This window comes from Sprattus sprattus, assembly GCF_963457725.1.
Source record: "Sprattus sprattus genome assembly, chromosome: 4".
NCBI lineage: Eukaryota > Metazoa > Chordata > Actinopteri > Clupeiformes > Clupeidae > Sprattus > Sprattus sprattus.
In genome coordinates this window covers 5,477,118-5,548,150 of record NC_137923.1, presented here as the reverse complement: position 1 = coordinate 5,548,150, position 71,033 = coordinate 5,477,118, and the positions used below count along the sequence as shown (strand labels likewise).

The 71,033-nt window shown below is 47.2% G+C and overlaps 2 protein-coding genes across 2 annotated transcripts; one reads left to right on the top strand and one right to left on the bottom strand.

Moving 5' to 3' along the window:
• Positions 1–13,610: 13,610 nt before the first annotated feature.
• mep1bb (meprin A subunit beta b) lies at positions 13,611–19,220 on the top strand (the record flags this gene model as incomplete). Its single annotated transcript, XM_080837979.1, has 14 exons — positions 13,611–13,676; positions 13,824–13,842; positions 13,942–13,986; positions 14,070–14,113; positions 14,305–14,383; positions 14,700–14,817; positions 14,980–15,158; positions 15,355–15,573; positions 15,991–16,143; positions 16,583–16,798; positions 17,130–17,600; positions 17,811–17,990; positions 18,514–18,622; positions 19,001–19,220. The coding sequence occupies 14 exons, from the start codon at positions 13,611–13,613 to the stop codon at positions 19,218–19,220; spliced, it is 2,118 nt and encodes a 705-aa protein (XP_080694105.1).
• A 2,042-nt stretch (positions 19,221–21,262) lies between these two features.
• Positions 21,263–70,261, bottom strand: phlpp1 (PH domain and leucine rich repeat protein phosphatase 1). Its single transcript, XM_080837196.1, has 17 exons — positions 68,427–70,261; positions 39,879–40,075; positions 38,693–38,818; positions 35,950–36,098; positions 32,105–32,251; positions 31,499–31,726; positions 29,699–29,901; positions 28,943–29,003; positions 28,474–28,569; positions 27,069–27,224; positions 25,758–25,958; positions 25,410–25,572; positions 24,965–25,095; positions 24,694–24,810; positions 24,231–24,425; positions 23,576–23,804; positions 21,263–23,128 (listed from the first exon to the last, which is right to left on the bottom strand). The coding sequence occupies exons 1-17, from the start codon at positions 70,132–70,134 to the stop codon at positions 21,515–21,517; spliced, it is 5,721 nt and encodes a 1,906-aa protein (XP_080693322.1). The 5' UTR covers positions 70,135–70,261; the 3' UTR covers positions 21,263–21,514.
• Positions 70,262–71,033: the final 772 nt, after the last annotated feature.

Sequence of the window (71,033 nt, the reverse complement as noted above, 5' to 3'; positions counted from 1 at the left end):
TAACATCAAAATCGACCCCATAATTAGTACAGATGTTAAGCAGCTGTTGAAACCCACCTGCACTCGGGGATAGTATAGCTAGGTCGTCTGCATACATAAAGTGGTTGACCAGGGAATCACCTATCATACAACCTGTACTGCATTCCCCCAGCTGCCTGGAAAGGTCGTCCATATAGATATTGAAAAGGGCTGGGGATAATATACCCCCCTGCCGGACCCCATTCCCAACTTTAAAAGGGGTAGATAAGATGTTCCCCATCTAACACTCATGCTCTGGTTCGCATACCAGTAAGCTAGGATGCGTACCAAGCTACTGGGCACACCCCGAAGCTTGAGCTTACTAAACAGCTTAAAGTGGTTGATGCGGTCAAATGCTTTGGATGCATCAATAAACCCTATAGCATAGTAGCATAGTAGATCCCTGCCTTCTATATGTGTCTATTGCTTCAGAGCATAAATACATAGGTCGGTACTATGCCTGGGCTTAAAGCCAAACTGATTGTCAGTGGTGGTTATGAATTCACTTATCCTGTCAAGGATTAATCTTTCTAGCACTTTGGAGAGAATGCTGGCAAGTGCTATGGGTCTATAGTTATCAATACTTCCAATTTTACCAGCCTTATCTTTTATAACTGGGACAAGAACTACTGACATCATGGATTCTGGCAATATACCATGGGTCACCATTCCAGTAAAGCACATAGACAATAGCACTGCCAACCTGGGCCCAGCTAACTTAAGGTGCTCTGCAGTGATGTTGTCCAGGCCACTAGCTTTCTTGTCTGCAAGTTGCCCTATGGCACTAAGAACATCATTGGGGGTAAAACAAATATTTTCTTGATCTATTTTGCCAATATGATAAGGCTCATATTTAATACAATTAAACAGTTCTGCATAATGCTGCCTCCATAGGTCAGCAATTGCCACTACATCGGTTACCCCTCTATACTGCGTGGAAGAGATGCTTTAGCCCTATTAAGGGTTTTTACCTCCTTCCAGAAGCTAGTGATGTCATTTTTGAGCATATTATCAGCCATAGAGTGAGCACTCAGCACCTGCTCTTGTTTGTTTATATAGCGCAGAGCATATTTATACTTAGCATTCATTTTCTTTTTATAATCAAGGTCAGGTCCCTGCCTGGGCCTACCAGCTATTACCCAAGCCCTATGGGCTGCATTGGCTTCAGCATGATGGCTAGCTACAAATGTATTCCACCCTGGCTTGATGTTCTTGGCCTTCCTGGAGTGAGTAAATAAACACCTGCTAGCCTCAAGAAGAGCTCTAACTATGTCTACAATGTTGCAATCACTGGTTGGGTCTTTTTATAAGTTTGTGGCCTATAGATTTCCATTTTCTCTGTAAACCTCTTCACTTAATGGTCTCATTTGTGTTCCATTGAGCAGCTCTTTGTTGCTACAATATGAACAGTTGTTAAGGATGACTGACTGCACGTCAACAGCAGAAAATGTCTCCTGGTCTATATTTAGTTCTGCTCCAATAACTTCACCTCTCTTCTCCACACTCCTCCTTTGCCCAGTCAATACCCAATCTCCATAGTTACGTTGTGTGTGCAAAGCATCTAGAGTTTCAAGGAATGTATTGATCGATGGCTTGCAACCTCCTTTAATATTAATTTCCACAAGTCACTTGGAAACACCTTGCAGTTGTTTGAAAGGTTGTATCATTTGCAGGGTTTCTGAACTAAACTTTGGATGGTTTCTTGAATTACTGAAAACAATTATTTATTATTGAATTTGTTCTATCTATTTACATGATCATAATGAATCAGTTGCATATAAATGCTCCTCCCGTCATTTGCACAGCCAAATTTGAAAAGATGTAGTAACCAGAAGTTACTAACTGGGGAGTAATATAATCAGTCATAACGTGTCTGTCTCTGTGTGTGTCTTTATGTATGTATGTGTGTGTGTGTGTGCTCTACATTGGACCGTATTCAGGCTGTTAAGAAGGCCGGTTTACAGTACTGTACTCTTCTCTGTGTGTACCAAAATAAAACTTATTTGTATGCTGTTTTATGTTTGACTATGAAAAAAGTAAGCCTACAAATATTCTTTTTACAAAAAGAGAAACTGCTCATTGGTTGCCCTTTCATGCAGAAGTTTCAAATATGTGCACACACTGCATTTTACCACTTGTGTTACTTTGCTTAGTTGGCTGTCATTTGGTGTCAATCTTCCTTTGACTTACTGACAGAAATTCTATCCTGGACAGGACTGTTTATGCCTGAAGCTGCGGACATGCAGAGGAATTTCATTGAATGAAGGTACCTACAAGTTCTCATAATTACGAGAAAAACCTCTGATCTGGGGCAATGAAAGTTTCATCGAGTTTTGTCTCTGTTCCAGAAATAATTGTATGGAGTAAAAAAAAATATTTATGAAAAATAGTTACTAAATGGCCAACAATATTGTGGATAGCAGATTATTGCACCTACAGGAGCTTGCTGGCCATCCCATTCAAAACCAATGGGCATTCTTATGCTTACTTTGTCTCCATTTGCCAATATAAGTATCTCACGTCTTGTTGGAAGACTTTCCTCAGTATTTTGGAATGCATATTTGGTCAATGAGCAATTGTTGTGGTCAAGCCATCCATGTCATAAAGCATAGTTTTGCTTCCAGGTAATGTTGCTTCCAGGAAGGTGATATTTTCAAACTGCACGTTTCAGGACTGCTTATTTTAACAATAAACACTTCACAGCAGACTCCTATGCTCTTATGTGCTTCCACTTTACAGTGACAGCTGACTGGGGCAGATATTGCTGAGCAAAAAAGTGCTGACTTGTGGCAAAGACGACATTCTTTGACAGTTTCACGTGAAAAATCACTGACTTATTTAATGCCAATGTTTGTAAATGGCAGTTATATGTCTGCCTTATGCTCCTGTTAACAATGGACAGAACATTAAGTAGGGTTGTCTACATATAGTGTTCATACAATATACAGTATATCTTTCGTTCTCTTTCTCTTTCTCTTTCTCTTTCTTTTTCTCTCTCTCCCTCTCTCTATCTCTATATCTACAGGTAAGGCACTGGAAGCTGCCAAACCCTGGTGTAGGCAGCATATGCCCACTGCAAAAAGTTGTGCTGGAAGGTTCTCCCATTTATTTTCCACTCCTTCAAAAGAATAAGTCACACACAGTTTTTTCTTTTCTTTTCTTTTTTTTTAACCAAATGTTTTGTTGTAGCTTTGCACCACCCTGGTTTCAAACCAAGGGGGTAAAACATGGATTTCTTGCATGACCAGCAGCACCTAACCATCCTACTTTGCTGTTGTCTGCATGGTAGATATTTTTGTGTTGCTTGGGAAATTAAGCCAATATACAAGAATATATTTCTTGAATGGAGCCATTTCACCAGTGGCCCTTGAACATGTGACAACCTTCTCATATCTGTCAATGTTTACCATCAGCCCTTTAAGCCGTGCTGAATGATCAACTCCTGCATGGATCCAAATGTGTTTATATGACCAAACGAACACTCCTTTACTCAAGCATTATGAGGAATGCTTGTCTTGATACACCAGGGGTTGCGACCTTCCTGATTTGAACATACCTGCATCAGAGAGGGTATTGCCATTCAGATTTCCTGAACAATAGCCATGGTCCAAGATGTCCTTTAAAGTAGGCGTCCATGATGTGGAGCAGGTACAGTCCACCACTGGCACATGGTCCTCATACTCTGACCTGCAAAGAATGATGCACAAGAGTTGTACTGCAAACACTATTTATAATGAATATTCAATATAGTAGATTGCACATAGACTTGTCTATTCTTAAGGTTATTGCTGTCTTCACCTTATCATGTGACCTTAAGATTTTAGACAATCAATTTAATCAAATGTATTAAGCAGGTGATCCACTCCAAATGACTATGACAGATGCTTTGACATATGATGATGGGCTTTCAGTTTTTCTCAATTGCTTACACACATTTAGAGAATCATGGGTAAACTTAATCTAATGCTCACACCCTCTTTGCACAGCAAAAGTCTTCTCTGGCCAATGGGTTAACTATTTCTCGTTGCTTTCACACAATTTTTGTTTTTGTTTCAACACACTTTTCAAAACAGTTAACACACTTCTTTGAGAAAGACACAAAACCTAATTGAATAACCCTGTTAACACATTGCAGACACTTAGTAGCAGCCTACTGAAACTGCTCTCTCATTTCTAAATGTCGTGAGCACCTGTGTAAACTCTCTGTGCACAATAAACCAAGTAGTTCTCAACCTATACAAGAGGTCAATAAATTGAAGTTGATACTAAGCATGAATCGAGGAGGCCGCCACCAGCAACCTCAGCCAGGACGAGGAAGAAGACAAGGAAGAGGTCATGGTAGAGGTAGAGATGTCAGGGGACATGGCGTTTGTGTAAGATGCTCTAATGAAATTAGGGCAACAGTCATTGATCACATAGTCAATCATGACCTCTCCATGCGAGAGGCTGGCCAAAGGCTTCAGCCACACTTGAGCCGTCATACTGTGGCATCAATTGTTCGTACGTTCCGCAATGTCAATGACAAATTGCTGGCCTTTACAGTCAATTTACTGTACTGGGTTTCACTGTATTTGCACTCTTGGCAACGACCATTGTTGCCACAATACAATGCAGTAGGCAACTGTATTTTCTCTAACGTAATTCACAACTTACATGGTAGAATTCTGATTACTGTATATTACAGTTTTTCTCTAGCCTGACGATGTCATACTCATAATTCTAGTCAGAATATGAGTCTGATACTGCTCCATTGGGCTGTGATTATGGGGCGTGTTTCATACGAAATGCCTCTTCGCTCAATTGGATGTACCTAGAACCAGTCAGAGCAACGTAGTATGACCATCGGGGCCAGCTGATACATTAAACTTTTACCGGATCCCGTAGGAAGGACGGCAAAAACATCTTTTCGATCGACAAATACCTTCAAATACCAATTTGGCAATACTTCACACTCCCTTATCTGCATTAGACTCTGATTTTCCTTGTTTACCCTCAATTGTCAATTACACATCACCTTGTTCTCAAAACACAACACACAATGTTCAGTTGTTGCACACACTTCTCAAGTAAAATCTCAAAGCATCAACCAACAACACACAAATAGTCAAATCTGTAAACATTCAGGTCTGTTGAACAATTATAAGCAGGACTGCAGCATAAAAGTGCCTTGAGCCTCGGTTTTGTTTGATGAGCAATGGAGAACTTGGAAGAGATCGACAACCAGAGAAGGAGAGAGTCAAGAGTGCGAGGAGGAGGAGGAAGAGGAGGACAAGAAGGAGGGGGACAAGTAGGAGATTGAGGAGTAGGAGGACAGAGAGAAGGAAGAGGAGGAAGATTAGGAGGAGGTGGAGGACAAGGAGGAGGAAGAGGAGGAGAAGGACAAGGAGAAAAAGGAGGAGGAGGAGAAAGAAGAAGGAGAATGTTCATCTCTAATAAACTGGGGTAGACCATGTGCTCAACCATGGTTTGAGAATGAGGGAAGCTGGCCAGAGGGTCCAACCAAGTCTCAGCCGCTTCACAGTCGCTGCCATCATTAGAAGCTTCAGTATGGAGAACAGGTACAAAATCTATTTGTCTTGTGTACTGTAATACTGCATATCAATAGAATACAGTGTGCTCACAGTATTTGTTTTTTTGCAGGACTGAAAGAAACCCGAAACGTGGAGGAAGAACACACAGCTGAACAGTAGTCTGAAATTGTAAATATGGTCCGTGAGAACAGCGCTATCGCATCCGACAAATACAAACTAGGATCCTGGCTGACCATGCTACATTCAAAACGTCCAGACGGTCAGCCTCTCTACATTGGACCGTATTCAGGCCGTTGAGCAGGCCGGTTTACAGTACTGTTCTGTGTGTGTACCGAAATAAAAAAAAAAATTGGCTGCCTTTTTGTGTGCTGTTTTATGTTTGACTATGAAAAAAGTAGGCCTACACTGAGACATTTTACAAGAGGAGAAATTGCTCATTCTCCAGAGTCATTGTCATTCATATGGTGTGTTCCATTTCGATGATTGTGTTTTCAATTTGTACTTCAGTGTGCTGTTATGTAATGTTTGGTAGTGTGCAGCAAATGCTCTTTTGAAAATATGGCTGTGTGTACCAAATGAAAACACGAGTTCTATTTTGTGAACAGTTAAGATATTTGATGGCAGAGAGTCATCTTGCAAAGGGAGTGCCCGGTTTAGCATTTTGTTTGTGAGATTTTCAGTTTTCTGTGTGCAGTTTTGAGAAAGCTGTTATTGTTTTGAAAAACGTGTGTTAACAATTGTGAAAAACTGTAACACCCTTTTCAGAGAAAGACATGAAACCTAATTGAATAACCATGTCAACACATTGAAGACACTTAGCAGTTTCTGGAGGTTGCTACTATCTCAATTCTAAATATCGTCAGCACTATGTGAACTCTCAATCACTCACAACAAATCAAGTTGTTCTCAACCTATAAAAGAGGTCGATAGATTGAAGTTGAAAGCAAGCATGGATCGAGGACAAGGACGAGGACAAGGAAGAGGTTGTGGGAGAGGTAGAGGCACCCCTGCCAGAGGACGTGTTAGAATTAGATGCTCAAATGAAATTAGGCAACCATCATTGACATTGTTGTCAATCATGGTCTCTCCATGATAGAGGCTGGAGAAAGGGTTCAGCCAAACCTGAGCCGTCATACTGTGGCATCAATTGTTCGTACATTCCGCAATGACAAGTCACAAGTCAATGGAAAGTCACTTTGCCTGTCTATACAGTCAATTTACTGAACTGTGTTTCAATGTATTTGCACTCTTGGCAACAACCGTTTCTATACTTTTGTAAAGTGTGTTGCCACAATACAATACAGTACTGTAGTTTCACTAAAGTAATTTACAATAGAGTAATTGATTTTCAAAATATACAGTAGAATTCTGATTACTGTATATTTACACATTTACTATTTCTACAGAATCAACACACTGGCCCACACTGGTGGCAGGGACAGAATATTCACTGCAGAATAGGAGGCTGCTATTGTTGACATTGTAGTTGCTGACAATGCCATCAGGTTGCGGAAGATCTAGGAAGTGGTTTTAGCTGACCAGGGGACATTTATCAATTTCAACAGTGTCAGTTTGTCAACAATTGACCGCATCCTCAAATGCAATCTTGTGGCAACGAAGCAGCTTTACATGGTACCATTCCAAAGGAAAAGGGACGATGTAATGGCAGCGCGTGCACAGTATGAACAGGTACGTTTCCATTTCCACAAATGGGGGTCCTGTGCCATATCCCATCCATAGGCCCATACAACAGTGATCGCCTAATGACCTTGCATTATAGGGCTGGTGCTGTCACATGAGCAAGGCCTGTTCAGGGCGAACATGTCCCGCTTTGTCATAATTTGGGACAATGCGGCATTTCACCATTTACGAGTAGTGAATGACTGGTTCACTGCCCACCCAAGGATGATTAAGCTGTTCCTTCCAGCATACTCGCCGATGCTAATCCCGATCGAGGAGTTTTTCTCCTGCTGGTAGTGGAAAGTGTATGACCACAGGCCTTATGACCAAATGTCATTGATAGATGCAATGAATGCAGCCTGCTTGGCAATCGGCTCAGAGAACTGCCAGGGATAGATTCGCCATTCCAGACGTTCTTTTCCTCAATGCATTGGTATGGAAAACATTAATATTTACAGGCTTTTCATTTGCTTTTATGGACCTTTTTGTTTGACATTTGACCTTTTTTTCCGCATATTACAGCCTGCCGTTTTGATTTCTTACTATGTGGAGAATGTGGAAAAATTACTGCAATAAATCTTTTTTTGTCAGAATCTTTGCCATTTTGTACACAGTAGAACAAATGTTAATCAATGGTAGTCAAAAGTATTCAGCAATACAAAAACAGTACTACAATATTTTTACTGTATACAAATGTTCATATTTCAAATACTTTCTGACAGTATGTTCCCTAAGTAAGAGTGCTCAGTACAAAAACCAAAGTGTAGTATGTTGTCATTGGTAAAATAGTCAATACTGTGTGGTTGTTTCACAAAAGTTGAAGTGATGGATTCAGAGGATGATATTGATAGCTGTAGTTTGAGTTTTGTTATCCATTGTTAAATAAATGAGAAAACATACATTTTCTATTGAGCACAAATTGTAGGTTTTGATGGAAATGTTTGGTTTATGATAAGTTTTGAGAAGGGGGTGTCATTCTGAAAACATCCTATAGTGTATAGTCAAACCTGTAATTTTGACCTTTAGCGGTAAATGCATGTAATGTGGAAAAATGACTGCAATAAGCATTTGTGTCAGAATCTTTGACATTTTGTACACAGTAGAACAAATGTAAATCAATGGTGTTGACAGGTCTTGTTTAGAATATCTTTTACAGTATTTAGCAATACAAAAACAGAACTACAATATTTTACTGTATACAAATTTTCAGATTTCAACTACTTTCTGATAGTATTTTCCTTAAGTTAGTAACTTGTACGTTTTGATGGAAATGTTTGGTTTTGATGGGTGTGTGATATGTTTTGAGAAGGTGGGGTCATTTTGCAATCTTATAGTGTTTGTCATTTCGTCTTCATTTTCATCTTCCTTGTGGGCTGTTTTGAAAAAGTAAACAATGAATGGAAAAATGTGCCAAACCAATCGAGAAAAACTGTAACATCCCCCACCTCACCAAAAAAGCCCAACAAAGACTGTATTTCCTCAGACAACTGAAACAGTTTCATGTGAACAAACACCTTATGGTGCTCTTCTATAAAGCCATCATAAAAAGTATCATCGCATCAATCACTGTCTAGTATGAAAGTTCTGACAGTTGCACATAGAAGAAACAAGAGAGTGGTCACCAAAGCCTCTAACATTATCAGTCCTCTCCTTGTATGCCGAGCACAGCTTAAATCGTGCAAAGATGATAATCAGAGACTCCTCCCATCCAAGCCATGACTTTTTTTTTTAAACGTCTGCCTTTTGGAAGATGCTACAGATCCATGCAAGCTGGAATTTCTACCCCCATCTCTCCCCTCCTTAATGGACTAAGCTACCTATGACAAACCTTGTGTGGCAATAAAGTTTTAGCTTATCTTTTTCTAAGCGGTGAACAAAGAAACAGGCAGACATAGTTTTCAGTTATTGCAAAATTGTAGTTACCATTCAAGGAGCACTGCCTGGCCTACTTTCTCTTGTGCCACCTGAGGTTCACACTTGCATCCCCTTTTAATGGACAGCAAACTATAGGCTAAAATCATGAATCTAAATAATAATAATACATTTTAATTCTCTATAATGTCTTCACGTATGATCAAGATCCAAAATACAAGTGGCAAATTAGACACAGGAGTGCATGGCGTGAATGCAGTCCCTGTATCCCTGTATGCTTGAAATGCAAAAATTATAAAATCATGTATTAGGTTATCATTTTGAAAGGTTACACTAACACACTCAAGCTACAGTTTGTTATGAATTCAATCAGTTGACTTTTCAATTAAGGTTGTGTGTGTCAAATAGGTGACAAAAACCGAAATGAGCACGCTAAAGTTGAAGGGGGGGCGGGGGGGGGGGGGGGGGGGGTTCACATGCAATTTGTTAAGGTCTCAGTGAGACAGACAGAGTACACATGTAAAGAGGCTATTTACCAGCCTAATTGCTGCCCCCTGCAGGTTACTTAATTTGGACAGCATTACCTGGGCACTGAATCGAGTCAAACACAGACCAAGGTGTAAGGAAAAGCAAGGACTTTTATTTCTCTTTATACAATACTTTCTAAAAGCAGAAAGCAGGAGAGAGCAGTGGCCGAAACAAGCATCACATTGATGGAAAGTGCTAAGTGCTGATTAATAAATAACATGAAGGATAGAGGCCTATACACAGGAACAGATGGATATATAAATTTGCATTAAACACACAGCAAATTCATCGGTGTTTCAGATGGGCGAGGTACAATCAGATAAAACCAGTTAAATTCATCCCAATCATAATGCCAGTGATAAAACACAAATCAAGAGCCACAAGGGTCCTTGTACAGCAACCCATAAGCACAGCAAGCCAAGCTGCTATCCCTGCCTATTCCTCGGTATAGACACGGCACTTTGCACAGAATATGAGCTTGCTCTTCTTCCTGCTCACACATGAACACGCAATGACAGGCATAAAGAGACCCGCCGGGGAACACAATTACCCTGAAAACAACAAAACATTGGGTACAACAGAATACTACCTGATACGCTGGCCTCCTCGCCGCGACTGCCGGACGTGGGGTATATCGGAGGTACACAGACCAGCGATGGCAACACGCAACAGTCAGCTATCTAAGCCAACGCACTTAGTGCCAATCTCATAGCGAATTATTTAACGCGACGGGTAAGCAGCACTCACCCACGTCCTGGCACGGCAGCCCTCGGCTTGGAGCTCAGCAGTATCTCCTGTCCATGACCTCCCGTTTCTACACAAACAAACCCATCATATTCCTGTTTACCAATTGCTTAATGCAACACAGGTGTGTCGCGACGTTTAAACCGGCAGACGGGCAGGACCCCGTCCCCACATTGTCTTTCACTCAAACCCCCTGCTTACAACACATCCAAAATGAGTTGCAGATACAAAATAAGGAGTTAATGTCTTACAACAACAGAATATAAATATTTCCAGTTCCATCAGTCCCCTATATGAGCACATATATATGCTCACACAATAACAACCAATCAACAGCCAATCAGAGCAGGAAACATCAATATGTTACAGATAGAAATTATACAAATTAACAGTAGAATAGCTATCGTGCAGTTCCATCATAGGGAAATAGAGTGAGGGAGGGAGAGAGAGAAATGTAAAGGGTGGAACCACAGCTAGAGAATAGGTAGGAAGCAAAATAAGGTGCGAAAAGAGCTTGTATTTGTATATGTTAAAGCAAGTTATGTCTGAAAGACAAAAAAGACGGAAAGAAAGAAAGAAAGAAAGAAAAAAATGTGGTTTAATTGTATATGTATTACAATACAATTTGATCAACCAAGCTCTGATAATCTGTCTTTTTGTCTGCACACATGTAGGGTAGACTGAGTGCAGTTGGTACACATTTTGCTTTTTGCATAACCACACAACAATTAGTAATTGAAAACGTGTTTTTCTCGTAAGATATCTACGAAACCAGTGATGATCAGTGATATCTAAGAGTATACATTTTCTACAAGTAGCTCATAAACACAAGAAGTAGTTTTGTTGTAACTGTACGCAATTTCAGTTCATATTTTTATGCTGGGCCTGGTAAACATCTGCCTCAATGGATAATAATTGGTAACAAATTAAATTAAACAATGGGATTCTACTGCAGTTGACCACCTCACATGTTTATCTGGAATAGATACTACAATAACCTTGAAGGCATATCCTCAAAATATCCCGCCATCAAAGAGGAGGCTACTAATCATGTGCAGAGCGAACATCAAACGTCAGTGTTGCAATTGCTGTCTGTCACTACCACCAAATAAAATGGCAAAATTGATTATGAGAACTAATTAGTACAGTTGAACCATGAATATTTGTGAGGTATCATGAATTTATTCATTTCTTGACCCATAAAAAGTGTGAATCACAAAACTGCACACCCTGAACGAGTTGCATCGTTTGACATTTTGATTTAACGCTACCAAAATTAACACTATGCACCACATAAAGGTTTTAATGAATGAATGACATTTAAAGGAATTATTTCACATTTTAAGGAATTAATTCAAACTTAAATGATCTATTTCATGTACTTTTTAAGTGCTCAACTGTAATCTCTCTCTCCAGGTCTATTACATAAAGTCTTTATACATAAAATATCTGCCTCCATGGTTGAAACCATAGGCACATATACAGTATATGGTGATTATCTCAAACACACACAAATAACTACATGTTCATTTCTCACAACGGTGGTATTAATCCTGCTCAGGAGGCTGGTATGAAGCCTGATGTGCTCTACCCTAGTCTTCTTCTGGAGGAGACAGGGTTGTGTGTGGGAGCAGGCTGTGAGCATGGTCAGAGAGAGGGGACCCTATTATACACTCATCGGCCACTTCATTAGGTACACCTTGCTAGTACCAGGTTGGACCTTCTTTTGCCTTCAGCCTTAATTATTTGTGGCATAGATTCAACAAGATTCAACATTGATTCATCAGATGATGCATTGAGTTTCTGCCAAGTGATGATTAGATATTCACTTTAATATGCAGTTTAACCGGTGTAGCTGATGGTACACCCATTTACATTTCTAAGGAATGAATAGCCGTCAACATGTGACCCTGAGTGTATGATGTTTTTAAATAAAGCATTCTGCAGATACAATCAGATGCCTTTCCAACTACAAGATACAAATTCCACATGTATGATAAGATGTATGATGCCATGTTTAAAGAGAGCAATACAACTGTATCATTTTCTTTGAGTTACTGATATGTTGTCCTTTCTGCATTTCAATCATCGAATAATCATCGTTTTCCTCAAGTTGAGATAAGTAGCTAGTCAACTTTCCAGCAAGTTGAGCTTGTAGTTCTGTAATCAGTGCACACGGATACCAGTCAACCATTAACATTTAGTTGTAATGATCTTAATTCACAACATTTACAGATGGTGGTGCATGTGTAACCCTGTGGTTCAAAGTGGACCTCAGTTAACACTGTGTAAAGTTCACTTTAGTTCTTTCTCAAGCTTTGCCATTTTAAAGTGCTCTGTATGTGACATGGCAACTCATTGCAGTTCATCAGTCCCCTTCATTTAACTGTTTAACACTCAGCTGAGGTTTGTCTCTAACATTGAACAGAGGTGGGTTCAGTTTTTGTAGTGGCAACAAGATGATGTAATTGTCAGGTCGAGGAGTCTTTCTGATAGGCTATTGATTGTCAGTGTGGTCTGGGGGAGCCATGAAACAGTACTGGGAGAACTTAAAACAGTCTTGTCTCCTTTTGTGCACGTAGCCCATGGAACACTGGGAACACTGGCCTGCACAACAGGGGTGCACAGCTGGACACTGCTGGAAATGGCAACCTTCTAACCAACAGTGAAAGCCCAAGCTGCAAGCACCACATTTTCAATTACCAGTCAAGAAGATCTTACCAAGGGTATTGATAGCCCTTACAATGAATTCTCTAATATATTCAACCTGTCCTGGGTTATATGGATGATGTTGACCTTGTCCAGAAATTGTATGAACATTCTAAATAAGAGGTTTGTGAAGAGGTGTGTATAATCTCTGATATCTCTGGAAGTGAAACGCCAGCGCTAGAAAAAAGGTTGAAAAGGGTGCTTTTGTGTGTGTTTTGTTAGGTGACAAATTCCAAGTGTATGATTATACATACGATCTAGACGCATGGTTGAATATTATTCAAGACTGAATCATAGCATAGAGATGTTAGTCCTATCAATGATTAATCTGTTAAAATGCACCCACACACACACACACACACACATGCACGCACACACCCACATGCACACCATATCAGTGCAATCAGATGTGTGTTGCACTTTTTTAGATTTTATGTTCTTTTTACAACTTAATGTTGTGCTGTGGCATACCTGGCAGGCTAGAGCTGTCCATTTGTCCCATGAGCTGGACGCTCACAGTCAGCCAACATGGGGAGAGGAAAAACATACTCATTACTTCTGTTGCATTTCATCATTTCAGATGTTGTCTGTATGGTAAGAATGTATCATTTTAAGTTACAGCTTCAGTCAAATGCAATAGAAAAGTTTTTAATTTGAAAGAAAGTATCAATCATGTCATGCTTGTGTTTTTTAATTGTTCTTTTAAATAAACATCTTCCTTTTCCTTCCTGTTGTTGTCAGCCTACATCACAAGTCATAGGTGAGAGCGCTTGTAATATCTGAGTATAAAACAGACAAATTAATTTTAACTTTTTCCCTGCAGTACTGCATTAAGAATGTTTTCAACATTTTCTTCCAGAGCTGGACGTGGATGATGGGAAGGATATTTTTGAAATCAATGAAGGTGGGAACAAAGTTCACCCTCACACTTGTGTCTGTTCACACATTCTGTGTGTCCGTATGTGTAATGGGTTGTATATTTCACAGAGGCAGGCTTAGATCTCCTGGAAGGGGACATTTGGATGGAGAAGGTAAGTGTTGTTGAGTTATTATATCCAAGTAATACATCAACGATAAAAAATATTTTAAGTTTTGTTACCTATTAAAACTAATTGCCACCATAACCTGATAATCATGAGCGAGTAACTATATCATTATCAAGAATGCTATGTTCATACATGGTCTTCATGTAATTTATTTTCCCTCATGATGACTGCTGTAGACTGAGTCGAGGAATTCCATAATAGGAGACCAATACAGGTGGCCAAGAACTGTCCCATACTACTTTGAAGACGATCTTGGTGAGTTTAGATGTGTTATACCACAGTCCCACAGGCAGTAATGTAGGAACTGGAGACAGCAGGCACTCATCTTGCATGACTTGCCAACATGTATTGTTCAGAATGCCCATGCCATATCAGCAATTAACTGTGCACACTTCACTATCCAGTGTACGGAGAACTGTGTGACCGCATGTGCACGATAAAACAACTTCAAAACAGTCAGTGTCATGGTCTGAAAGGTCACCAGATTAGCCTGAGATAAGATTCACTGACTTCAATCTCTTTCTGCATCTTAATGGCGCTGTGTTATTTCAAAATACATTTTCTTCAACAGAAATCAATGCGAAAGGTGTGATCCTAAAGGCCTTTGAACAATACAGGCTGAAGACGTGCATTGACTTCAAACCGTGGACAGGGGAGAATAACTACATCTCCGTGTTTAAAGGCGGCGGGTAAGGCCGTGAGCCTTGAATAGAGGTGCCTGAGTCCTCATTTAAAAGATGTTGTAGGATGTGAAATCAGGAGAACTGAATAATTCAGCTGAAGGTACAAATCAAAATCAATGACGGCCTCTGTACAGAGAAGCCCCCTTTGATGATACCCTCTTTATCTAGATGCTTCTCCTCAGTGGGAAACCGGCATGTGGGTAAACAGCGGCTGTCCATCGGGAGTGGCTGCGACCGCATCGCCACCATAGAGCACGAGTTCCTCCATGCTCTGGGCTTCTGGCACGAGCAGTCCCGCTCCGACCGTGATGACTACGTCAACATCATGTGGGACCGTATCTCTGAGGGTAACCTTTGTGACATCTAGGGGCATTGTGCAAGACGTGTTTATGTAATTTGTGTCAAAGAGTGTACACTGCCAACACCTCCTCAGGGATACTTATATTGGTGTTGTTCATTCATATCATTGTTTACCATAACTGTCCCTTAACAAGTTATGCATCTCATAATTATGTTATAATACCATCTTATAATGCTTTGCAGGAAGGGAGCACAACTTCAACACATACGATGACACTACATCCAGTGCTCTTAACGTGCCCTACGATTATGGCTCCATGATGCATTACAGTAAAAACGCCTTCCGTAACGGCACTGAACCCACCATCGTCACCAAAATCCCTGCCTTCAGCGACGTGATAGGCCAACGCATGGAGTTCAGCGACAATGACCTTCTAAAGCTTCGGACACTGTACAACTGCTGTAAGGGACTTTCCATAACAATAATCTAATCAAATGCACTAACGATGATTAGTTAAATTTAACATAAACAACATTGGTTAATTGTTGCAAGACAAGAGGTGTTCCAGCAAAAATGAAGCAAGTGAAGGCACTTGCTTTAAACATTTTACAACCTTTAATTTAGCATCTATAAATAAAGTATTTTTTCTATATTAGATTTTTCTGCATGGGTGATAAAACAGAATGTTTTGCGGTAGATTACCCCTCAGGGTCAGGTAGTTGAAGGTCTGGGATTTATGGTTGTTCAAAGTCTGTGTGTGTGTGTGTGTGTGTGTGTGTGTGTGTGTGTGTGTGTGTGTGTGTGTGTGTGTGTGTGTGTGTTTGTGCTCACATTCAAGTGCACTATACCAGCTAACAAAGCCTTTTCCTGCTAAATAGCTGGCTCCTCCACATTCCTGGACACCTGTGACTTTGAGCGGGAGAATATCTGTGGCATGATCCAGGGTCCGGGAGACCAGGCCGACTGGCTGCGGGTCACCTCAGCAAGCGGCAGGCCTGCCACGGACTACTCCAACATGGGAAAGTGCACAGGTAACACACACACACACAAACACACACAATCACACACAAACACACACACCGATGACACAAACACACACAAACAAACAGGAAGTATGTCAGTGCTGACTTTCTGGAGAAAGATTAGGGGTTGGTCCCAGTCCTGTGGCGCTGTGCCAGTGAGCTATGGAGTGCAGGAGATTGGGCCCGCTGTCCACTCAGCACTGTGGTAATGTGGCGGAGGGAGCCAAAGCAAGGTCACCCTCACACAGAGACCCTTCTGGAAGGGGCCCAGCTAGCAGGGAACTAAACGAAGGATTAGTGAGGACTGAAAAACAAACACACACAAAAACAGCTATTTTATTAAGTGTGTAGCACAAACCAATGCAATATGGCCACTTACCATAGTACACAGTTATGTCTGTTAAAGCTTGTGTTGAAATTTGATGCACCCCCCCCGTCCTGTGTCCAGGCATGGGATATTTCATGCACTTCAGCACTGCATCAGGAAATCAGGGCGACAAGGCTTTTCTGGAGAGCCGACTGCTCTACCCGAAGAGAGGTTTCCAGTGTCTGCAGTTCTTCCACTACAACAGTGGACACATAACTGATGAGCTGAGCATCTGGGTGCGGGAGTACGACACATCTAACCCCAATGGAACACTGCGGCTGATTCAAACAGTCACTGGTGAGACAACAGTGCTAGTTATAGCACTACATGTCCATATAGTTTATGGGCTATGCCTATGCTGCTTCCTAGTGCTACAAAACAGAATATCATTTCTTCACTCCTGGGGATGGGTAACATAATTAGACTTGACCATGACTCCACCTAGTGGTATGAGAATGCAACTACTATATTGAAATACACAGACCTTGCCTAAGCCAGACAAAATGATTGACCAAAGCACAGACACCTTACTTCATAGTCACAGTCACATTTAAGTCTGTGTACTTAATACTAATGACAACTGAGTTGTATCAATGACTGCAGCAGTAGTGTTGCTTTTTTTTTTCAGGGCCTCCTGAGGAGATATGGCAAATCCATCATGTGAGCTTGGACGTCTCTAAAAAGTTCCGTGTGGTCTTCACGGGCACCAAAGGCTCTGGCCCATCCACGGGAGGCCTCTCCCTGGACGACATCAACCTCTCAGAGACCACATGCCCTGAGCATGTGTGGCGCATCAAGAACTTCGACAAGGTCATGTCGGACACCCCACAAGGCTCTACCATCTACAGCCCCCGCTTCAAGTCCAAAGAGGGCTACACCTTCCAGATGGGTCTTTACCCCAATGGCAAGGCAGACTACCCAGGGGAGCTGGGGGCCTACGCACACTTGGTGTCTGGGGACGACGCCACTGACGCTGGCCTAATGTGGCCCTGCCCCTGGAAACAGATGACCATGATGCTGATGGACCAGAACGCAGACATCCGCCGACGCATGTCCAACCAGAGGAGTGTCACCGCAGACCCTACGGCTACTTTAGAGGGTAAGGCTACATCTTGTGTCAGCTCAGCTTCCTTGACGAACACTTTGAAACGCTCGAACCAGGGCTCAGTCTCAAAAGTGCCGATTCGTGGTATTTGTGTGTACCACACCGCACGCTTAGAAGGGATCCAGAATGAAACTACTCCGGAAGCAGTCTTGATCTGGCAGGCTCTAGGTGTCAGCACATCATTCTCCTTTTTTCTCATCTCAGGATCAAACATGCCGGTTTGGGATGACCCCCGCAAATCGGGGATCCAGGTGTCAGACGCAGATGGGACCAAGTACTACCGGGGACCAGGAGCCGGGACCCCGGTGTACCTGACCCAGGCCAGGGCTCGCAGCCGAGACTTCCTCAAGGGCGGGGACGCCATCTTCCTGCTCACCATGGAGGGTTAGTGATCAATCACCGCCCCTCACACATCACACTTAGGCATCGTTGGGTTCTTCTGAAGTGACGAGTCAGCAGCGAGCGGTGCTGTCGCTTTGGCCAGAAGACTTTTATTCTGAAAGCCACACGCAAGAAAAACACCTGTGAGAGTGGTCAGACAGGAGGGTAGGGCATATTTCATAGTGATGATGACTTTGATGGTGGACAGACGACGTAAAACTAACACTGGCATGAAGCAGCATAACTCACAGATGAAATGATAAACAATCACACACACAAAAGAGATTCACAAGGGATACACAACCTGACAACAACACAAACAACACAACAGCACAAAACATAATGCATGCTGGGGGTCTATGCAACAGTCTCTGGCTCAGAAGTTCCCTGACACGCCACAATATGGATGGAGTAATGCGTTTTGGTATCAGCTGTGGTATTTGACACTCTGATGCTCTATGATAACAGAGGATGTAGGAACTTTCCACTGTCACTGTACTGCCTGATTATTCTCTCCTTGCGACAGATGTGTCTCACCTGGTGCCATCTAAGCCAGTTCCCAATCCTTGTGATCAATTCAATTGTGAGAATGAAGGGATCTGTGTGGTCGAGGGTCCTGAAACACCAGCCTGCAGGTAGGCTACCCATACGGTCTATCCCTTACTCCTGCAGATTAGATGGATGTATTAGTTGTCTGTGTGTGTCAGTGGCGACAAACCTACCAGTTTGTTCCATAACATACTGCTAGGGAAATGTATCATCGAGCGGTTTTCTTTTCTGTCTGCCTTCCCTCTACTGCCATTCCAAAATTTGAAAATCAGCTCATGTCACAATTGTTTTCATACCAATATACCAATAGTAGCCTCAGTTAATAATTACCTTTTAAGGATGGTGTGAAAAGATTTAGAGTGTAATTATTTGGTAGATTAAATGAGCCAACTAATCTCTCTCTACTGGTGCCCCTCAAAAAGTGCTGTTTCACAGTGGCAACTAACAGGTGTCTCTTCTGTCAGGTGTGCCTCCAGTGGTGACTGGTGGTACTACGGGGAGAGGTGTCAGTTCAGAGGCTCCAGTCAGGACCAAGTGTTGATGGCCGTGTATGCCGGGGTGGGTGTCCTGGCTGGCATGCTGATCGTGACGGTGGTGAGTGTGCTGTGTGTGAAGAAGAAGTACAAGAAGAAGCTAGACTCTAGAACTATGCCTATGGAGGACATCAAGACTGAGAGTTTTTAACGGCCTCGGCCACGTCACATGAACCCCACCACTGAGAGGAGTATTCACAAGTTAATACAGTAATATTTATGGCACTCACCAACAGGCATCTCTTCGGGATAAAGTCATTCAAGGTTTCCAGTTGATATCATCCTTGGATTAGATTGTGCCTTTCTAATACTAATATTCAGTAATATAATACATAATTTATGTTATTATATAATTATTAATCATGATAATCATAATGAAGAAGCCTTTTTTAATCAGTTTCTTTCATCAACTAAAGGATATGTTTGAACCAACATGCTCTCTGATGGATGCTTGCTGTATTCGCTGTGCTGTTGGTAATTAATAAACCAAAGCTTAATGATTTGCTGGTCACATTTTGTTTAATCATTCCTGAAACAGGGATTCTGCATCTCTGCCTCTCGATCAGTGATATAATCTAAAAACGTTTTTTTCAACACTGACTTATATCTTAGGACAATTACAACAATATGGGTTTGGACTGGATGACAGTCATCTCAATTTGCCCAGCATAAGAATAAAAAAATGGCCAGCCAAAAACTCCTAAATATTGAAATGTTATAATATACTGTGTCTCAGTGTATTATTCAAATCATTCTTCAGGTACTGTACTCTTGCTTAGAGAAAAAAATGGGCTAACATGGACTCTCAGTTTATGGTCAGGCATACTCAGGGATCATATCCAGTCATAGGGGAGGTCGGGGCAAGAAGAAACAACCAGAGGGACTTCTGTCTTATCATCATAAATTTAGAATTTATTATAACAAATACAGGAACTTTTGTGTGTGGTATGCTTGAGTACAATTCCTTAAAGATCAACTGGTTTGCATTACTGGACTTGACACAGTCATGCTGGTGACAAGAGGATAAGGAGAGATGAAACTGTTTCCTTGTGTGTGTGTGTGTGTGTGTGTGTGTGTGTGAGAGGAAGGTCAGTGGTAGGGACCCAACTGAACCAGATGTCTACATGCCATTTGGCGGTGCATGAATGTGTGTGTGTGTGTGTGTGTGTGTGGGTGTGTGTGTGTGTGTGTGTGTGAGTCTGTGTGAATGTAGTGTCAGTTTAACATGTGGCTGTGTGTGAGACTGAACGCATACAAGAAAGGGTGAGGCTTGTCACGGACGCACACAGTTCCTTTAAAAAGCATCAGTATACAATGTCTTATTTACAATCATTGGAAAAAAATCACCATTTCTCTCAGAGAAGATTAGTAAGAAGTGACTAGGTCACCATAAAGAGTAAACAACTCCTAGGAGTTAGTCTTTCAAATTTCTACTAAATTTCTATGTTCTTTTTACAGGCCCAAAGCCAGAATTTACTGAAATACAGTATCATTTAAGTGCCCTATCTGCAACAGTTAAGCGTGGTATTACAGACGTGTACCATACAAACACAATTTTATGCATCATAAAAAGATTCTGTAGATTTTTTATTCCTGTTTCTTCTTTTTTTTTTGTTTCTTTCTTCTTTTTTTGCTGTTAAAAGTCAGTCTGCTTTCCTCGTGTTGAACGATATGGTTGATAAAAAAAAAAAAGAACGAAATGATAAAAAAATTAAAATAAAAATAAAAAGGAAAGCCTGGTGAAGGGAGTAATGCTGAGACTAGTGTTGACTGCTAGAGATGTCTGTCGGCCAGTGGAAATAGGTGGTGACAGTCATGTGATGTGGTCAGTAGTGAGCTGCTCTATTCGTTTAAAGGGTGAGGCACAGCAGTGTGCAGGTCACTCTGGGGCTTGTAGTCTTTTAAAGGGTTTTCGTATACTCCCCTCGTCACTTCAAAGGAAGTGGACTCTTGCATCTAATTGGCTGCTAGCTTGCGAGGTTCTCCAGTGCTGTGGTCTTTCTGTGGACTCAGAGTGTAGTTGGGCGCAGTGTCCTGGCTGATCTAGTGTGTGTGTGTGTGTGTGTGTGTGTGTGTGTGTGTGTGTGTGTTTCCTTTCTTGTGGAATGTTTGGTTGCGCACAATATCTTTCAAAGTGGTACTAAATGCAACTTGATTGCTAAATCAATGCAAATGCGTGTTTTTGTGTTTGTGTGTAAGATTTCAGCGTGGTGGTGTAACACCTTAGATCTGTGTGTGTGTGTGTGTGTGCGAGTCAGCAGTTTGAGGCGTGCGCATGAATGCAAGGGAAAAAAGTGCTCAGTGTGTGAGTGTGTTATAACAGTAAGTATGAGCTCATCAGTGTGTGCATTTCACATCTCACAACGGTGTAAAGCATGTGTTTTACACAGCTCACCATGCTGTGTGTGTGTGTGTGTGTGTACTATGTGTGTGTCTGTGCGAGAGTCAGAGTGGCGTGTCGTAGTAGTCGCTGGGCTGCTCGCTGCCGGCGGGCCTCTGCTGCTCCTGCTGGTGCTGCTTCATGATCTCCTTCACCTCCTCCTCCAGCTCGGGCGGGATGATGAACTGGTCGTCGGGGTCGGGCTGGGCGGGGGCCGTGAAGTAGCCCCCCTGCTTGCGGTTCGGCGCCTCGGCTGCCACTTCGATCAGGTTGTGGCTGCGCTCCTGTGGCGCCACCGAGCCGTTGCCACGCCGACGGCCCAGCGTCTTCACATGCTCCGCCCCTCCTCCTCCTCCTCCTCCTCCTCCTCCTGCAGCAGCCGGTCCTCCTCCCTTCTCTCTCTCTGTCGCTGCCGCTGCTGCTGCTGTCACCACTCTGGCCTGGCTACTTTCCTGCTCCCTCTCTGTGCCGTTCTCCGGCTCCCCCTGTGCTGTGGTTTCGGACGCCTCCTCCAGGACCTCCGGGGCAGAGGGTGGAGGGACAGCTAAGGTGGCGGCGGCAGCAGCAATCTCTGTGACAACTGTCTCCTTGGCCCAGGGCTGTGTGCAAGGCACCTCTGGTGCTCCGGTGTCTGTGGTGGTGGTGGAGCAGTCAGGGGCAGCTCTGGTGGGCTCTTCAGTGACAGAAGCATCAGCAGAATAATCATCATCCTCCTCATCCTCTTCTTCCTCATCATCATCATCATCATCCTCCTCATCATCATCATCATCAACAGCAGCGGTGGCGTTAACAGGGCTAGCGTTAGCATTAGCCGTGGGGCTGCCGTGGCTGCGGCAGTGCACGTCGGCCTCCACCTCTACGCGGCTGCCGTTGGAGAAGACGCCAGCGATGGGCTCCTCGTCCTCGCTGTCCAGGGCGTTGTCGGAGAGCGCGGCGGCGCTGCAGAAGGTGGCGCTGGAGAGCTGCCGCTGGAAGGCTGCGGGCAGGCAGGTCGGGTGCAGCGCGCAGACGCCCCGCGGAGGAGCCAGCAGCTCGGCCCGCGTCTGGCTTCCTCCTCCTCCTCCTCCTCCGATGGAGCCGTGGCCGTGCCCGGACAGGTGCAGCGCCCCGCCCGGCTGCAGGTGTGGCGGCAGCAGGTGGGCGTCGGGCAGCAGCAGCGACAGCGGCGGCTCATCCGACGAGGCGGTGGAGCCCACCTCCGAACTCATCTCCGACGTGCTCACCTCGCTGCTCAGCTCGCTGCCCGAGGACGGCTGGGGCATGGCGTGGTGGCCGCCTGCGCCCGGCGGGTAGAGGCCCGGGCTGGGGGGCGGCTGGGGGTGGTGGTGCTGGCCGCCCCCTCCCGGGTGGGGCAGCACGGCGGAGCAGCAGCAGCAGCAGCAGTCCTCGCTGATACTCAGGCGCACCACCACGGCACTCAGGCTGTCGGTGCAGCCGTAGCCCTGCGCCAGCGTGCACAGCTTCTTGGCGGCGGCCAGCGCGTCCGGCACGTTGCGTATGGCCTCCACGGCCTCGGCCGGCTCTATGGTGTCCCACAGGCCCCGGCTTCCCAGCACGAAGAACTCGTCCTGCGGCGTGAGTGGCAGCGTGTGCACGTGAGGCCGCGGCAACACCGACGGGTACAGGAAGGAGTAGCCCATGATGCGCGTGGAGTCCGTCACACCATTCACCTTGTTGTCCTGGAGAGAGGCAGAAAGACACAGGAATGAGTGGATCTGACAACTCTGACTCTCTCTCTCACACACACACACACACACACACACACACACACTCACACACACACACACACACACACACACACACACGCACACGCACGTAGAGGAAATGAAACACCTATTCTCACACTATGTTCACGCCACACTATCAGTGGTACTGACAGCTTCCGCTCTCTCCTAGCTCCCTCACAGAAGTGCTATTGGCATGCCCATTGTGCCCACTGAGGTGATTCAGTCCATGAGTCACAAGGTCAATAAAATAGATCTTTCATCTCCCCCTTCCACATTCTCTCTCTTTCTCTCCCCTCTCTTTCTTGCCTTCTCTGCCCCAGTCTAACTCTTTCTCTCTATTATGACTCTCTATCTCTCTTTCTCAACCCTGTTTTCATTCTCTTCATAACCCTTCTGTACCTCTGTGATGATGGCCTTGTTCTGGCGGATGCGGTTGTACTCCTCGGGCATACTGATGTTGTGGAGGAGGGAGAGGGCCAGGGGCTTGCCGTCGCGGCACAGGATGGCCTGGCACTTGCCAACGTTGGCGGCGGTGAGCGTGAAGCAGCCGGCCGGGTCGGTGGGGTCGTGCCGAATGTGGCAAAGCGCTGCCGAGCCACCCAGCTTCTGGCCCGCCGTGCCCAGTTTCCTGTTAAACACACGCGAGCACACACACACACACACACACACACACACACACACACACACACACACACACACACACACACACACACACACACACACACACACACACAGAGGGAGAAAGTTATTACTAAAGCTCAGCAGCTGAATGTGAAGCAGCAGTGTGAGGCTGCCTGTTGTCCTAGTCCTGCGCCTCCTCCAGCTGGGAGTCAAGGTGACCTCACCCACCGCACACACACTTCACAAACTGACACCACATCTAACTGTACAGTTCTATGCTCTCTGGGCACTTTCCCTGACATGACGAGTGTGATTCTGGATGGTGTGAAATAACAGCGATATAGTATTGTTTGTCTGTGTTCTGTTAACAGTATACTGGCATGTAAAAACAGATGGTTGTGGGACAAGTGGTGGCGGCGTCTGGCATGCCTACCTCTGCATGACCAGGAAGGTGTTGGTCATGTAGTCCTCCTCACTCTTGGTCTTGTGCAGCTCCTCGGCCAGGATGTCGTTCATGGTGCACTGCAGCAGGTAGGGCACCTCCACGTTCCGGTCCCCGTCGAACACCCCGTACAGCGCCTCCCGGTTGCCACAGAAGCTGTTCACTGACAACGCCGCCACACACAGCCTGAGATAAACACAAGAGACGTTTGTTTACACGGCCAAGCTCACCAGTTACTCCATATGCTCTTAGTAAACAACATACAAGACATCGTAAGTGGTGGAGAAAGATTATGGCAATATTTAGAATCAGAAGATGGAGGTAGAGGAAATATTATATCTAATAAAAATAGAAATAAGTAATGTAAGTAGAATAAAAACAGCGGTGTGTGCTATTCTAAGGTCATGACAAGCTGTCTACAGGTGTGTATGTGTGCGTGCTGGGGGTCCCTTACTTGTTTTTGACTCCTGAAGCCTCTGTGTATCCATGGCTCCAAACAGCCGGCCCCCCTGAAGCCTCATTGGCTGAGAAGGTGGTAGGGGGTGGGTCAATACGGAAACACCGGATGTTGCTGCAGACGGAGAGAGAGAAACTTGAGAATTGCAGAAATCTGTGTGGGATTGTGATATGGAGAAATCCTCATACAAACACACACACAGACACACAGACACACAGACACACACAGACAGACAGACAGAGACAGACAGAGAGAGGCACACACGTACTTGAGTTGCTCCAGAGTCTTGTGGTCAAGGTTGAGACGTGGGTTGCCCGTCAGGTCAAGCTCTTGGAGTTTAGGAGGCAGATTCTCAGGAAGCGTGATCTCACTCAGCTCATTACAGCTCAGATCCACACACTACACACACACATGAACACACACACACACACACACACACACACACACACACACAAGCAGAAAATGACAGCATGAGCATGTTTCAATTCCTTTAAGTCTGTCACGAATGCTCACTGAGCAGCAATGTAAAGAGGAAGTGAACGTGAAAGTGCTGTGTGAGGACGACTCCACACTGTCTGCTAGAGAGTAGTTTGTGTGTCAGAGAGTCTACTGACCCTGTGCCCTAGTGTGTGTGTGTGTGTGTGTGTGTCTGTGTGTGTGTGTGTGTGCGTTGGCTTGTGTGGTCTGTGTGTGTTCTGAAGTGAATGGCTGACCTTCATGTCTATGAGCTGCATGACTTCAGGGAAGACCTCGATGCTGTTGGAGTGGGCGATGAGTGTGTGCATGCGCCGGCAGTTCATGATGGTAGTGGGCACGGCCTTCAGCCTGTTCCCACTCAGGTCCACCTCCTCCAGCTCCTCCAGTTTGGCCATTTTACTGCAGTGAGGCAGAGAGAGAGAGAGAAAGAGAGAAAGAGAGAGAGACACTTAGACAGGTCTCTTGCTCTGTATGCCACAAAAGGTTGTGCCACGAAAAAAGGGACCTGCCCAGAGACAAGTAAACAAAGACACTGTGTGTGTGTGTGTGTGTGTGTGTGTGTGTGTGTGTGTGTGTGTGTTTACCTGGCGGGGAAGGTCTGCAGGTGGTTGAACGCCATGTGCAGCACTCGTAAGTGTGTGTGGCCGGTGAGCAGAGGCACACACTTGTCGGTCAGGTGGTTGTTGGTGAGGTACAGCTCCTGCAAGATGCTGCGGCTCTCCTCCGATAGGCTGGAGGGGGGCAGGCTCTCAAGCTTATTGGCTGACGCATTCAGGCACCTTAAACTGGAGACGACGACAAACACCAGAGGTCATTCATGAACCCGGCAGGGGAAAAGGAGCAGAGTTACATTCCTCATTCACTTAGCAAATCCTTTTAACCACAGCAACTTACAGCACAGATACACATCTTCACCAATGTGTGCTTCCTGGGTATCGAACCCCTTGACCTTGGGAGTTCATAGCACCTTGCTATAGCAGTGGCTCTCCCAAGACCAAGCTTTTAATACGATGCTTAGAGCTGTACTTTTACTATGAAGCATAAACGTCGTTATGCAAGACACATGCGATCAGTTTTAGTGTCCACTACTGAACTTCACTGAGGTCTTACTACTGCCGATAAACACTTCTTTGACATTGTGATGGCATTGATAGGCAAGGGCACCACAAATCCTCTGGATGCCTCAAGCATTGTCCTCGTAGGAGCCCTTAAGGACCTCCTCTGTCTCTCAGTGTCTTTGAGCTGATCTCCCCAGTGCGGGAGAGAAAACGGAATGAGAGTCAACGAGCAAAGACTGCAAGATGAGGGAGGGGAGAGAGGGGAAGGGAGCAGACAGAAACAGAGAGGGAGAGAGAGAGAGAGAGAGAGAACGTGCGAGAGAGAGTGCGAGAGAGAGAGAGATAGAGAGCGAGAAACTAGACAGAGAGAGAGAGGGAGAGACAGACAGAGATGGAGAGAAATGTGCAGTACGTATAAGTGTGTTGTTGCTGGTTGTTCCCCTTGAGGCTGTCTGTGCTGTGCTGTGCTGTGCTGTTGTGGCTCAGCCTAGTGAAGATTGCAGGATATCCCTCTCCTGTCTTCCCATTCAAAATCCATCCCGACAGCACTGGCCTAGAAAAACCTGTCTGACTCGGGCACTAAGCAGCAGTGCCTGAGCGCTGACCACTGGCATACATTTCACTTCAGGATCAGGTCAGATAGTGCGTGTCTGTATTCTGGCCCATCTGTCCTCATAGACTTGCATGGGAGACAATCCAAGTGCTTTGAGTGGTCCCTTGAGTGCACAAGCCCGTGAAAACAGAACTTCCGCACAGAGCAAACACAACTGTCTGTAAACGCCTTCCGTTGTGTGTGTGTGTGTGTGTGTGTGTGTCTGGGGCTGTAGTTTATCCTACCTGTCAGACTTGAGGAAGAGGTTGCAGGGCAGCTCCTGCAGCTGGTTGTGCTGCACATCCAGCACCTCCAGAAGGGGGCGCTCCACACGGTCAGGCAGCCTCTGCAGCTGGTTGTGACCTGTCAGCAGCTTCCTCAGACTGCCACTACACAACAACCTGAGACAGACAGAGAGAGAGAGAGAGAGAGAGAGAGAGAGAGAGAGAGAGAGAGAGAGAAAGATTATTGAGGATTATTTAGATATAAAGGATTATAGCCAAGTTAGACACAGAAGTCCCGATCCCGGTGATCCCTCCCTATCTGATAGATAACCTTGGGGGGGGGGGGGGGGGGTATCCAGCAGTAATGCCCAGCTGAGGCTCCTAAGCTCAGACACACTAACACACGCAGAGATGGATGAGTGGAGCGACACAGATTTGACTCTCTCTGGCCCCGTCGCTTCCTCTCCGTCTCCTTCTTCTGGGTCTCTCTCCGGGCCCTGAAGAGAGCTGTGGGGCTGCTGAGCCCAGTGAGAGATGGAGAGCTTAAGTGGGTCACAACGGAGGTCACGAGATGGAGTGAAATCGCTGGCACCCTCAGTGATGTCTTTAGCTCAGATTCATCATTCTGACATGATGTGGGCAAAAAATAGATCGGTGGCGTGGCAGAGAGACAGAGAGAAAGAGAGAGAGATAGAGAGATAGAGAAAGAGAGACAGACAGATGGAGAGAGTGACAGAAGGACAGACGGACAGAGGAGAGAGGAGAACAGATGTAGATGGAGAGAAATGGAAATATGGCTGATGACGTTGAGAGATGAGCAGCGGGTTGGGAGTGATGTTCTGTATACACAGAGAAGGATGGAGAGAAGGGAGGGAGGAGGGGGGGGTGACCTTCTGAGAGGGAATGCGAGTCAGAGGAGACTGATGAGCGCAGACAGGCCATCAGTGTGATTTATGGTGCTCTACACAGGCCGGGATCAGTGTCCCTGAAGGAGAAGAGTCCCTCTTTTACACACACACACACACACACACACACACACACACACACACACACACACACACACACACACACACACAGACACACAGACACACAGACACACAGACACACAGACACAGTTTTTTTTCTGTTATCTGTTTTGAGAGATTACCTTATTGTATGATTATTGTATTGTATGATTGTAATTGCAGTGCTGTGTGCAATGAGGAGACACAGGACCGTGACAACTCACACAGTTTAAGTGATAGAAGACACAGTCTACCCTGCTATAAAATTGTCCTACACCATTTGGGAGAACCTGATATGAGATTTTCCTGTGGAATATCTGAGGCATGTGTTCCTTATATTCACAGAGCCATGTTGAGCCCTTATGTGATCCATAGGACGAGGCAGTGCCTTTCTCAGGGTGTCGAGAGGGGCAGGGGCTCACCATGGGGGCAGCTCTTTGATGTGGTTGTGGCTGATGTCCAGGACCTCCAGTTTCTTACTCTCACACAACCACTCAGGCAAGCTCTCCATGCAGTTCCTACAGAGCACACAGAAAAGAGAAGGGAAAGAGAGAAGGGAGAAGAGAGAGGAGACAGAGAGAGGGAGAAGGAGAAATTGGGAAGTGTGGTTATATTAGCCGTTTCTGTTTTCTATACCACCACAAGAAAATAGAACACGTTTTTTTCCATAAAATGGCTGTATACTGGAAAGTAGAGTGGAAACTAAAATGATACATTTGACAAGAAATATTATAGAAACATCTGTGTGTGTGTGTGTGAGGCTGTGCCACTAATGGTGTACGTCCATGCATGTTTCTGGAAGTACACTTTCTTGTCTGTGTGTGTGTGTGTGTGTGTGTGTGTGTGTGTGTGTGTGAGTGTGTGTGTGTGTGTGTGTATGTGTCTACCCACCTCGAGATGTCCATGTAGGTAAGATTGGTGGCAGCCGGGCTGATCTCCAGCTCGCGAAGCTCTGTGGAGGAAGACAAAAGAACGGCCCGTTCAGACGCAAGCTCAGGTTTCACCCAGAACAATCCAGAAGCCCAGACTGGAACGCCACACTCAGACAGGAAGTACAACATGAGACCATGCCCCAGGAAGGGCACAGTAAGTAACAGTACTTCACGTAGAACCAATACCCAGAGTATAACAACACAGGCTGGGAGAGACAGACAAGTGGATGAGACGGAGATAAAGATGAGCTAGACAGAGAAAGAGCAGACAGATGGAGTTAGAGAGACAGAGAATGAGAGAAAAATCATGAGAGAGAGAGGGAAGGGAGACCTCATGAGAGACAGAGAGAGAGAGAGAGTAATCATAAGAGAGAGAGGGAGAGAGAGAGAGAGAGAGAGAGGGAGAGAGTAATCATTAGAGAGAGAGAGAGAGAGAGAGAGAGAGTAATCATGAGAGAGAGAGAGGGAAAGAGAGAGAGAGTAATCATGAGAGACAGATAGAGAGAGAGAGAAATCATGAGAGAGAGGGAGAGAGAGAGAGTAATCATTAGAGAGAGAGAGAGAGAGAGAGAGAGAGAGAGAGAGAGAGTGAGTAATCATGAGAGACAGAGAGAGAGAGGGAAAGAGAGAGAGACAGAGAGAGAGAGATGAAAGGTCCTGGAGTGTTGGGAGTGACTAGGCTCTTGTGTCCAGGGGTGAGTGGCTGGCGTCTCACCGTTATGGGCTGCATAGAGGCCCTTGAGCTGGCAGCCTTTGACGCGCAGGCTGCTGAGGCGGTTCCTCTCGCAGTGCAGCACCTCCAGCCGTGGGAAGAGGGAGGCGTCCAGCTCCGTCAGCCCGTTGTCCCGCAGGTCCAGCTGGATCACATGCCGCAGGAAGTCCGGCTCGTCCGGAACCAGCCTGGAGATCTTGTTCAGCCTGTGTATGTGTGTGTGTATTTGAGTGAGTGTGAGGGTGTTTGTGTGTGAGTGTAAGGGAGATAGTGTGTGTGTGTGTGTGTGTGTTTGTTTAGGTGGATGGAGACAGAGAGAAAGCGGAGACAGTGGAGGTCAGCTAAACCACAGAATGCAGTCATCCGCAACAAGCCTGATTTGCTCCCGGTGTTTACAGGACGGAATGAGGAGGGCGCTACCTAATCTGTATCGATCCTGTCGGTGCAGCCGAGCTCTCTCTGCACGGAGGAGACTCGCTGCCTGACGCTCTCAGCCCTGCTGCCGGCCGAAGGGGCTCTGGCACTGGACCGCTCAGGGCACAGCACCGCACTAATCACCCCCCCCCCTCAATCTGACACCCTGAGAGTTTATCTCTGATGGAAGGCACTGGAAACGCTGTCCGAGAAAAAGTGCTGTCTGAGGTTTGAGACGCAGACGTAGCCCTTCTCCTCTGTGACCTCCATGACCAGCTTTACATTCTGCCTGGAAGCGCTGGCAGAGTATCAGTATGAATCGTCTAGATGGCTGAGTGGACAACTTTTGCTTCCAGGACAGAGGATACCTGAGCCATACATTGACTGGGTCATGGCACGGGCAAGGGGTCTGCTTTCACAGTGTGTGTGTGTGTGTGTGTGTGTGTGTGTGTGTGTGTGTGTGTGTTTGTGTGTGTGTTTGTGTGTGTGCGGGGATGGGTGCAGTAGTTCCTGTCGCTGCATTAAAAGTCAGTGGAAACTGCCTCCCTGTGCCTAGCTTACCCTCACGTGTGTCTCTCATCTGGATGGGCTTCTTCCTCATCCTGGCAAACTAAAACGTGACAACACTGTGTCTGCCTGGCCAGGGAGAGTGAGGCATTAACTTCAGCAAGAATGCAAGTCATCCAGAGGCCAGCAAGTTTTTCCAGGAAAACAAAAAAAAAGGAAAAAGGTTGAAAGGCTGAAGTTCTACTGGGCAAATGATTGTTTGTTCTAGTTGTGGGGTGAAAGGCCCAAGGGGTCAGGGTTTTCCGCAAGTGTGTGTGTGGTGTGGTGGTGGGGGTCATCTGTCCTATTTCACTCCTTTGGTCTTCTGTCGGTTGTTCCCCGAGAGAAAGATAGAAAGAAAGAGAGAGGAGGAGGAGGAGGAGGAGGAGGAGGGGAGGCTTGACTCTGAACAGCTGCTCTTCCACTGAATGAAGTGGGTTGGAGGGCGAGGCCCAGATGGAGTGGGAACAGCGTAGCTCTGTGGGCCTCGTTTAGAGGCAGCGTGAAGTTGCACTGGAGCACTCTAGAACACACTGGCTCACCCAGCAAACAGCCTCTACTTTTTCTTAAAAAACACACTACTGCTGTCTACCTCAAAAACTATGGGCTCCTGCTGGGCCAGGCTGAAAAAAATAGAAGTCAAGCAGCTTCACAAGTTTATTGAGGGCATTTCATGCTGCACATTTTGATGCTAGAATGTTTTGACAGTTAAACAGCTGGGAGGCACCTCGAGAACCTTCCACCGCATATCTCCGGCACTCTCCCTCCCTTTGCCCCCTCCCTCTCTCTGTTCCTCCCTCCCATCCTCGCCCTCTCTTCCCTCCCTGTGTGTGTGGTGCGTACCTCAGGTCGACGTATTTGATGCGCAGCAGCCGGAAGGCCTGTAGGGGGAGCTGGCTTAGGTTGTTGCCGGCCATGCAGAGGCGCTCCACCGAGCCCAGCTGCTCCAGCACCACCGGAACCTGCCGGAACTCGTTGAAGGACAGGCCCAGGTAGGTGAGCCGCTGCAGGGAGCTCAGCTCGCTGGGCAGAGATGACAGCAGGTTCCCGTCCAACAGGAAGGTCTGCAAACTGTAAGGGGAGGGGGGGGGGGGGGGGGGGGGGGACAAGAAAGTGAGAAATGAAAATGCGTGGCTGTGATTGAGCCTAAGTCCTGCAGGGGGCAGTGGTGTCTGGTGTGTGGAGGAGGGCTGTGACGACGGATAAAATGCAAAGGGGAATTCCATTTTCAGATCCTCCTCCTCCTCCTCCACCCTGTCCATGTCAACACTCATGTGCAGCTCCACACGCAGGAACGCACCATCACAGATCAACATCATATCCTCTCAACAACTGCCTTATCTATGCTCTGTAAACACATAATAAGCCTTGAGAAAAAAAACACGACACGGTGATCAAAAGCTTTATCGTAGCGACACAAACAAACGTTTCCTTGGGTGAAAAACTCACTTTTGCATGTCGCCCACATCGCTGTGGACGGACGTGAGGAGGTTGCAGCTGAGGTTGACCTCGGTCAGGGTGGAGATGGAGCAGATAGGCAGGGGAAAGGAGCCTAGGTGGTTGTTGGAGAGGTTGAGACTCCGTAATCGAGTGAACCTGAGAGAGAAAGAGAGAGGGTAATCATGAGGGAGAGAGTAATCATGAGAGACAGAGATAGAGAGGGAGAGAGAGAGAGAGCGAGAGAGAATGATGCTATGGTCCTGAATGACGCTAATGATGCTCTGAGCTGAGCTACAGGTCAATCATGGTCATACCCACACTGATGTTATAAGATAGGAAGACCCAAAAAACACTTTTATTCGATTCTCAATGGATCTAGTCATACCCCCACTGCTAGATATGAGCAAGTGTACAACTCACGTGACTATCATACACTTATGTTTGAGTGTGCATCTCAAGTGACTGGTGTTTGTATATCATACACCTATGTTTGAGTGTGCATCTCAAGTGACTGGTGTTTGTATATCATACACCTATGTTTGAGTGTGCATCTCAAGTGACTGGTGTTTGTATATCATACACCTATGTTTGAGTGTGCATCTCAAGTGACTGGTGTTTGTATATCATACACCTATGTTTGAGTGTGCATCTCAAGTGACTGGTGTTTGTATATCATGCAGCTATGTTTGAATATGCATCTCAAGTGACTGGTGTTTGTATATCATACACCTATGTTTGAATGTGCATGCTCGGCTGATTCCATTCCCACATTTAAAAAACAAATATGATGTGATATGATACATTTTGTATAGAATGCCATCAACCACAAAAGACAGTAACAGAAGGAAAGATGTCCAATCTCTTAGATATGACACTAGCCATACCCCCGACAGACTCATGACAATTCCCAGTATTGTTGAGCAAACACAGGCTTCTGAAGAGAGATGCTCCCCCTCAGGAGCTCCAGTCAATCTCTCACACACACTCCACTTCCTGACCGCACCCAGCTGTCAATCACACGCTGGCGGTCTGTCCGAAGGCACGCGTGGCGGCGCCTGAGACGACGCCTTAGTCAGGGGGGGCTGCGTCTTGAGCAGTGACACGTGGGAGGGAGGAACACTGTGGCCTCAGCGCCGCCATGGCGACGAGTGACGAGGTGTTGAAAAAACAAGCAAAGCGTCAGGGGCGTTGTTGTCACTTACAACAGCCGAGGGCCATGGCATTTGGAGTAAATGCTGGGACCTTAAGTGCAAGGACAATCACTCCGCCTGTGTATCCCACTGCTTAAAAAAGGAATCACGGCATCCTGTTAACAGATAAGAACAGTGTTCCATGGGATCCATGTCATCACGCGGTAACAGATAGTCTCATTAGCTCTGGCTGATCAGGGATCAGCTGTGGTTCAGCACACAGCAGGCAGGCAGGACGTGAACACTGAACGCACGGGAGACCCTAAATCAGCCGTGAAGGTCAGAGAGCAGCTTGACGCTGAGGTGATATTTACTCCATCGCCATGGTGTCTCCCCGGCAACCGCCAGGGAGAGGCGGGAGGGCCAGAGACAGGTCAGAGGTGAGCGCACCGTGGTCCCTATGGTGGGAGTTTTGTAGATGGGTCTAGAGAGGTTAGGCTTCGCCTGCATGCTAATGAGGAAATACCATAGCAGTCATCTTTCTTATGGGACAGAACCTATACCGACTCACCTCAAAAACACACGCACACACACACACACACACACACTCTCACACTCACACACTCACACTCACACTCACACACACTCACACACTCTCACACTCACACACTCACACACTCACACACTCACTCTCACACACTCACACACTCACACACACACACACTCACACACACACACACTCACACACACACACACTCACACACGCACACACACTCACACACTCACTCACACACTCACACACTCACACACTCACACACTCACACACACACACTCTCACACTCTCACACTCACACACTCACACACTCACACACTCACACACACACACACACCCCCCCCCCCCCCCCCCCCCAACCCCCCCCCCACACACACACACACACACACACACACACACACACACACACACACACACACACTCACACTCACACTCACACTCACACACTCACACACTCACACACTGCCAAAGTGAGAGCTTAATCATGTGAATGGCAGGGGCAGGAAACAAGGCCATGGTGTTATTGATCAGTGTGGTCATCTCATTAGGGTGGGGGAGGCGTGGGGACCGCAGGCAGGCCAAGAGGGGCAGAGAGAGGCCAGGCCAGCCCTCCTCTATCACACCAGCACATCTGCTGACTCGGGTCTTCCCTGTCTCCCCCAATAACGCTCTCTCTCACCCAGCGTTTTGGAAAGGGCAAGCCGCCAAAAGCACATGCACGCACGCACACACACACCCACCCACGCACACGTTATACATACAACAACACAACATCCGGGCTTTCCTACTGCCAGACTCAGATCAGAGCCATGATGGCAGCTTTATCAATCCGGTGTGTCTTGTTGGGGTGATGGGGGGCCATTACAGGCACAGGGGAGAGAGCTGTCAGATTTCCCAGAATGCATTGTAATCCCTCTTCTTAGCGTGCTGCGTAGGTATGATCTGACACAAGCCTTTTCCATACCTGACCACCAGGCCCCTTTCTCTACTCCTGTGACTGCTCACAAGAGAGAAAGCGAGAGAGGGAGACAGAGAGAAAAAGAAAGGGAGCGACAGAGAGTGAAAGAGGGAGGAAAAGAGAAGAAAAAACACCCAGCAAATGAGAGAAAAAGGGGGAGAGGGAGGGAGGGAGGGAGGGAGGGAGGGAGGGAGCGAGAGGCCTGGTATGGCATGTGGGTGAAGTGGAGTGTTCACAGGGGGGGGAAAACAAAAGGCACGGGCCTTTTGCACGCACATGCACCCCCGCACAATAGGCTCACCTTCACGCTGCCTGATCTTTAATAGCCAGGGGCCTACAGCTTGGAGCCAATCAATGGGGCCCGCCAAGGCCCACGGGCCTCCACACAGACCCGTGGCTTTGGCTTCGGCCACAAAGCCGCTGCCATGTGCCCCCGCCGACACACACACACACACACAGGATAGGACACCTGTGGGTATCCACGAGAGCAGGAGGGGGGGGGGAAGGATGCACAGAGGAGGCTGTTTCCCTTCGTAAAGGTCACGGTTCGAGAGGAGGATGTGGAGGGAGGGGGGGCCAGGGGACGGGCAGCGGCCAGGAGGGGTTATGGGAGGACAGCGGGATGGTGCAGCGCTGAGAGTGGCTAGTGGAGCTGCTGCTGCCTCCACCTCCGTGTCAGTACCTCTGGGCAGAGTCAAGGTGACCCTACCTGCACCACTCCGCACGCACACACCCATACACACACACATACACACATGCACTCCCCAACTCCAGCTGCACAGGTGGGATTACAAAATAAGATGAGGGCTGTACTTGTGCACTCACACACACACACACACAGTTACACATACGTACACATGTGCACTAGCACACATATCATATGAACACATGTGCATAACCACACACGCATGTGCACACACACTCACGCTCCCATGACAACAATAATCTCCCCTGATGAAAACAGCGGCTCTGTTCCAAGACTGCTCAGCATACCACAGGTCCGCCTACGGCCAATCATTCTCATGCCCTCACTCACTCACACACACACACACACACACACACACACCCACACCCACACCCACACCCACACCCACACCCACACCCACACCCACACCCACACCCACACCCACACCCACACCCACACACACACACACACACACACACAACTCTAACAAACAATAGATAGATAGATTTAGAGAGAGAGCTAAAATACCTCTGCAGCTGCTGTAATGTGTGGTCTGCCGGCAAGAAGTTGTGTTTGAGGTTGAGGTGGGTGAGATCCTGGCTATAAAGCAGGTTGGGTGGCAGCTTCTCCAGACTGCAGCAGGACAGGTCCACTGAGCTGATCCTCTGAGACACCATCTGAGACAGTGAGAGAGAGAGAGAGAGAGAGAGAGAGAGAGAGAGAGAGATGAAAACAACCACCAGAACCACACAATGGCAATCATCTTAGCAAACACCCATTCAGCTGCAGAAACGAAACAAAGTAGGAACAAGACAAAGCAGCTCTGCGTCTTTCTCCCAAACACCATCCCTGCAGCAAGCATCAGGGCCCTATTTCTTGTGTGTGGTTCAACTAAGTCGATCAAATGTCCTATTAGCCAGCTTAAATTAACGTGATGATTGAAGACAGGCTATCGCGGTTCCTCCAAGGCTGATCCACGCTCAAACAATGTCGTTAATTCAAACCAGACTTCAGTTATCAGGGTAACTGTGCGGGCCATCCTACTTCAAAAGGGGGAAGCGTAGATCACCAAAACCATGATTTTCTAGCGGTACAATGGCTACTAAACTTAAAGAAAGAACTTCCTTTTTCTCCGCTGGCGATGATAATGAAGAATACAAGACCATAATCATGGCAAAGTTCAACACTGCCACTGCTGGGAGAGCCAGACAAGAAGCATGGCAAAATATTGCTGACAAGTTAAATGAGTAAATGTTGGAAAAATGTATAGGCCTATTTGAAGTGCCGCATTACCCCAATCAATCAGATTATATATCTTTAAATGTGCCTGCTGGCAGTAGGCTTAATGGAATTCATTGAATGAGATCTTGCTAGTGAAAAAAAATGATCTCAACTCTTTCAGCATGTGTTGTGTTGTGTTGTGTTGTGTTGTGTTGTGTTGTGTTGTGTTGTGTTGTGTTGTGTTGTGTTGTGTTGTGTTGTGTTGTGTTGTGTTGTGTTGTGTTGTGTTGTGTTGTGTTGTGTTGTGTTGTGTTGTGTTGTGTTGTGTTGTGTTGTGTTGTGTTGTGTTGTGTTGTGTTGTGTTGTGTTGTGTTGTGTTGTGTTGTGTTGTGTTGTGTTGTGTTGTGTTGTGTTGTGTTGTGTTGTGTTGTGTTGTGTTGTGTTGTGTTGTGTTGTGTTGTGTTGTGTTGTGTTGTGTTGTGTTGTGTTTGTGTGGCAGAGTACAGGCGCGGCCCCGGGATCAGCCTGTCTATGGCAGTGCGAACGCGAGACAGTGGTGTCGGGTTGCAGCTGCTGGCTGCCTCAGCAAGGGGCTTTTGTTATTCGTGAACGGTAAGGGCATCGGATTTACCAGCGTGCCGTTTTGGGTTCGACGCAGGAAATGAAATGTGATGCAATCCATTTGTGCTCAGGCCTCTGAGTATGCGAGGGCTGGGGAGAGGGAGAGCGCGGGGCAGAGAGACCAAAGGCGGATCTCGTTGGAAGGGTCGGGCTCAGTCTGGTGGGCCACTGGGAGCACCTGATGTTTGGCCAGAGTGGTGCACCAACACAGCCATGCTGTGCCTGACACCAACCAGACTGAGACTAGGCTGCAGAGAAACAGTCACAACACCGTGACCCACAGACAACTTAACAGCCCATCTTACTTAGCGAGGGCTCCCTCTCTCTCTCTCTCTCTCACGCCCTCTCCCACTCTCTCGCTCTCTCCCTCTCTCTTTATCTCTCTCTATCGAGCGCTTTTCCAGTGCAGTTGCTGCTGCTATTCTGAGTTTCCCAGGGGGACCTGCGCTGCTCTGACACACCACAAGGTTGTCTCTGGGAAAATGCAAAAAATAGGCTCCGAGGTCTGTCCTACTTGGGCTTGACGAGAAAAAGAGGCTCTTTGCAAAACGTGCCCTGCCCCCCGGGAGAGAGAAGAACAGAGAGAGAGAGAGAGAGAGAGAGAGAGAGAGAGAGAGAGAGAGAGAGAGAGAGAGAGAGAGAGAGAGAGAGAGAGAGAAGAACAGAGAGAGAGAGAGAGAGAGAGATGATGGAGAGAAAAGAGGAAAAAAAAATGCGAGAGAGCAGGGTAGAGAGGAAGGAGAGAAGCTGAGCGTATTCTTCATCCGCCCTCTCTGCAGTCGTAGCTCACCCAGGCCATGGACTCAGCTCACGCGTACACGCTTCACCAACAATTCAGCCCTATTAGGGTTGTGGTGACAGTTTGCTTGTTGACAAGGGAAATGTAGTTTGTCCTACTTCTGTGTTCCTTTACTTAACTCCATCAAACTCAACCCAAGCTAACTTTCTATTTTTAGGTGTTTCTATTATTAGCGATCATTTGAGCAGTTGTGTAACTATAGTCACTACTTTCCAATGCGTCTGGGCTCACATGTTATGAAAAAAAATGACTGGTTTGGCTCGCTGGCTGTTTTAAATAACCCTCATGTGCCTTATCCCACAGCCATATTTGTATCCACAGTGACAGTGTGGATAAGGTAAGAATATTGTGTGAGAAAACGACTTGCACTACTGCTTTCACTACCAAGTGTCATGGACACCACTACTACCACTACATAGGGGAACCACGGGGTTCAGCACAACGAGGAAGCCGTGGCGTCAGTCGTAATGAAGGTCATGTAGACCACTGGACACCCATGTTAAAAATAGCTATTTCTCTTTTTCTCTCTTACACACAACTTCACACACTCTCTTTCTGTCACAGACACACACACACACACACACACACACAGACACACACACACACACACACACACACAAACACACAGACCTTGGCTGCATGTCTATGCCAGCGTAGGTGCTCGGTGAAGCTGTCAAAGCTGATGTAGTAGGTCTGGCTCTGGGGGCCTGCCGAGCTGAAGGCCAAACAGTGGTTGTGTTTCTTCACCTCCTCCACCTGAAATACACACAAACACACACACACACACACACACACACACACACACACACACTTCATGAGTATATGAATGCACAGAAACATATTCCAACGCATACACTATTGTAGTCATTTCATTCAATCATATTACACCAAGTGCTTTACAGAGACAATTAAGAACACGTATCAAATCAATTAAACGAAGAAGACAATGACTAAGAATTTAAAGTAACAGATGGTAAGAGTTCAGGAGGGAAAAGGTCATCCACATACTGCCCCTTCACTGCCCTATTCTGACATGCTCCAACCCAGTTCATGCCGAGGTCAGTTATAGGCTCGGTGTGAGAGGGTAGGAAGGGGCTGAAAATATCTCCCTCATGTATCTTCATCCAGCAGGCACAGAAACAACAGGATAGTTAACCTCACTGGGAGCCCCCGGGCCTATGGTGCTTCATACATGACAATCAGTGCAGACACACACACACAGACACACAGACACACAGACACACAGACACACAGACACACACACACACAAATAAACTCAACCACACACACACACACACACTACAAAGACACACAGACACACAGAGACACAGACTCATAGGCACACACAGACACACGCAGCTTATGGTTAACTGATGCGCCACCCTAACGCAGAGGCTCATCTAAGCAGGACACGCAGCCTGTGCTATTTAAGTCCCTGTCTCAGCGGTAGCGCAGCCTGCTAATAAAAAAAGGCTTTCCTCCGCCTCTGCTGCTGGCATGCAAGAGTCCTGTTGTGCCTGTGCCTCGACCCCTGAGCGTCCCACGGGGTCCCACGGGGCCAACATGGGGAGGGACCAATGACATGATGACTGGCATGAGATGGCCTGAGCTGCTGTCCACGGGACATGGGGAAGACTGAAGTGCTGACCTGACTTGAGGACTCACTGACTGTGTGCCAGTCATCCCAGTACAGTAGGAGCTGTTGATGTTGACTGTTGGTATGTGTGTGTGTGTGTGTGTAGGTGTGTGTAGGTGTGTGTAGGTGTGTGTAGGTGTGTGTAGGTGTGTGTGTGTGTAGGTGTTGGCCCTTGCTCACCTTTCCTCCGATGAGGGGTAGTATGTGCATCTTGCCGGTGCTGCTGGCCTTGACAGAGGACACCATGAGGCAGGTGCCGCACAGAATGACCTGACGGCGGCTCCAGCGGTTCACTGGCAGCTGCAGCTTCCCCTTGCGCACGTTATACGTCCCAGAGAGCTGCACACGCTCCGAGCTCTCAATGCTGTGTGGCTTCCCTGGGGGAGGAACAGAGAGAGAGAGAGAGAGAGAGAGAGAGAAGGAGAGAGAGAGAGAGAGAGAAGGAGAGAGCGGTTAGCATCTGAGCTTAGCAGCACAGCACAAGAATAAGGTAGCATTGGGGCAGGGGTTCGGGAGCTGGTGATGCCTTACTGAGGGGGGGGAACACACACACACACACACACACACACACACACACACACACACACACACACACACACACACACACACACACACACACACACACACACACACACACACACACACACACACACACACACACACACACACACACACACACACGTGACTGACAGAGAGGCCTGAATCTGCCTCCTGTAATGTGCAGACGGCACTGTCTGTGCCGGTGATAGCTGAGGACACCACAACCAATGCTGGCGTTGGATTTCACTGACCCTAGGTCAGGACCATAGCTTTACCCGGCATGGTTTAGCCTGTGCCTGGGGTCCACTTCCACATCAGACCTTGAGCAGACCACACCAGCCTCCTCTTCAACGGCCATCATCCATCAAAGAATCACCCACGACCCATGTGTTCCCTGAGATAATTCGTCTCGTCCAGGCTCGAGTTCTTTTACTCACCCACGTTAGCCACGGTCACGCAGCGTGAGCGAGAGGCTGGGGAAAGTACTCAGAATGCGCTCTCCCTGCCCTGAATAATTCACACCGGGCCATTTTCTACATTCTCGCTGTTAGCCCCGACACCCAGGGCATCTGTTCTACATGTAAACTCTGTCTGGAGCCGCTGAAGTTCTACACAGCCCTGGCCACAGTCCAGCTCCCAGGCGAGTCTGGTGGCAAGATGCTTTATGCTTGTTCCGACAGACCTGGGAGGCAGTGGAGCATGAGAGGAAGACCTACAGTAAGGATACCCAGAACTGTTCCCACATCAGTGGTTCCTGCTTGGCTACAGCTGAAGATGTATTCATCCATACAAAACAAAGAACTAGTACTTCTGAAGGAGCTCTATGGAAAATAACAGGTCACTCGTTCCTGACAACAAATCTAGCCGTGACAGGGGGAGTAACCGCCCAGCCAGATCATTCATTGTGTTTGGCGTTTGGTGTTTTGGTATAAATACTCTGATGTTTTGTCGCCTTCAGCCACACAACAACAACAAGAATGCTGCACAAGGTCAACTTGTGACGAATGTGAGCCGCACAACATGGACACGTACACTTTGACAAGATAGCTTCACAACATATCAACATGCCTGGACACACTGCACAGTCTATTCACTCCTTGGTTTGCACAATACAATTAAAGTTTAATTGGAAAACTATGCAAGCTGCAGAGGTGTGCTCTTTTGAAGATTTTTTTTTTTCTTCTGTGCGCTACCACTTAGAAAAAGAGAGCGTTTGGGGGATCATCGAGGAGCGTGTTTTCTGAAGGTGCTTGCCTCCTTAAATGGAAAAAAATAAATGCTGGAAATTATTCAAGAGCCTGTAGCCTCAATATGTCGAATAAGCACGGGCTATTTTCCATGGCTTCAAATGCAGCAGAAGTAAAAGCACCCTTACACACATGCAAACACATGCATGTGCAAAAGTGAACACAAATGACCCACAGCACCCAACGCTCTCTCCCACATACACATACACATACACATGCACACAAACACACACCCACACACACATATATAACCTTGCATTCTTGTGTTTCTCTCTGACAGAGATGGAACACCCATATGATTGTATCTGTTGTACCGTGTTGTCCAAACAGGAACAAATGGTCTAAAAAAAAAGGAACAATGCGTGGTAGGAATGCCAAGTGTCAACAGCGCTCCAGCATGATGAACGTCAGGCAGGACACCAGGCTGTGCATTCAGGGAGGAAGAGAGGAGGAGCAGGGTCCATTTGGTCCTCTGGGACTAGAGCCTGGAGCCTGGAGCCTGGCCTGCCACAGTGATGGTGAGCACCACCCACAATCCCCAACCAGCCGGCCCGTCCACCTCCACCACCAGAGGGACAAACACACCACAGGTGGGTGGGGCAGCAGTTTGAAAGGTCCTTCCTCTTCGGGCGAGGCAGTCAGAGCAGAGATCATGCTTTTTTTTTTTTTTTTTTTACACGCCTCAGATGAGTTCACTACTCCCGAATTATCCAGCGGCCTAGTGATTAAGGGCTTTTCGAGCTGCCTGACTGACTGACTGACTGACTGACTGATCGCTGGTGTCCCGGCTGGAGAGGTGAAGGGCATGCTGGGGAGCTGGGGAGCTGGGGGGCTGAGCAGTGATGCCTGTGGTGAAGTGGCTGCGCTGTCTGTGAGAACGGAAAGGAGGGGTGCGGGCCGGCCGCTACGCTTAAGAGAGCAGGGGTGGGGTGCCTGTGCTGGGTGGACGGAAGGAGTAGGCCACATGAACTGTGTGTGAAAGTTGTGGTGTGTGTATATGTGTACGTTTACGTTTGTGTATGAATGAAGGTATATGAGTGTGTGTGTATGGAGGGTTGGGTGTGTTTGTGTATATGTTGTGGTGGGTGTGTTGTCTGTCATTGAGGATGGCTTCCTTCCTCTTGTGTGGAGCAGGAAAAGCCTCAGTTTCCCCTCGCCAAGCAGCCTCTCCCTCAGTAGCGTCACTGCATCACACACACACACACACACACACACACACACACACACACACACACACACACACACACGCAGGGGCGTGTCTACACACACATCCCACATGAGCTTTCATACACACACACACACACAAACAATGATTAACAGACAGAACAATCATGTGCATGTAACATCCACGTCAAAGTCTCCAACAATAGCCTCATACACCCTCCCTGAGATATGTCTATTGTGTAGCCACTTTTCACAAATGGCCCTCGATGTCAGCCCAAGACAGACTGATGGGTTCCTGCGGCACAGAACTGCAGCAACCAGAGCGCACAGGCCTAACGAAAACAGCCACAGCCGCTATAGCCAACGTAACACATGGTCCGTCCATAATACCTACAAAGCTCCAGTACATTTTCATCTGTTCTGATAGTGGATGTCTTCATCTGAGTAGTACACTTTTTCATAAATGATGGATGGCACACAGTATAAATAGATATTTAAAAAGGTATGAATATCATCAGTACGGATCGACCCCATGACTTTCTGTATCAGGTTGAGCTCCAAGAAGGTTGCATGCAGCACATGCCTTCCACAGAGGACCAAGCCCCTGTCCCCCAGATCCGAGGCATCCCTGGCGGCACAGCTCTCCAAAAGCTGGAGCACGCACGCACACACACACACACACACACACACACACACACACACACACACACACACACACACACACACACACACACACACACACACACACACACACACACAGGGTCGTCCCTTCGTGCACCGTGGATCTCCAACAGCTGGAGCACAGAACCGGAGCAGCTAGAACAGCAGGGGGGCACTTAAGCAGGTCAACGTTCTCGTCTCTTCCTCCCTCCTCCGAGAATGAGGCCAGCTCCCTCACCGTGGCTCGTTATAAATCACAATCAGCCGAGGAGGATGAGGAAGAGGAGGAGGAGGAGGTGAGGAAGAGAGAGCCATGTCGCTGCCTCGCTGCATCTGGGCCGAGCATCGTCCGCTCCGTACCTCAGGGCTCTGACCCACATTGCAGGCGGTGTGGACTAGAGCGCATGCTTCGTGTCAGAATTTTCCCTGCCTGCGTGTGAGTGAAGCGTGGTGGACAAACCTGCAGGGTCCTGAGACACACACACACACACACACACACACACACACACACACACACACACACACACACACACACACACACACACACACACACACACACACACACACACACACACACACACACACACACACACACACACACACACACACACACACACACACACACACACGCAGCATGAGGTGGGCTCATGTTTAGAGACGTCAGCCTGATCTGTTCTTTTCTGTGTTGTGCTGCTGGTGGAGCTAATAGCCCTTGAGTGGGAGGCTATTTAAAACCCTGCCTGTCAATGCATACCACACCTGAGCAAAAGAGACCGAGCTGGCATAAAATGAGCTGGGTCAGAGGGGAAGGAGACCAGAAAGAGAGGAGAGAGAGCGAGAAAGAGAGGAGAGAGAGAGAGAAAGCGAGAGAGACGGAGAGAGAGAGAGAAAGAGGGAGAGAGAGAGGAAAGAGAGAGGGAGAGAGGGGGGGAGAGAGAGAGAGATAGGAGAGAGAGCGAGAAAGCGAGAGAGATGGAGAGAGAGAGAAAGAGGGAGAGCGAGAGAGAGAGAGAAAAGAGAGAGGTAGAGAAGAGAGAGAGAGAGAGGGGGGGAAGAGAGAAAGAGAGAGAGAGAGAGAGCCGAGCAGCTGTGACAGCAGCCTGTAAATAGCCCCAGTGTTGTGCTCCAGTGTGGCCAGCCTGCACGTGGCACCAGATGAGTGTGTGTTTGTGTTGTCATCAGAGAGCTGCCGCGGACAGCGCCCACCACCTCTCCATCTCTATCCCTCTATCATTCTTGAAGAATGATTCTTCCTCTCTCCATCAGCCCTGATGACTCAGTGCCAGCCCCCCCCCCCCCACACACACACACACACAGTCTCACACACACACACACACAGTCACAGTCACACACACACACACAGTCACACACAGACAGTCACACACACAGTCACACAGTCACACGCACACAGTCACACACACACAGTCATAGTCACACTCACAGTCACACACAGTCACACACAGACAGTCACACACACAGTCACACAGTCACACGCACACACAGTCACACACAGTGACACAGTCACACGCACACGCACACGCACACACACACACACACGCAGCAGCATCAGTGACCGCTCAGGAACAGGCACTGAAGCAGGGAGTGTGATCCGTCTCAGGGCATGTCTGAGTATAATGTCAGGGCTAGTCCGGTGTAGAGGCCATGCACTCTTCTACTGATCCAGGGCCTGCTCAGACCCTCTGCTGATAACCGGAAGCTGGGATACAGAGAGACAGGCCAGAGCTTCAAGACAGTGTCAGACTCCCTCCTCTTTTGCCTCTTCCCCACTCACAGTGCCTCTGTGTGTGTGTGTGTGTGGTCTGTGGATGCCTTGTGAGCAGTAATTCACAAGCAGATGCTATCCCCGTCCCCGGCAGAGGAGACGCACGTGCCAGGTGACAGCCTAATTACCCTGCCTGCCAGCCAGGCGCAGCACACCCCCCACTTCTGTCATCCCAAAGAGTCACAACACTGGGAGAGGATGGTGAAAGAGGGGTGTGTGTGTGTGTGTGTGTGTGTGTGTGTGTGTTTGTGTGTAAGCACAAAGAGTCTTTTTTTACTTTCACACTGTTACCAGGGACTTAATGCTCAATTAGTAGCTGTTAAATCTGCTAAATAGCCTCTTTTCAAGTTCCCAGATGTTCCCCGGCGAAGACTGTACTACAGATCTCCAAGGTGGCGTGGGGAGGTGAGAGCCGTGGAGGGGGAGGTATGTCTGCCAAATGAACTACCAATCTGGGTGTGTGTGTGCACTACCAACCTGTGTGTGTCTGTGCACTACCAATCTGTGTGTGTCTGTCTGTGCACTACCAACCTGTGTGTGTGTGTGCACTACCAACCTGTGTGTGTGTGTGTGTGCACTACCAATCTGTGTGTGTCTGTCTGTGCACTACCAACCTGTGTGTGTCTGTGCACTACCAACCCGTGTGTGTCTGTGCACTACCAACCTGTGTGTGTGTGTGCACTACCAACCTGTGTGTGTCTGTGCACTACCAATCTGGGTGTGTCTGTCTGTGCACTACCAATCTGTGTGTGTGTGTGCACTACCAATCTGTGTGTGTCTGTCTGTGCACTACCAATCTCTGTGTGTCTGTCTGTCTGTGCACTACCAATCTGTGTGTGTCTGTCTGTGCACTACCAATCTGTGTGTGTCTGTCTGTGCACTACCAATCTGTGTGTGTCTGTCTGTGCACTACCAATCTGTGTGTGTGTGTGTGTGCACTACCAATCTGTGTGTGTCTGTCTGTGCACTACCAACCTGTGTGTGTCTGTGCACTACCAACATGTGTGTATCTGTGCACTACCAACATGTGTGTATCTGTGCACTACCAACCTGTGTGTGTGTGTGCACTACCAACCTGTGTGTGTCTGTGCACTACCACTCAGTGTGTGTCTGTGCACTACCAACCTGTGTGTGTCTGTGCACTACCAATCAGTGTGTGTCTGTGCACTACCAACATGTGTGTGTCTGTGCACTACCAACCTGTGTGTGTCTGTGCACTACCAACATGTGTGTGCACGTTGATGCCCTACGCTGCCATGTGTCTCCGTTTTGTCCCTCTTAACCCCTTTGTGCCATGACATCCTGAGGATGTCTCCAGTTGTGTGGATTCATCGTATCTATAGCCCTGTCCTCTGTGTGCATTTCATCTATGGAGTAAACAGGAGAGTTTTTCCAGAGTCATGTGAAACCGTCATGGGTTTTGATGTCAGGATGTTGCTGTTGTTTCTGAGTGAGCTTGAGCATGTATATGTGGTGTCCACTCAGTTGCTTTATCATTTCGATTGTTTTTGAGCAAGACAGCATGAATGTGTGTGTGTGTGTGTGTGTGTGTGTGTGTCTCTGGTGCGATGGGAGCGTGTGTGTGTGTGTGTGTGTGTGTGTGTGTGTGTGTGTGTGTGTGTGTGTGTGTGTGTGTACAGAGCACAGTGCCTATGGGCATGACAGAAAACCGACAGTTCGTTTTTCCCTCTGCTTCCTGTCTCCCAAACAACAGAGCATCTCTTAGCTTGCTCTTGCTCAAGACGTGTTCTAGGAAGAGGTCCAAAAGCAGCCCTAGCCTCCCTCACCCGCTCTCTCCCCACGCCTCCACCTTCTCTCTCTCCTCTCCAATCTGCCTCTCTGGTTTCCATGGCACGAGTGCTCGTCCTATTGCAGGCAGGGGTGGGGAGGATAATTAATTGTCTGATGAATGTCATGGTGATGTCCTGGCACCCAGACTGTCACTGCTGTGCAGGCGTGTACCTTCCTCCACCTTCCACACACACACACACACACACCCAGACATCTTATACACTAAACAGGCAAACTGAAAAATACATACATACACAATGGTAACAAATTACTCCTAAAGGCTTATTTGGCGTACCTCTGGCACTGTGAGGCAGCAGAAACACACACACACACACACACACACACACACACACACACACATGCACACATGCTCACACACATACGCACACAAAATCAGAGAAAGTTTGGCCATGCAAGCTATTGCAATAGAATTCTCTGAATTAGCATGGGCAATGCCTAATGTGGGTTACTGGTTAATCTTGTGAGGTTGTAGCCAGTTAAAGGCACACACTACTCCACAGGCTAGGACAAGTTTGACAAGCCAGGCAGCCTAGGCTGCTCTCTGATGGTCATCTTTATTATTCATAGCACCGCGCGCCACAGCATGTTTCATTTAGAGTTTACTTAGGAAAAGTAGGCTGTGTACAGTATGTGTGTGTGTGTGTGTGTGTGTGTGCGTGTCTGCCTGCCTACATGTAGTCTAAACCCATGCATATGTTCCCGTTCATTTCTAAACAAGACGTCCTTCCGTCTGTCTGTCTATCTGGCTTCACATTGCCAGATTAAGAGCTGGCTATTGGAGTAGCTGGCCTGCAGAGGTAGACAGGTTCAGCTGTGGCTGGCTGCCTGACTGGCTGTGTGTGTGTGTGTGTGTGTGTGTGTGTGTATCTCCACATTGCCAAGATCTGATTAATGATTCTTATCAGCTGTTCTTGCAGTGACATGTGGTTATCACCTGCAGCAAGGTTGGCTGGCTGGACAGGCAGACAGACAGACAGACGGCTGAACAGACAGAGAGTCTATTTGGTCTCAGGTGGGACAGTGCCGCTCTGGACCACTAGGGGCAGCGGTGAACAGGAGGAACAGGAGTAGCCTCATTGGCCAACCTGAAGCAGCCGAGTGTTTTACAACACTGGATAATCTTTGTTTGACTTGAGCGCTTGGCCCACTTACACGTAGAGCCCAACTACGGAGGCTTTACGTAACGGTGGCTTACGCACAGCAGTGGGCAGAGGCTGTGACGGTGTCTCTCCAGCTACCTCCATCTCTCACACAGATATAAGCGCACACACACACACACCATAAAGGAGAGATTCCTGCATACTCACACAACTCATGACCTGTATTCATGTGCACACTTAGTGTGTGTGTGTGTGTGTGTGTGTGTGTGTGTGTGTGTGTGTGTGTGTGTGTGTGTGGTGGTAGGTGCAAGCAGAAAGAGATCATCATGTTCCGTCGGCCAAGCTGACAGGTAGCCTACAGCAAGCAGCCTAGTCATCAGAGAGAGAGAGAGAGAGAGAGAGAGAGAGAGAGAGAGAGAGAGAGAGAGAGAGAGACTTAAAAAAAAAGAGCAGGAGGGGGGGGTCACACAATCTTCAACCTTTTTGCTCCGAAAGAAAGAAGGAAAGAAGGAAGGAAGGAAGGCAGGGGAAAAGCAGGGGATAATCCATAGCAGTAAGAGAAGGAAAGACTGTCCATTGACGGCCGGCGAAGCTTATCCCTTTCGCTCACGCACGTGTCAAGCTCTCTCCCCTCTCTATTTAAAGATCCACTCTACGCTTTGCTAAGCCTTCTTATTAGTGATGCGCGGGTCAGGGTTTTTTAATACCCGTACCCACCCGCCCCATTATGAGAGCCACTCCGCACCCCGACCCGCAAAATTATGCGTTGAGCCTGGACCAACAAACCGCTCATTTTAATTATAACTAACACATTGGCATCCATGTCATGGAGAAAGATCATGTTTCCTTATTTGGTGCATATTTGAAAAAAATACAAACACTAGCGTAGACTCAACAAAATAGCTCACCAATGATTGATTAAAAGCCTAAATGCAGTTTTTAAATCCTCAGGGGCTAATTCAGCGTAGCCCAAAACATGCAGTACAGAAACGAAGGATCACGCTCTCTCTTTCTCTAATGCACACACCATGCATCCTTCAGTGAACTTAAGCAAACTATTAGTCTACATATCATCTCTATGTAGTCTCATTAGTGGGAGTCTCCTCTTACTGCCCACCCACAAAGCTTTAGTGGTGTAAAATAATCTAAACAAAAAGCTAAGGATACCACTTTGGGAAAACTTCAGATATGCATTAACCAAAACAACCATTGTAAAGCGAGTGCTGATAGGGTGCACTTTAATTATAAAATAGGCTGTATCAGAAATAATAGGCTAATTTATAGCCCATGTAGAGGAATGCATGATGCTTTATGGCTCGGTAATACAGATTATTGACAGTGAGGACATGGGGCAACATTTGCACCCTCTGTGTGTTTGAGAGAGAGAGGGGGGGGGGGCTTACCCAAAGGAAGGCCTACCCAAACCCACCCGACCCAGGGGTTGTGGGTCAACCGGTGCATCACTACTTGTGTGTCTTAAAGAGAGACAAATTCTTATTTGCAAACAACTTGCCTCAAACTTCCATTAGCATTTAACAGCATTGCAATAACATGCAATTAAATAGCATATTCATACTACGGCAACACAACCATGACAGGCTACATACTTGCAAAAGAGAGAGTGTTGATGAGACAAATCTTTATTTACTGTAGTTAAGCTCGGTAGATGTATAAAACTAAGGCTATCGGATGAAATGTAGCTCGTGTTTGCAACTAAAGACACTGATGAGGATACGTAGTGTGTTACCACTCCACCCGTTTCAGGCTGTGAATCTTACTTGACGAGCCCATAAAGTTGACACTTTGCTCTCTGCAAACCAGCGTTCACAAAATAACTTCAAAGTTCCTGGGAAGGGGAGTATAAGGCTATCATCATGTTAGCCTCTTTAGCAATCCCATTACTTTAACAAGCTTCTGGTGGCTCTAAAGCACTCCATTCTGTGGTCACGTTCCCGTGTGAGGGTTCAGGTGTCACTGTGTGTGTGTGTGTGTGTGTGAGTCTGAGTGTGTGTGTATGTGTGTGTGTGTGTGTGTTTGGCCTCTGGATCTTGACGCAAATCAACTGGCCCGTAACCGCTCCCTGCTTCTGTTGTTATGTAATAAGTTCGTGTGTGAGAGGGAGAATGAGGGAGTGAGCTAGTGTTAGTGTGTGTGTGTGTGTGTGTGTGTGTGTGTGAGTGAGAGAGAGAGAGTGTGTTACGAAACTCCACATTGAAACCTCAAGCCCTTTGATCGGCAAGCACAGAGAGGGGGATTATAGCCTCTCCATGTTCCCCTTTCTCAGTCTCATTTACATTCTGACTAATATGTGTGAGTGTGCGCAATGGCCTACCGTCATAAAAAGGGGAAAAAAGTGGTTCGTTAAAAGGGCATGTTGCATTCGACTACTCAGAACTCTTATATTAACAATCATTCAGGGAGACTAGCTTTGTGTGTGAGAACTAAATTGAGATGGAGGGCTAGTGATAGTATATGAGTGAATAAGGGAGGGCACGAGCAAACGAGGTAGGGAGGGAGAGGGGGAGTGAGAGAGATGGCTTTGCTGCTGTAATGGGTGCAGACCTTGGGGCCAAACTGCTAGAGTGGTGTGATGCTTAGTGAGCATCAGCTGCATGCTACAGTTACAGCACACAAATACACACACACACACACACTAGGGGTGTAAAAAATAATCGTTTTGCATCGATGCATCGATCCAACAGCCGACGATACGATGCATCGACACGTCCACAAGAGTATCGTTTAAAAAAAAAAAAAAAATTATTATTATTATTTTTTTTTTTTTTTTTTACTTTTTGTTGCTAGTGCACTTTGATGAGTATTTTTATTTTATAGTGAATGAAGTAGGCCTACAGGGGTATTTTTTGTTACCATTTGCTGCTACTAGTGCACATTTGCACTCATTGCACTGATTTTGTGGAGCACTGTCATTTTAAATTGAATTAACTACAGGCCTATTTTTTGTTACCGTTTGCTGCTAGTGCACTTTTGCACTGATTTTGTTGAGTATTGTTATTCTATAGTGAATGTGGTATAGGCCTATTTTTGTTACTTAACACTTTGTACTTTGTACAGTACTTTTGATGCAAGGCCTTTCAGAATCTATAACAGGGGCATTATTATTTTTCAGTGAATGAGGTTGTCATAGGCCTAGGTGGAGTACAACTTTTCTACTTCTGTTATTGGCTGTTGTTTCTCAAATAAAATGCATAACGATATAACAGCTTTCATTGATTTATTTCAAATCTGAAACATTGTCTAGCCTGTAAGGTAAAAAAAAAGAACAAATTAATCGAATCGAATCGAATCGTATCGTGGTGTATTCATGAGTATCGAAAATAATCGAATCGTTGGGTCAGGAAATCGATACTGAATCGAATCGCCATGATGGGTGTGATTTACACCCCTAACACACACACACACACACACACACACACACACACACACACACACACACACACAAATACAATTAAAAAACACACAAACGAATAGGCAAATGCATACACACAAATGCCCAGCCGCCCCCCGTCCCCCATCCCCAGGCAAATGGATATGTCATGCTGGCACATGTGGATGCCACCATTCAATAGTAATGACTTGGGCTGGGCAATACACTTAATACTTACAACACACCGATACATACAATAACAATCTAACAATCACTTGCTGACCGAATTTTGCCCATGTTGATGTGTTTGATTAAAATGATATTTCCCGTGGGTGTCCTTCTTCTTTGCCTTCAAAAGTATACTCGTCATGTCCGTTTACACGCAAGTGTCGTCCACGACCCCAAACCCCAACCCCCCCACCCAACTGCTGAATGAGTGATGTGCTTAGTGCCCTGGGCTTCATGTGAAGCAGACAGTCAATCAATCAAACACATGACCAAGCATCATTCATTATTTCCATACACTATTCCGACAGTATAGAGACAGACGTGTGCTGCAGGCCTATTCTTCCCTGAGCAATCTCCCGAATTCGGTGCTACTGAAGTAGGTATTTGGCAAAGCAGAAAACAGAGTTTTGGTTTAAAAAATATTGTTGGTCATTTCATCGAGCCTGAGTGATTCCTGAAATTTCCTGAGCCTAAATGCTGGGCCTACAGCATTTAAACCTGACATGGCATTTTCACCTGATTAGGCCTTGCCGCCAGAACAGTTAACAAGTCCACAAACAAAGACACACTCCGATGTTAATTAAAAGAAAGAAAGGAGGAGAATAATGGGAGGCACACACAGTTCAGCAATGCCGGCACAGTGATTCCTCTATAATAATGCACTGACAGGAGGGCTGGGAGTCCTGTTATATAAGACCACTACAGTGAGTGGCCAGAGAGGGAGACAAAGAGACACACTGAGAGAGGGGGGGAGAGGGAGAGAGGGAGAGAGAGAGAGAGCGAGAGAGAGAGAGAGAGAGGGAGAGGGAGAGGGAGAAAGAGAGAGAGAGGGGGAGAGGGAGAGGGAGAGTGTAATAATGAGGAGACGGACTGGTAGGGGATTCACGTAACTGTATGAACCCAGACCCCAGCTAGCTCTACCATAATTGTAGTACATGCCATTCTGTCAGGAGTTGGTCACTCATTTTCTCTCCTTCATCGGCAACGTTACCTTAGCCATGAGGCAACACCGGCAATATGGCAGGTGATCTGTAGAAGTGGAGATTTACATAAATGTCCTCAGACGCCTTTTGCAAACACCCTGAAGGCAAACTATTTACAAACACATGTATTCTTGACTCACATTAAGGGAAGTGGGGACTTCTTCTTTCCTCCTCACTGACACCCACACACAATATAAGAGTACATTTCAATCATAAAGTGTCTTCCTTTAACCCTACTTAGTCCTCCACTACACTCACAATCTGTAGCCCACATGAAAAAGAGGTTCAAATGGTATGCCTTTGGCACGGAACAGTTGAGTTGATCATAAGATGCCAACATTCCAATGCTAATTCCATCCCACAAATAAGACACATCTAATATGTGACCATGACGAGGCAGCTTGAGTTAACGCGCTCAAACGCGCACAGCACGTGTGTGCACACACACACATCAGGCAGGAACAAGGATCAAAGTGTGACAAAGTGTTATCAATGATGGAAACTCTTGCTGTAAGAAACAGCACAACCACAAAAGCAACCAAATACATGCTGCTCAAAGAGGGAATCTCAGACACACATTCCTACTGTCTAAAGCACGTTAGTAATAAACTGCATGCCCACATCCACAACACGGCAGACATGTTGCAGCAGTTACTCTCACTGACACACACTGGACTAATCCATCTGCACACACCGACTGGGTTTAAATAGGCTTCCAGCGTAGCCGTAACAAGCTAGCAAAGCACCAAGCCTGGTCCTGAGGGGAAAGCAGCTCGCATTGGCTAGAGCCCTGACAGAATAATGAAATGCAATCTAAAAGGACAATGAAATACATCAGAGGGAGAAGGTATATAGAAATAGCCAGGCAGAGAGAGGCAAAAGTAAAGTGACCCAGTAAGTGAGAGTGAGTTAACGATAGCGGGAGCATCTGAGCCCCCCCTCAGAGCGGATCTGGTGTTCTAATCCCCTACAGGCCACGCCAGCAGGGGGGCCAGGGGCTAGGGGAGGCCGACACCCGAGGAGGGAAGAGGAACAGGAAGACAGGAAGAGGAAAGGGCCTGGCCTGGCCTGGCCCAGGTCATGGCAGGGTCAGGTGCTTCGCAAAGCACAGCCGCCCGCGTTGGACAGTCCAGTCAGACACCACTTACAGGCAACTAGACGAGGAGGTGATGGAGGGGGGGGGATTATACGGCCATCACTCCACTGCCTTAGGATATGGACAGTTTCCCCCCCACCCTTCCCCTTTTCTCCCTATCACTCGGTTGAGTGGGTCCACAGGCTTGGTTCAGACTACATCGGGCTAAAGGCTGGACAGCACTTAAGCTGCACAAAAAAACATTACCATATCTCCCTTTTGATGAGGCTGATTAGCTGTATAGTGGTTATTGAGTGGCCAGTGCAATGGATGACCTTTTAATTTAAATTTTAAGTTTCTCCAGCTGTTTTATTTTCAATCAGCCCAGATGGACAGTCAGACGGCCACCTGAGGAGAAAGCAAATCTGTTTCTGTGGTGATGATGATGGTGTCGCGCAGTGATGGGGTCATACGATAACGGCGGCGCATCAATTTTAGGCTTTATCTGCCCGTTCCACAGCGAAACAACTCACCTAACTCGTGTGGTGAGTGCCTGCACATTCCTCACAGTGGTGCAATGACAACCAGGGCAGATGAGATAGCAGGTTGCTGGGAAGTTATCCCCAAAGTGAAACTAAGGAAGTAGTAACCTTTGCACGGGCTAGCCATAAAAAAATGTCTGTCTCATCCACAACAACGCCCAATGGAAGTCAGTCGTGGTGAGCCATGGTTCGTATTGCTTAACTTTCTGGATTATCATTTCAACATTTTGTTATGTCAGTATTAGGGGTTGCACGGTCAACTTCATTCTGAGGTCAACTTCATTCTTTTACTTAGTTGGGTTTAGTAATAATGACCAGGTTCCACAAACTTTACAAAAACAAAAAAACTACCGCTACTTGTAAACACGATAAGAACATTTACTGAAAAACTCCACTTGTTGACTGAACTTTCTATCTTGGGGTTACCATAGAATCTTACAATAACAATCACATCCTTAATGTGATGCTTTGCTCTACGTGTTTAGACCAACCCCAGTCTTTCAACGGACACAAGACACCTCCTGCCCAAACTCAACAAGGAAACAGGTACTCAATTTGTAAATGTACGCACTTGTGCAACTCCTAGCCAGCATGACACGTACATTTCTTTCAATCGTGCGACAGAATACGCTATGCACTTTTTAATTGCATTTGGCAATTTGTAGTCTTGTCATCAAATTCCCCAGTTACAACAATAACCATGTATGGAAAAGACTGACGGACTCACTGTTTGTATGTTCTGCACAATAATCATTAAAGTTCTAATCTCTCCTATTGTCTATTGTCCTACTGTCATGAAACGTTTATAGAAATACAGAGCGCAAAGCACAGCATTAAGCCAGCTGTACCTCTCTGAGGCGGTCACCCATCTTTTGATGTCATTTCGTTGGCACTACCCCTCTAAAGCACAGTGAGACAGCAGCTATAAACGGCTCTGCCAGACAGCACTGCCAACCAGCTCTCCTGGTCCCCTGACTCAAGGGCTAAAGCATGGCACAGAAGAAGCCAAGATAATGGATTTAAAACACGATCTGATTACATGCACAGGCTAGCTCCACAGTGTGCTGCACATCACCTTAAAGCTCCGGCTGAAACGCTATAAACCCAGCGTGTGGTCGGTGTGTGAGTGGGTGTCACACGGGTGCCAATGAGGACGCTGTGGTCTAGTGGTTCTCAGATAAAAAGACACGGAGACCGGGGAAGAGACACCTCATCGGTCACAAAGGACCTTATCTCAACACAGTGGCCTCAGAGATAAACCAGCCCTGCCCTAAAATCCTGCCCTCATGTGCACTTCAGCGCTGGTCCCAAGTCAGCCGGGGGGACGTTAGTGTAAGGAGCCGCACATAAAGGATGTGTCACAGGTTTGGGACCCATGCCATCACTCACTAACAGACATGCTACTGGGTTTCACCCGTTTCCTTGTTTACGTGTTTTATTTATTTATCTCCTAGCCTAGCAAAGACAGATTATGCCCCAGGACTGGTTAGGCACGCTAGTTGACATATTGACACTTAGCGCGAAATGAGGAATGAGCTTAAAGAATAGACTAAAGGCACACTGTATCATACTGTTGAGTGTTGCGCCAGTCAGTAATTTAGCCTCACTATGACACTATGACCAAAGTCTTTCAGCAAATCTGAAAGTCAAAGCACACCACCTATCATATCCTGCTCAATACGATAGGACAGAACTGTTTAAAAGCTAGTTAGTAAGCTAATATTATTATGCAAGTCTAGGGTGATCATGGAAAGGGTTGATGTGCCAATCGTCAAGTTAAGTGGTGTGACTTAGGTCAAAAAGGACCACTGCGTTTAAATGCAACAGCACTGTTTTCACATAGATCCTAGCCAGACCTGTGTGTAAGGGTATCTATGCATGCTAATGTCTCACACAAGGTCAAGCACCTCAGCACATCAAACGCATCTAGAACACTAATAATACTAATAAAAGTTCAACTGATTGTGCTGATAGTTTTATCTGTGCTAAGGGTGTGCTGCACAGCCAACATCTGATAACCACATACTTCAGGGCTGATGTGGCAGAGGGGTTTAATGGGTCATGTTAAAATGTAGCCGAGGGTTTAGGACAAAGGTCACAAAGGGGGTGGGTGAGCGTCTGAAAGGTCAAGAGGTGACACGGTTCCCTTGGTCCAAGAAGACTAGTACAGTGCTGACCACTGGTGAAAATGGCTCATCTACAGTACAAGGAGATAAAAAAGGCTTGAAACAATGGTTTGAACAGCTAGCTATCTAACATGTAATGATGGCTTCACAAAATATGGATCTTCTCTTGAGAGGTGTCCTGACTTAGGCCTAGAAAGAAACTGGGAGGAAGTGACATTTTAGGAAATCTCTTATAGCACAATTAGAAAATCAATCACTGCTCATATCTCTGATTGGCTGCGTGTGAGAGAGAGAGAGAGATGCGGCGCTTTGATTGGCTGATCTCTCAAGCGACCCCAGGCGTGTGATTGATTTCCTGCCGGTGAATCCTGCCCGCTCTCCTCCCTGGGTTCCCCCTGTCCACCCACCTCCCCCTGAATTAATAATGTGCTCAGCTGACAGTGGAGCAGGGGGAATCTCCTGTCTCCCTCTCCTGTCTCTCTCTCTCTCCTGTCTCTCTCTCTCTCTCTCCGGTCTCTCTCTCTCCTGTCTCTCTCTCTCTCTCCTGTCTCTCTCTCTCTCCTGTCTCTCTCTCTCCTGTCTCTCTCTCTCTCTCTCCTGTCTCTCTCTCTCTCTCTCTCTCCTCCAGAGCACCATCCCACTTCACCTCTCCTCTACCACTCCCTCACTTGCTCATCGTGCGGGAGTGGCTCCTTGGTCGGTGTCTTTGACCAGGTTGTTTGTGTGTCGGCCTGACCTGGGAGAATTCTTTAATCAGCGGCTGCATGCTTTATGGCTGGCTTGGGATCAGGAGTCCAAAAACAAAAATAAAACACAGGTGTCCTACTTTTCAGCTGCAATATGTTTGCATTAAAAGCTGGTATTCTAATGACATTCTCAAGTAGCGAGAACTAATAAACGTATTCAGCAATGCATTACTAACAAATTAATGTCCATTAGACTATGATGATTACTCTGGGGCGTTGGGGGCTACCACTTCTATAATGGGTGCTCTGAGCTACTTTAAGCGCACTTGAATACGTAGCTTCTTCACGGTCTGCTGAAGTTTTCAAAATGGAACACAACTCATGTCTTCCAGGTATCACTCCTATAAGTTGATTGCATCCACAGGATCACAATGAACAGCAGAGGTGTGGTGTGTCATTCAATAGTACTACATACCCACGCACGTGCACACACACACACGCAAATACACACACACACATATACCTTGCTCTTATTTGTCTTTCAAAACAGGTAGTGCTTATCTGATGTGCAGGAGGATATTGCAGTCATGGGATCAAATCAGAAATATCTAGAAAAAAAACTGCTTGGCACCCCGTTGGAGAGGGAGAGAGAGAGAGAGAGAGAGAGAGGAAATCTGCAGGTATGGGCAAAGGAGAACAATGGGACAGTAAGGGGAAATGCATTGTGGGTCAGAAAAAAAAAGTTCTCATGTTCCCCTCCTGCCAGTGCCTACACCAGAAGCAGCATGAAGGCAGGCTGATCCAGAGCACTTTGAGCTATAAGGCATTAAGCCACTCAACGCACAGACAACAGCTATTTAATAATCAATAAGTGGAATGCATTCTTACTTCCTGCCAAGAGTCCTATGGGGGGCAATGAGTTAACATATAGATCTTCTCAATGGTAGCAGCTGACTTGGACAGAATTTGGCCTAGTTCCGGTTCAGACGTGGCCTAGTTCCCCTCCAGAGCTGGGCCAGATATGTCACCAGATAAGATGCTACCTGGAAGGTTGTGTTTACTGTACAAATCCTCTTTTAGCACTGGATTTTCGTCCTGGGTGTCGGTTTGTTTCGGCTTCATGTCGCCGGCACCTAATGGCGCCTGACACATCATGGGGCCACTCTGGGGGGACTCAGCGCTGTGTGACGTTACGAGAGCCGAGGGGCTCACGCTCATGCCCACCGCCTCGTGCTTTCTTTTTTTTTTTTTTCACGCTGAGGCCAAGCTTTCTTCTCCCCCTGAAATGGGGCGGGGAGTGGGGGGGGGGCTGATTTGTTCGTGTGTGCGAGGAGGGAGCAGAGGATTCATCCCGGGGAACAGGGGAGATTTTGTCTCGTCGTATGCGTCTGGCAAACGCGCCGCTGGGGTTTAGAGTGGCTTGACTGTGCGGGTTACTGAGGGGAACGCTAGACAGAGGCGGCACTTCACAGGCTCACGGCCTCTGGCAAATCAGGTTCAGACATTTAGTAAAATGTGTAACACAACTTTACACCCTCTTAGACACACAGTGGAAAAAGTAACACTCAACAGCAAGAATGATAAAGTGACAGAGACAGGGGAGGCGGAGAGAGAGAGAGAGAGAGAGACCGTCCTTGCCACGTGGCCTGATAGGTGAATGAATGAGACTGATGTTATTGCAAATTCCCTGGGGCCCACGTGCTTTCTTTCTTTTTTCTTCTCCTCTCATCCATCCCTCCATTGCCCCCCTCAGACCCCTCCCTCTTTGTTTTGTTTAAAATTTAACGAGGCCTGGAACAGCAGAGGCAGCGGGCATCCGGGGTGTTCTGGCACGGTTCGGTGTCACATGCTGCGGCCATGTGCAGAGAGTGGCACACACAGAAGAGAGAGCGAGAGAGAGAGAGAGAGAGAGAGAGAGAAATGAGGGAGGGAGAGGGGAAGGGAGAGAGAGAGAGAGAGAAATGAGGGAGGGAGAGGGGAAGGGAGAGAGAGAGGGAGAGGGGAAGGGAAGGGAGAGAGAGAGAGAGAAAATGAGGGAGGGAGAGGGGAAGGGAGAGAGAGAGAGAAATGAGGGAGGGAGAGGGGAAGGGAGAGAGAGAGAGAAATGAGGGAGGGAGAGGGGAAGGGAGAGAGAGAGGGAGAGGGGAAGGGAAGGGAGAGAGAGAGAGAGAAAATGAGGGAGGGAGAGGGGAAGGGAGAGAGAGAGGGAGAGAGAGAGAGAGGGAGAGGGGAAGGGAAGGGAAGGGAGAGAGAGAGAGAGAAAATGAGGGAGGGAAAGGGGAAGGGAGAGAGAGAGAGGGAGAGAGAGAGAGAGAAAATGAGGGAGGGAAAGGGGAAGGGAGAGAGAGAGGGAGAAAATGAGGGAGGGAAAGGGGAAGGGAGAGAGAGAGAGGGAGGGAGAAAAAAGAAACCGGGTGGGGGGGGGGGGGGAGAGGTCAGGGGCAGAAGGGAGAGGAAGGGGGACAAAAGGGAACAGAAACAACAAGTGAACAAGTGCTGTGAGAGAGAGAGAGAAAGAGAGAGAGAGAGAAAGACAGAGAGAGAGAGAAAGAGAGAAAGACAGAGAGAGAGAGAGAGAGAGAGAGAGAGAGAGAGAGAGAGAAAGACAGAGAGAGAGAGAGAAAGAGAGAAAGACAGAGAGAGAGAGAGAGAGAGAGAACACATCTCTATACTGAAGGCTCCTCCTCCTTTCCCATGGGTCCAGTCATTCTCACAGCTAACGACAATTAAAGGAGAGTGTTAATTATTTAGGGCTCGTTAGACTGAGTGGCGGCTCCTAACCCCTACCTTTAGCACAAGCGATGGAGCCATTATAGTAGGTCTGCCTTCTTAAGCCACTGAAAGTGAGCAGTCACGGGACAAAGCAGGGGCAACAGAAGTTCACCTTTGGCCAGGACTATGGCTAGTAGACTTCACACAACCTGACACCTCATACGGTTTCTCTTCAATGAAGCCAAGCTGACAATGTCAGAGTAGGCACTGGCTTGACAAATGTATCTTCCCCTTTCGAGGCAGGAATAACAACTTCACAAGCAGCTCTGGGATAGGAGTTTTATCAGGGAAACCACTGGTTCACCAATTATAAGTGAGCACAGCTCCTTTGGCGCTGGGTCGAAGGTTATCACCTGTGGCCACCTCCCACAATGTCTGGGTTGGGGGGGGGCTACGTGAAGGTGGCACTGGATCAATAAAGAGCCGAAGGGCTGTTTGTCAGTGCTTGCCTGCTCACACACACCCACACACACGCACACACACACACACACACACACACACAAATGAACACGCAGTTCTTCACAGAGGTCATTAGCCAGGAACTTATCCGTTTCAAGCCCCAAGTCAAGGCAGTGGTCGGATCGGCCCAGTAGAGACCAACACAACAGAACCTAACCCAGTTCATGTTACAAGCTTTGCGAACAGAGTTTTGGGGAAGATCCTACATTTTTTGGGAAGTACATTTTGGGGAAGCAGGAAACAATCCGAGTTCCCAGAGTCTTAGATCTGTTCCCACAGGCAGTGTTATAAGGACTCTGGTGTTAGTGGCACTTTACTCTACAAGTGGAGTCGCAGAAGCACGTTTCTTCCTCAACAACAATCTCAAGTGTTGGGTTGTAGCAGGCAAATGACAATCACGTTTACTGCATTAAAGCTCTTTAAGCCATTCACCATGTTTCACCCTTAATTGCCAGTGCTAACATTTGAAACGTGAAGCAAAAACACACACACACACACACACAAACACTGCTGTCACAAGCAGCACAAGGAAAAGGGCCTGGCTTCGACACAAAAAAAAACACAAAAATCTGCCCAAAACATAATTTCCCCAAATCCTGCAGCATCACTTCCAATCAGAATATTTGGACGGCTTTAATGCTTAAAGTTGCAGATGTTGGACGGCATTAGGCAGGCCGCTGTTGATCAAAGCTGGGTAGAGTGAGCTCCCCACTGTTCCGGGCCCTAATCTTCATTTTCTGTCGGCTGGCAGGATGGCATGGACAGAGGAGCGGGGATTTAGACCCCTTCGCTGCCACTCTATTGCAAATAGGCTTTGAAAGAGGCCTTCAGATGACTCTAAAAACTTCGGAGATGGTTCCAGATCAGAGGGACTGGATACTTGGAACTGCAGGCTTTTATCAGACAGACGAGAGAGAGATAGATATATATATATATATATATATATATATATATATATATATATATAGAGAGATAGGTAGATAGAGAGGTGATACCACAAAGACGAATGTGTGGAGGCGTTTCAAGCAGCTGATTTCAGATCTTACTGTTTAGGGCATTTCTGTATTTTTGGGGGGGATAGACAGCGGTCTCTGCCTTGTGTTCTGATTGGGAGGAGACTGCTAGTTCATCCATCCACCATTCACCTCCACAACCCAAACTGGCTGAGTTTGCTAAAAAAATTAGAGCACCGCCCACCTCCCCGCTGAAAAAAAAAAAAAAAAAAAAAAAGAAAAGATAAAAAGATGACAACAACACTGCTATTCACCGCGAAACGGAACACGCTTTCAGATCAAAAGCTGCTCACCTCTCGCCTCCGTGCCAAGTTTGGAGAGGAACCTGGGGAATAGGCTCCTTCATAAACAGGCCTCTCAACTCTCAAGAATTATGTGGTTTATTTTTTTTTCTCCTACTTTTGACCACAGAGGCCAAGCCAGAGCAAAACATAATAACATCAGTTATTTAAATATGACACGACTACTGCACTGCATCACAGAGGTATTTAGATGATATCCATGGGCTAAATAATCAAGGTCAGTGTTTAATGATCGCGAGAGATGGTAAAATGGAAGGGAAATAAAACGCACAAACCACAAAGGGTTCAGAGGGAAAGAGGAAGACACGGAAAGAGAGAGAGGGAGAGGGAAAGCGAGAGAGAGAAAAAGGGAGCGCTAATGAATCAAATGATGCAGCAACAGGGCCCCTCTGTGCCACGGGATGGGCCCATCGAACTGAGAAAGCACGAGAGAGAGAGAGAGAGAAAGAGAGAAAGAAAGAGATTGAGAAAGAGAATGAATGGAAAGAATAACCAAAAATCAGCACGAAAGAGGTTGAGTGGGGTCGTTGACAGGAGCTGCTCCATCAGTGGCTTGAGTGAGTGCATGGTGACACTGTCCAGGCCGGGCTCATCTCTGCTCTGCTCTGCTCTGTCAGTCAGCAGACACAGAGCAGTCAGGACACCAGCTTCTTCCAACAACGCCACCACCACCACCACCACCACCACCACCACCAACCCCTCTGTGTTCACAGTCACCCCTGGTCACCCCCACACTATAGCTCCATAGGGTGGGCCAGGAGAGCACTGCTAAGAGGACCTCCCTTATCCACAGGGGAGCACAATGTCCAGGGACCGGTGGAGGGGTGCTGGTGCTGGTGTGGCTGAGACTGAGGAGAGAGATAGAGCGGTGGGGTGACACCACACAGACACAGCAGTCCTGCTTAGACAGACACAGCAGTCCTGCCTACAGACACATTACACAAAAGCAGCATTTCAAAACACGTCAGCTGTTAAATAAAATAGTCCGCTCACCTCTCCATTAACATACACTACATAAAATCATTCCCAAACAAACCACTCAGACGGCCTTCTTCTGCTCACCAGACAGAAACTGACTGAAAGGAAGAGAGGTCCCACCTCCTTAAGCCCATGATTCCTCCCCCCCCCCCCCCCCCCCCCAACCCCTCTTTCGACACACACACACACACACACACACACACACACACACACACACAAATACACAACTTACATAACCACATGTTTTTCCTCAAAGCAGCAGACATCCCATCCTCCACCCATTTTCCCCTACCGACCACCCCCCCCCCCCCCCCCCCTCTCCCTCTTCCACCTCACCTTACTTTCACACAAACACACAGGCCAGACACACTCGAAAATGTGTCAAATCAGATTCGTCAATTACATAATGATCCTAAGTGGCCGTTCAGAAACAACAGGCTGGCAGTCCTCGGTGGATCACTAGTGACAGAGGGGGAAGAGAGAGGAGGATGGTAGCCTCCCTGGCCCTGTCACCTGGAATCTCAGCTTTGGCCTCAGGTACATGTAGTGCAGGTTACATTTCAACTTACTCATAGTCATCTCAGCGTGCGCACACACACTGCTCCTCCAACCCCATTAAGTTTCACTGAAATAGAGTGTCTGGGCAAATGACAGCTCTCAACGTGCCAGAGAGGATGTCTGACACCTGTTGCCACGACAACCATCAGTAAAAGGTTAAAAAGCACTGTAATACATGTAGCGTATGTGTGCAGTATTTTACACAATCACACACACACACACACACACACACACACACACACACACACACACGCACACAAACAAATGTTGGCCCGCCGACGCAGAGTGAGCCTGGAGAAGGCAGAAGCTGCTATGTGTGGATGTGTGACCCATCTGTGGTGGCGAGTCTGAAGAGAGGGAGGAAAGCAAGGGAGCGAGTGAAGAAGGGAGAGGGAGAGCGGGAGCGAGTGAGAGAGAGAGAAAGAGAGACTGAGAGTGAACGATCAAGTGGGAATGAGCTGATATGTGCATAATAGATGTCATCGTGACTGCCTCAGACATGGCAAGGCTTCATTATGGAACCTTAAAAGCCTTGCTCGGTCGGCAAGCAGTCCTATAAGCACTCCATCTCTCTCTCTCTCTCTTTCCCTCCCTGCTGAAATCACCAGCATCACAGAGAGTACATGGGTGACACAAAGTCTGCAAATACATTTCCTATTGCCGACTTTTTAAGGGACATTAAATGACGTTTTGGACTAAATGTATTCAGGGCAGTTTATGCATGCACAGAGATGTTTCTAATGTCAGAGATCGTATAACATATGTACAATAGTCAAAAGGCCTTTATAAGCAAAACAAGCCTAGCTAGTTAGCATCTCCCATGTGAAATCGAATAATCACAGCATTTTTATTTACAGCGGGCAACATAATCCAAGTCATGGCATACATAAAACATTTTTTTTTTTTTAAAACAACAATAACTTCATCCATCAATCTGGAATCACTACATAAAGCCAAAAGTGACAACCACTAGCAGCAGCTGGCTGGTGCATTGGACTCCACTGTTCGGTTACCCATCAGCGTGGCCATCGGTTCCGCTTGAGCGAGGCATGTCCTACTACAGAGACACACTGACGCACTGGGGTGTGCTTTGGAACCAGACACACGTTGCACGGGCTCATGTGTGACAACGAGAGGGCGGAGAGAGAGAGGGGCCAAAACGTTAATGGAGCCAGAGGTGAGACGAACACGTGAAGGAGACAGCTCGGCTCCTGGACGTCTGGCCTTCCCTCAGCTGACTGACTGGGCACATGCCTGCTTTGTGACCCCTAGTCGTCCTCGGGGCAGATTGGACTGGGGCGTGGTGCCAACGGGGCCAGAAGTTGCCCATGTCTCAGTATTTCACACATTATGGATAGGTGCTGTGTCATTATAGACAATGTAGGCCTAAAGGGTAGACTATACTCATTTGGAAACGTAGTTTATGCTCTCCATTTATGGGATGGCGATTGGTGGAATGTTTTATTTTAAAACTACGGTGTGGAGCCTATGTTTTTTTTTTGCTTTAAATGTGTCCAGTTCATGTGGAAACATGACCCCGAAGGCTCCTGTAGGCCCCGGCTCATTGTCCAGCCTAGAGAGCATTCCAGAGAAGCCCCTTTCAGAAATTCCACCTTGACTTTTAAACAGTCAGGGATTCATTTCTCCAAAGCGCTGTTGAACAACTAACCTAAAACAATCATATAGCCTACTGTAAACACATTCCCTCCACGGCTGCCATGGTGGTTGCTCAACGACGCTTTCAGAAAAACATAGTCCAGAGAATGATGAAAGCTCAAGGGCTGGGACTACAGGTTGTCAATCAAACATGAGAGACGGGATGGATGCAGCAAGGAGAAGGAGGGGCGGAAGGGACGGAAGAGCCAATAATGCTTGTTTTGAAATCTCTGGATGGCGCCAACTTGATTGACAGGTCTTGCGTATTACTCATCTAACACTTCTTTCAACATCATATTCCTAACACACTACATGACGCCACTCATAGTACAGATGTTACAGAAATGCCTCAGGAAATAAACACAAATAATGATTTTTTTTTCTTCTTTTACAACATGTCGCCTAAGTAGGAGTACGACTCGGTTTGCTCTGTGTAAATGCAATGAGAGTAAATAATTAAGTGCAGTGGCCTGGTTTTGTGACGCAGGCAGTCTGCCTCCGGCTGAGTTTCCTCTGGGCTTCTCCGTGATTCTGAGTTGCTCTCAACCACGCTACTGACTGACCCTGTTCAGAAATATGACTTTTAAAGCAGCAAATGTTAAAGCCTTTATCTAGAGGCCTTTTCTGTCTGTTTCGGTATGATTCAGGAACAAATCTAAATTCCTTTTTTGATATTTTTAGCACACTTGTCGCAGACCTTTCAAAGAAATACATGAAAGAGAGAGGGAGAGAGCGAGAACAAGCGACCAAACGACTAAGCAAAAGACAGGACTTAAGCATACAGAAGGCCTACAGATACCCACATAAGAGATTAGATAGGCTTCAACATACTTCCTGTCTCAGACGTTTCTCTCTCTCGTGTCAGGCAGACATGCAGTAAGGCCTTCAGTGTCATAGTCCACTGTGCCTTAGGCAGCTGTGCTCTGCTCAGATATGGACAGTCACACACCCCTACACACACACACACACACACACACACACACACACACACACACACACACACACACACACACCTCCCTGTAGCTGTCATGAAGGGTCTGCTCAGTGTTGGTATCCCCCTCTAACCCGACACCACACACCCCCCACACCACCAAACCCCCACCGCTTCCCCAAGCCAGGCATGCTTGACATTCTAGAGGAGCTGGAGTACATTCCTCTCATGCCTGCCGTGCAGTGGGGGAGGGGTGCAGCAAAGAAACTTCCGGAGAGACAGGGACACTCAGTGATTGAGAGGGAGGGGAAAAACTTTTCTTCTGCTTCTTCTTCTTCTGCTGTCTGAGTGAGTGAATGAGTGAGTGAGTGAAGGAGAAAGAACTAGAGTGAGGGAGTGAGAGAGAAAGTGAACATGAGGCGATCTGGTAGAGGGCTCAGGTGACTGGAGTTAATCGCAGTCACATGGCATGAGGAAAGAGCTGAGTAAAGCCCAGGCTGGACATACCACTATGCTGACTCACACACACACACACACACACACACACACACACACACACACACACACACACACACACACACGCCAACCATCTAGCATACCAGCTGACTCCCATTCAAGTGAACTCAGAGAGGACATTCCTTAAGTCATCTGCTTGTCAGAGCTTCCTCCTCCCCCCCCCAAAAAAACCCACCTCATCTAAGACCCACATCAGCAGGAGCCGCGCCCAAGCGCAAGGGTTCACAGCAAACACATTCTGAGCTGTCCTCCATTACTTAACACTGACTCAACTCTCAGCAAACCCCCGACGGAATGTTCAGAGCTTTTTTATTCAGTCTCGAGGGAGCAATGAACTACAACTGGTGAAGCAGAAAGGCTCTCAGCCCTCGTCTCCCTTTTCTAAAGCTCACCCTCTTCTCCTGGCCTGTTTGTATTCAGTGCATGGTGTTCTCCCTCAGCTGAGTGAATGAAAGGGCTTCCTGCTGCCTCGCCTCTCTTTTTCTTTCTCTCTCTCTCTCTCGCTGTCCCTCTCTTCCTGGCTCTCTCTCTTTTTCTCCCTCTCTCTCTCTCTCGCTCTCCCTCTCTCTCACTGTCCCTCTCTCTCACTGTCCCTCTCTCTCGCTGTCCCTCTCTCTCGCTGTCCCTCTCTCTCTCTCTCTCCCTGTCCCTCTCTTCCTCGCTCTCTCTCTTGCTGTCCCTCTCTTCCCCGCTCTCTGGCCCTTGGCAAATGGGCTCTGGGGCCTGGCAGGGGCTGTTCCGTGAGACGGGGCAGCAGAGGAAGAAGAGGAAGAGGAGGAGGAGCACGCCAGCAGCCCAGCGGCATCTCAATGAACAGAATTCACTCTGCCCTGCGCTGAGCACTGGGGCTTTAACACAGCCAACCTTCCCCCTCTTCCCTTCTCCCTCTCCAGCCTTCAGTACCTCAGCTCACCCCACTCTCTCTCCATCTCCATCTCTCTCTCTCTCTCTCAAGCCCCCCTCCACCATGCTTTCCCCTCCAGCAGTGCATTCAGGCCCCCTTTTCATTCTGATGGTAATGAAGCGAGAGCCGGAACAAGGCCCCTGTCCAAGCACCATAAGTTGGCCACGTTGGCCTTTGTGGCGGTGTCATGCGCGTCCGTGGGAGCAGAGTGAGCTTCCATGTTTTATCACTCACAACAGCGGCACGTACAGAAAAGAAAAAGGCATTCACGAGAGAGAGAGAGAGAGATAAAGAGAGAGAAAAGTCAGGAGATTGGGAGCATCCCTCATCTTGTACCCTGGCAGAGGCCTTCGGGAAGGAAGACCATGCTATCAAACGCTGCGCTGGCCTATGCCTGCAATGGCAGGCCCTGCCTGGGAACCATCCCACAATGAAGGTGCCAGAGGTCTGTGCTCACGTTACCTGCCACTGCCTGGACTGTAAGCCCCTGGACTCGAATCGCAATGGTGATACCATGAGCACCGAGTCTAGGCCAAGCACTGCAGGATGAGTTCACATCTATTCCATTTTAATTGTTTCAACCGATATAAATAACATGATACTGAATAGATAGAGACAAAACAAGCACAAGGTAACTACGGCCATTTTCTAACACTTACTAACCTATGGAATCTGTTGGCATGAAAAGCATTAGGCTACCAGTTTCAATGTGTTTAAGTTACAAATGGTAAGGGATACAGGTAATCTAAAAGCTGTTTGTCTAAACAGTTGGGCCACATGAAGAAAGGTTCTAATGGTTCATGGTATTTATACAGCACAAACTTGTCCTTGCAAAAAAATGTGAACTAGAATCCACTGCTACTGAGGTCACTAAGCCTCTGCAAGACATCACATTCAAATGTTTGAACTGCAGAGCAAAACCCAACAGATCAGCTGCTGGGGCCACCCACTCCGAGTCTCTCATATAAAACTATTTCAGTGACCACCAGTAGCAGTAAAACGCAAACAAACAAACTAAATCACAAGCGCTTCGGGGGAAAGATTCAATGTTGGGTGCCGAACTGCTGTTCAATTGCAGCTTTTAAAGCACAGTATTGTGGCTAACAAGGCTTAAATGTTCACACAGACTATTCGTGAAAAAACAGCGTTCACTTGCCCCCATTGCTAACCGCACACAGCTCCCATCCACTGACAGCCCGCCCTGTGTGGAAAAACAGGGGCGTGTGACACCGGCGTACTCACGTGACACTTGTTACAACCTCATGTTCTAGAACTTTTGCTTAGAATATTTGGGGTTGTATTTACCTGCGTAGAACCGTAGCAAGGAGCCTAACTCGGTGTTCATGCCTTCTTCTTGAACTCGCCACGGGTCCTTAAATCCCAACTTAAAAAGAAAGTCATTCTGGATTTGGAGAGGCCTCTCGTCTCGGCCCAGTCTCCTGGCGGCCTCGCCGTGCAGCTGAACGTAAAGGGCCGGGGTGGCGTCGTTTTCTGACGCCGGCCGAGTTTCCTCACTGCCAGGGTGGCAGTCGGGGTCTTGTGTGTCGGTTGAATTACCTGTAGAACAGGCCCTGGACAAAGAACTAGAGCTACTGCTTGGTGGCATACTGCCCAGAAACTGTGGTTCAAGCCTGCTGTCGGTCTCAGTATCCCCTGACCTGTCGTTTAAGTGCTCGCCAAATATCCCACTGTTGCCGCTGTTGTTTTTACCATTTGGGTATTTACTAAGATCTTGAGGGCACGAGTCAGGGGCTGTGATTGACGATGGACAGTCGTGCTCCAATTCATCAGACGAACTGCCATATGTGTCGAGGCCCTCTGTGGCGCTGTCAAACGTGGGGCTCAAAGCAGACGCATCCGTGCCCAGGATCATGTCATCGCTTAGGGAGTCCCGATGCTCGCTGAGCCGGGCACCAGAACTAAGGTCATCGAACGCACTGCTCTCGACGTCTGAGCCAGAGTTTCTTCTACAGATGTCATTCCCATTGAATCTCCTTTCTGAGTCGTCATCATTCGGCGTGTCCGCGTTTATATTAGAATTAAAATCGGCCAAGGAGTGATGTAGGATATTGTCGTCTGATTGAGTATCAGACGAGTACAGAGTGATATCAAATTCAGGTCTGTGCCCATCATCCTTGTCTAAGAGCAGGAGTCTCAATCTGTCACCTGGCTGATCCGCCTGCCGGCCTCTGTATTCGGAGCGTCTAGGGGAACTCAAATGGTTGTACCCCGAGCTGCCATTTTCATTATGTTTACACAGCGGGTGGTTGAAGTTATACTTGCCATTGCAATTGCCATTAAGATCGGTCGTTGGATAGGTTTTACCCACCAGGCGTACAACAGAACCTGACTTACTACTTAGCTGACTCAGGCGACTAGCTATTTCCCCGGCGGTAGTTTCCAATGTACACAACACCGGCCTGGGATATGAAGGCGTGAGTTTATCGTGGACTTGTATGCTGCCCCTGTGTAGATCCGCTCGCACCCACTGTCTATCTGATGGCTGCAATTGCATGTTCTGTCGATGTCGAAGCAAAGTCTTCCTATCAAGGCTTCGTGTGTGCAAAGACGACGAAGAGGAGGCTGAGTTTATCTTTCCACCCCCGGCAGAGACAGCTGAGGTGGCAGCGGTGGTTGCTGCAGCGGAGAGATTCCTCTTCAGTCGCCTCCTTTTTAAAAGCAGCGAATTTGAATTGCTGGTTAAACCGCGGCCATTTTTTGAAGTTCTGACAGTAGTTTTATTCGCGACGAATGTCTCTGCAGCTGCCTGCGGTTGTTTACTCCCTTTGCGTAACGTTACATCCACGCGAGCGGCACCGAATTGTCCCACGCTCTCCGTCTTGGACTCACCACCACCGTCATCATCCACAACAGATCTGAGAGCGATAGCCAGTCCAGTTGGTTTCTTTAACTTCGCACCAGCCGCGTCCAAGCTAGATTTCGTTGCGCCTAGCGCCTTGGAGCTGCCCTCTGCCAACCTGACGGCCGACACAACAGTCCGCGCACTTTCCATCTTCCGCAAGTAGATACCGCTGATACGTACTTAGAAAAATACCTCCTAGTCCATGTGATTTACGGCTGAAATGAACACCATTTGCGTCCCCGGTCTGTACGGCGAAATCAAACCGCCATACACCCAGTAGTCTCTCTTCTCTTGTCGAGATCTTATCCCAATCTCCCGATGTCAAATTATGGAGACTATCGCCACAAGGAAACTCAAGTAGGAGTGTAATCTAGGGGCGGGCGGAGACGTAACAGCGAGCCTCATTACGCATGAAGTAGTAGCGACGTGAGAATACAAAATGAACGTCGCCCGACCTCTTACGCAAATCAAAAAGATACATATTCATGAGATGACACCAAAATGGTGCCGCGCTCAACTAAGTCGTTCATGACGGGAAATGTAGTCTTCGTAAACGCCACTTCCGACGTGTGACGTTTGAACATCCACGATGTAAAACTCCAGCTCCCATACAAAACTGTAAATTGGCGGTAAAATATCTGTTATTCTGCAGCACCAGATTCGATCTTTTTCAGCAACTAGGTCGCCGAATTGTAGCGTCCCTCGAATTGGCGCTAAACTATCTGTTACATTCCCATGTAGACACTCATTATCGATACATTGTATTTTACCGCAATTACGTTTTCGTTGTTGTTGACAAACTAAATAATAACTGTAATTCAATTAAACTATTTTGTTCTGACGAATGCCATTATAATGTCGAGGTTAACTGTGTACCGCAATCGTAACTAGACTTTAATCTTTGCTCTGATCTACGACATTTTCAGGATTCAAATTGTGTTAGTTTTAATCACGCAAACTACGTACATTTGTATTTTCAACTGGGCAAAAACGCCATTTTCGAGCCTGGCTTTGCCATAGGTTCAGCGGACCAAGGCTCTTTTACCTCA

What these genes read in the sequence shown, in the direction of transcription:
- phlpp1 (XM_080837196.1), bottom strand. Translation starts at nt 70,134, where the DNA reads ATGGAAAGTGCGCGGACTGTTGTGTCGGCCGTCAGGTTGGCAGAGGGC. An exon ending in CTGCAGACCTTCCCCGCCAG is followed by an intron (nt 25,573 to 25,757) that starts GTAAACACACAC and finishes GCCTCACTGCAG; the next exon opens with TAAAATGGCCAAACTGGAGG. An exon ending in AAGACTCTGGAGCAACTCAA is followed by an intron (nt 24,811 to 24,964) that starts GTACGTGTGTGC and finishes CTCCGTCTGCAG; the next exon opens with CAACATCCGGTGTTTCCGTA.